This window comes from Schistocerca piceifrons, chromosome 3 (genome assembly GCF_021461385.2).
Source record: "Schistocerca piceifrons isolate TAMUIC-IGC-003096 chromosome 3, iqSchPice1.1, whole genome shotgun sequence".
Classification (NCBI taxonomy): domain Eukaryota; kingdom Metazoa; phylum Arthropoda; class Insecta; order Orthoptera; family Acrididae; genus Schistocerca; species Schistocerca piceifrons.
The window spans coordinates 932,711,706-932,783,794 of NC_060140.1; positions in this window are offsets into that span (position 1 = coordinate 932,711,706).

Below are 72,089 nucleotides of genomic sequence, written 5' to 3' on the forward strand. Positions count from 1 at the left end.
TACACTTCAATTCTGTTATAGTATTTCTTGAAATTTGACATAAATATTAATATTCACATCGTAAGTTGCTTACATTTTCTTTAACATAATGACACGAAAAGAAAAAGAAATGAAATCAAAACATTGCTTACACTAATTTATCGAAAATCCGAAGAAAAAATTATTATATGTACAGTTGTTGTTGTTACAGTACCACTTAATCTGACAAAGACGAAAAAATTAAGACCACTTGTGGGCTAAATTATAGCAGCTGATATATGATTTGAATGGTTCAAATGGCTCTGAGCACTATGGGACTCAACTGCTGAGGTCATTAGTCCCCTAGAACTTAGAACTAGTTAAACCTAACTAACCTAAGGACATCACAAACATCCATGCCCGAGGCAGGATTCGAACCTGCGACGTAGCGGTCTTGCGGTTCCAGACTGCAGCGCCTTTAACCGCACGGCCACTTCGGCCGGCATATATGATTTGAGAACTGTTCGATTTTTTTTTTTTTGGATTTCTTGGAGTCGTGGACGGTACTAACATCTGAAATGTACAGTCATATTCACCGAATATGAAACGTACCATTCTGAACAGACAACGTGGGAAATGAAGGACTGGAATTGCCTTGATACCCGCTTTGCACGTCCACCCTCTGCTGATGACACAATCCCAATGTTTCGATACATCAGAAGCGACGGTTTGAATAAAAAACTAAAACTAAATTAAACTTTGTCCGAACAGGTCTCCGAGAACCCCAACGGTAGTGACCGACCGCCGTGTATCCTCAGAGTTTAGGCGTCTCTGGATGCGGATATGGAGGGGCGCGTGGTCAACACACCGCTCTTCCGGACGTTGTAAGTTTTCGTGACCGGAGCAGCTACTTCTCACTCATGTAACTCCTTAATTTGCCTCATAAGCGCTGAGTGCACCCGCTTTCCAACAGTGCTCGGCATACCCGACGGTCACCCATCCAAGTGACTGCCAAGCCCGACAGCGGTTAACTTTGGTAAGCTTACGGGAACATGCATTAACCGTATGGCAAGGCTGTTGACCTGAATAGAAAAATAAATAAATAAAATGCGTCCTTATAGCAGTGATCTCACAGCTACTTGCAGTTGCTTATTTCTGTACCTCAATGGTTTCGTTTTATCGTTTTCACTTACTGTAAGCCCAAAGAAAATGAATGGTGACTATATGAAATAAAGATGAAAAAGTGTGTGTTTTCATTACATAATAAAATTTTTATCTGCGTCTTTTACACTTTTTCTACTCAGCAGTTTCGTACTTGTAAGACGCGTCGCGTGTTAGGGAGTCGCTTGGCTTCTTCTCTGCATCTAAGTAATCTGAGTAGTAAGTAACTCGCTTGTCGAAAAACAAATATTTGGTTTTTGCTCTTAGTCAGTCAGGTGAGATCTCCAATTATATGACTGTATACATGCATGACTTACACTAATTTAGTTAAACATATTGAAAGAAAAAAAATGTTCAAATGTGTGTGAAATCTTAAGGGACTTAACTGCTAAGGTCATCAGTCCCTAAGCTTAAACACTACTTAACCTAAATTATCCTAAGGACAAACACACACACACACCCATGCCCGAGGGAGGACTCGAACTTCCGCCGGGACCAGCTGCACAGTCCATGACTGCAGCGCCCTAGACCGCTCGGCTAATGCCGCGCGGCCCATATTGAAAGACGTTAAACGGAGATACAGAGAACTGTGAATATACTGTAAGATAGACTGAAAGCCATCTGATGACGTTTGTCACTACTGCAGAAAAGCAACATCAGTATCGGGAAAAATTTTATATTTTTTCGAGAATTATCACATTTCATCTGTAATTTTCGCTGAAGGTTTAACGTTTCAAAGTTTTTACGTCACAATCCGTATTTTATTGCTCATATTTCATTAATTCTCGCAGATTTACAGCGGGTCGAGAGAACAACAATCGCCAATGACAGTTATTCTACATAAATTTCGCGTGTTATTTTCTGTTAGCTGCGTTCTGAAATATGCACGTCAGTACTGTACTTATAATAAAGAAGACTCTTTCTTATGACAATTAATTTGGTACTGATGATAATATTTTCACTTGGTGAACGGTAAACAGAATGAAGAGAAAGGGAGAGATAGCATTAAACACAAAGAAACGAAAACATCTATCCTCGAATGTGTAGTTGAACGTTTACTGTCTTGGACGTAATTTCCGGAACTGTCAAGAGTTTCTCTCGGAGATAAACAAGACGGCTACAGCTTTCCAGTAAACACGTTTGTCTGCTGCCAGAACAATTTTAACACTACATCCAAACAAACGGTCTTGTTGTATAAACCACAAGTCCCTCTGATCTAATAGCAGCTTGCTATGTATTTTCTGTCGGTAACTATTTGTATTTCGACCAGTTCATTAACATCCTTTCTGTCTTCCTACACAGAGCATATGTTTACATCTCATGACATCTGCGATCTTTTTTTAAAATCCTTGTCATACTTTATAACAAGAAGAAGAGGCAGGATGACAGAATATGTGGTAAGACATCAAGCAAATAGCTGAGGAAGCAGGACGCAGATGTTACGCTGGGATGAAGATATTGGCTCTCGAGAAGAGTTCATGGCGGGTGGTCGGGAGACTGATGACAAAAAAATCATTCTCTACGTAGAGTGGCCTCTTCAAAGAAATTGTACGTTGCAGAGTCAGGAAATTTTCAGTACAATATTAAGAGTGCTGTTGGCAAAAAGGAGACAGCTCGGTTGACAATATTTGCGAGGGGATTACTAACTTGGTATTGCCTTCAGTCACTGAAACGTTGTGGACGAGCGCTATTTGAGAATTTTTCTTTCTGTCCGTTCTAGATCTGAAAATGATTGGCTGAGCAATCGAAACCTGTCATCATTTTGTAAATGAACTATGAAGACAAGTTTTGTATGCTAGACACACAGACACACACACACACACACACACACACACACACACATCTACACATGTACGCAAGGCCTCACCCATGCACTCATAGAGAGAGCAAGTGAAGTGGTGGCAAGAGGGAGCAGTAGAAAGGAAAGAGGGGGTGGGGGTCGGCGGCAGATGGGTGTCCGAAGAAAGGAGGAGGAGGAGGAAGAGGAAGAGGAGGAAAAGGGAGGCAGAAAGCTCCAAATGGGAATGTTTGGGTAGGGTAGGAATTTCCAGTTCCGGCATTGGCCTGATAACTAAGGAAACACTCACAGTAACCGTGGTAGTAATTTCTTTCTGTCCGTTTTCCTAGACTACATAGGGTCACTGAAGCGTAAAAGTTCTTACACATTGCTTAAATAAGTAATATCTGCAAGTCTTACACTATGCGATGAAAAGTATCCGGACACCTGGCTGAAAGTGACTTACAAGTTTGTGGCATGCTATATCGGTAATGCTGGAATTCAGTATGGGGTTGGCAGACCCTCATCCTTGATGACAGCTTCCACTCTCGCGGGCATAGGTTCAATCAGGTGCTGAGTTTTCTTGGGGAATGGCAGCCCATTCTTCACTGAGTGCTGCACTGAAGAGTCGGTGAGGCCTGACACGCAGTCGAAATTCCAAAAATCCCAAAACTGTTCTATGGGATTGAGGTCAGGACTCTGTACATGGCAGTCCTTTACAGGGATGTTACTATGGTGTAACCACTCCACCACAGGCCGTACGTTATGAACAAGTGCTCGATCTTGTGGAAAGATGCAGTCGCCATCACCGAATTGCTCTTCAACAGTGGGAAGCTAGAAGGTGCTTAAAACATCAATGTAGGCCTGTGCTGTGATACTGAAAAACAGCAAGGGGTGCAGGACCCCTCCATGAAAAACACGACCACACTATAACACCACCGCCTCCAAATTTTACTATTTGCACTACAAACGCTGGCAGATGACGTTCACCGGGCATTCGCCATACCCACACACTGCCTTCGGATCGCCACATTGTGTACCGTAATTCGCACTCAACACAGCGTTATTCCACTGGTCAATCGTCCAGTTTTGTGCGCTTTACACCAAGCGAGGCGTCGTTTAGCATTTACTGGCGTGACGTGTGGCTTATGAGCAGCCGCTCGACCACGAAATCCAAGTTTTATCACCTCCCGACTAACTGTCATAGTACTTGCAGTGGATCCTGATGCAGTTTGGAAGTTCTGTGTGATGGTCTAGATAGATATTTGCCTTTTACACGTTACGATCCTCTTCAACTGTCGGCGGTCTCTGTCAGTCAACAGATGAAGTCGGCCCTGTACACTTTTGTGCTGTACGTGTCCCTTCACGTTTCCACTTCACTATCACATCGTTAACAGTGAACCTAGGGATGTTTAGGAGTATGGAAATGTCGCGTACAGACGTATGACACAAGTGACACCCAATCAGCTGACCACTTTGGAAGTCCGTGAGTTCCGCGGAGCGCCCTATTCTGCTCTCTCACGATGTCTAATGACTACTGAGGTCGCTGATATGGAGTACCTGGCAATAGGTGACAGCGCAATGCACCTAATATGAAAAACGTATGTTTTTGGGGGTGTCCGGATACTTTTGATCACATAGTGTATTTTCTGCGCTAGATGATGAGATCCGTACTACCTTACCTTCAAAGCAGTAAATACTCCGACTGGCAACAAAGGAGAAGCACCCAGACGACATAAGCGGATGTCGATGTAACGTCGTGCACATACGAGCATTTGTCTGGAATGCAAATTGTTAGATTTGCAAGCAGAAACGCCACAAGAGAATGTTAGTGTTGTACGTGTTCAGTGTTGTTACCAGGCCTGGGAAGGTACATCGGCATCAGGTATTGAGCTTTACAGAAAGCTGGCTTAAGCCAGAGATAAATTCTGCCGAAATTTTTACAAAGGTACAGACGGTGTTCAGAAAGGATAGATTGCATGCAACCGGTGGTGGAGTGTTCGTCGCTGTTAGTAGTAGTTTATCCTGTAGTGAAGTAGAAGTGGATAGTTCCTGTGAATTATTATGGGTGGAGGTTACACTCAACAACCGAACTAGGTTAATAATTGGCTCCTTTTACCGACCTCCCGACTCTGCAGCATTAGTGGCAGAACAACTGAGAGAAAATTTGGAATACATTTCACATAAATTTTCTCAGCATGTTATAGTCTTAGGTGGAGATTTCAATTTACCAGATATAGACTGGGACACTCAGATGTTTAGGACGGGTGGTAGGGACAGAGCATCGAGTGACATTATAGTGAGTGCACTATCCGAAAATTACCTCGAGCAATTAAACAGAGAACCGACTCGTGGAGATAACATCTTGGACCTACTGATAACAAACAGACCCGAACTTTTCGACTCTGTATGTACAGAACAGGGAATCAGTGATCATAAGGCCGTTGCAGCATCCCTGAATATGGAAGTTAATAGGAATATAAAAAAAGGGAGGAAGGTTTATCTGTTTAGCAAGAGTAATAGAAAGCAGATTTCAGACTACCTAACAGATCAAAACGAAAATTTCTGTTCCGACACTGACAATGTTGAGTGTTTATGGAAAAAGTTCAAGGCAATCGTAAAATGCGTTTTAGACAGGTACGTGCCGAGTAAAACTGTGAGGGACGGGAAAAACCCACCGTGGTACAACAACAAAGTTAGGAAACTACTGCGAAAGCAAAGAGAGCTCCACTCCAAGTTTAAACGCAGCCAAAACCTCTCAGACAAACAGAAGCTAAACGATGTCAAAGTTAGCGTAAGGAGGGCTATGCGTGAAGCGTTCAGTGAATTCGAAAGTAAAATTCTATGTACCGACTTGACAGAAAATCCTAGGAAGTTCTGGTCTTACGTTAAATCAGTAAGTGGCTCGAAACAACATATCCAGACACTACGGGATGATGATGGCATTGAATCAGAGGATGACACGCGTAAAGCTGAAATACTAAACACCTTTTTCCAAAGCTGTTTCACAGAGGAAGACCGCACTGCAGTTCCTTCTCTAAATCCTCGCACAAACGAAAAAATGGCTGACATCGAAATAAGTGTCCAAGGAATAGAAAAGCAACTGGAATCACTCAATAGAGGAAAGTCCACTGTACCTGACGGGATACCAATTCGATTCTACACAGAGTACGCGAAAGAACTTTCCCCCCTTCTAGCAGCCGTGTACCGCAAGTCTCTAGAGGAACGGAGGGTTCCAAATGATTGGAAAAGATCACAGGTAGTCCCAGTCTTCAAGAAGGGTCGTCGAGCAGATGCGCAAAACTATAGACCTATATCTCTGGCGTCGATCTGTTGTAGAATTTTAGAACATGTTTTTTGCTCGAGTATCATGTCGTTTTTGGAAACCCAGAATCTACTATGTAGGAATCAACATGGATTCCGGAAACAGCGATCGTGTGAGACCCAACTCGCTTTATTTGTTCATGAGACCCAGAAAATATTAGATACAGGCTCCCAGGTAGATGCTATTTTTCTTGACTTCCGGAAGGCGTTCGATACAGTTCCGCACTGTCGCCTGATAAACAAAGTAAGAGCCTACGGAATATCAGACCAGCTGTGTGGCTGGATTGAAGAGTTTTTAGCAAACAGAACACAGCATGTTGTTATCAATGGAGAGACGTCTACAGACGTTAAAGTAACCTCTGGCGTGCCACAGGGGAGTGTTATGGGACCATTGCTTTTCACAATATATATAAATGACCTAGTAGATAGTGTCGGAAGTTCCATGCGGCTTTTCGCGGATGATGCTGTAGTATACAGAGAAGTTGCAGCATTAGAAAATTGTAGCGAAATGCAGGAAGATCTGCAGCGGATAGTCACTTGGTGCAGGGAGTGGCAACTGACCCTTAACATAGACAAATGTAATGTATTGCGAATACATAGAACGAAGGATCCTTTATTGTATGATTATATGACAGCGGAACAAACACTGGTAGCAGTTACTTCTGTAAAATATCTAGGAGTATGCGTGGGGAACGATTTGAAGTGGAATGATCATATAAAATTAATTGTTGGTAAGGCGGGTACCATGTTGAGATTCATTGGGAGAGTGCTTAGAAAATGTAGTCCATCAACAAAGGAGGTGGCTTACAAAACACTCGTTCGACCTATACTTGAGTATTGCTCATCAGTGTGGGATCCGTACCAGGTCGGGTTGACGGAGGAGATAGAAAAGATCCAAAGAAGAGCGGCGCGTTTCGTCACTGGGTTATTTGGTAACCGTGATAGCGTTACGGAGATGTTTAATAAACTCAAGTGGCAGACTCTGCAAGAGAGGCGCTCTGCATCGCGGTGTAGACTGCTCGCCAGGTTTCGAGAGGGTGCGTTTCTGGATGAGGTATCGAATATATTGCTTCCCCCTACTTATATCTCCCGAGGAGATCACGAATGTAAAATTAGAGAGATTAGAGCGCGCACGGAGGCTTTCAGACAGTCGTTCTTCCCGCGAACCATACGCGACTGGAACAGGAAAGGGAGGTAATGACAGTGGCACGTAAAGTGCCCTCCGCCACACACCGTTGGGTGGCTTGCGGAGTATAAATGTAGATGTAGATAACTGTGAAGGATGCAGCGTACTTGTGTGAGAAACCTTTATCCAGCACCTAATTGAATATGAAAGGGAACTCTTTGGGGATCTCCATTCACCAGCTGGTTTAAACGTTCAATATCCGGTTGTGGTACTGACTAGATGATGGACTGCATGGGAATGTGGGGACAGGCATTCTCGGCTTCAAGGTTCTTATCAACCACGTCTTGTCACCACAGAAGAGAATCGTCGTACTGTGAATCAGGCACATCGTAGCCCCTTCGTATCTGCGACTGCCATCCGAGAACAGGCTATAGACTCCCTGCAAAATTCTGTGTTGTTGCGCACCACTTGTCAGAGACTGGTAGGTAGTAGCCGGAGTAGGGAATTTCTGTCTGACGTGTAAGCCGCGGTTAACGCCACAGCACAACCTGCTGCGTTTGGAGTTTTGCCGTGCTCAAAAAGAGTACACTGCCGATGAGTGGTGTCTTTGCCTTAAGCGATGAAACGCGTTTGTGCCTTATTACCAGGGCGTATTGTGGCGACCTGAAGAGAGGACCGAACCTTCTAATGTTTTGGAGAGGCTAAGCGGTGTTACACTTGGCTTTATCAAGTGGGAATCGAGACCAACGAGGTATACTGGTCCTGCGACGAACCTGGGACGTCACACTAGTAGGCTTGTCCACCACACTTCGTGAACGCTAGGCTCCGTGCAGAGCTCATGGGAAATCATTATTTAATTGAAATGTTACCCACTAAAGGTCTTAATTCTGTCGTGTGCTATTGAGAACTTTCTTGCATTTAAACACCCAGTCACGTGCTGTGACGTACCCGCCACGGCCTGTCTTTCCCGTGGGGATCGCTGGGTATATCAGGTGAAAGCTGGTGATTATTGGGGAGGTCTGTGGGTAAACAATGGTACCAGTATGTCAGGGACATCCTGCGTCCTCAAGTGTAATTACCTCTCATTCGACAAGATCGTGACGCCGTTTTCCAACCTGACAACGCTCGTCCGCTTATGACGCGTTTCCTTGAACTCTCTGTGTGATGTTGGCGTACTCCCGTGGTTTGCAAAAGACCCCCTTATCAGTCCCCGATATAAAATGTGGTGGACCAGCTCAGACAACCTCATTTCAAAATGTTCAAATGTGTGTGGAATCTTATGGGACTTAACTGGTTCAAATGGCTCTGAGCACTATGGGACTTAACATCTCAGGTCATCACTCCCCTAGAACTTAGAACTACCTAAACCTAACTAACCTAAGGACATCACACACATCCATGCCCGAGGCAGGATTCGAACCTGCGAACGTAGCGGTCTCGCGGTTCCAGACTAAAGCCCCTAGAACCTCTCGGCCACTCCTGCCGGCGGGACTATACTGCTAAGGTCATCAGTCCCTAAGGTTACTCACTACTTAAGCTAAATTGTCCTAAGGACAAACACACACATCCATGCCCGAGGGAGGACTCGAACTTCCGCCGGGACTAGCCGCACAGGTCATGACTGCAGCGTCTCAGACCGCTCGGCTAATCCCGCGCGGACGACTTCGTTTCAGTGCCGGTATCCAAGATGTCAAGGACCATTTACAACAGATGTGGATGAGCTTGCCTCTGAAGACGACTAGACGTCTTTACAACACCCTTCACCGTTGAATCAGTGTATGCATCCAGACCACAAGAGGTGCATCGTCGTACTCATAACTGGGCTCATACTGCCGAATTCCTTACAAATTTGACTAGATTCTGTAATCAACGATATAACGTCACACGCTCTCTCGACCGCTGAAGTTTCATTACGTTTCGTCGTCTCCTTCTGGGTGGTTCACTTGTTTTATCAGATGTTGTAGATATATAAATTTTTAAATAATGTAACTATAGTATACACAATTTTAAAATTCTTAAGTCTGGAATACGATGTATAGTGTGGAAAGTATTCCTAGGAAAAACGTTTTAGCAGTTTCATGGTGGTTATATAAACCAATCTCGTAAGACATGTAAACTGGTAGCAGTTACATTAACATTTTAGAAAAATCTATAAACGGTCGTACCTTACGAACAATGTTATCTAATGTCCGTTTCTCTCTTGTCGCGGTACACAGAAAATCTATATTCAAATTACATTACAGATTGGTGGATAACATAATTCTAAACGAAATAACACTTTTTAAATTAATTAGTGGCCATGTCCGTTGGCCTTGAGGGTGAGGTCTTCGTCTTCTGGCTGTCACGGTGTATGAGGAGTGCAGGACACCATGTGACTCGTAACACAGGCAGGACTGTTGACTGCGCCCAAAACGTACGTGACCGTCCAAGCAGAGACACTACAGAGAACGTTACATTATCAGTCTAATTTTGCAACAAAGTGGGTAACAGATCTGCAATATAGAAAGTGAAGGTATATGCTTGAGTTTTCCAAGGTACTGTATAGCATGGCTTGGCGCGCACGGAATTTCCAGTATTGCAACTTTCAAGCCTCTCAGTCAATCACCCTTTCCAACAAGTGCTAGAAAACACCTACTGTCATGGGTAAGACACTAGTCCTACTACGCACCGACCAGAAACCTCTTAGAAGGATTACAGAAAATCCGATTCATCATGAAGGTTGAAAAAAAAAAAAAAAAAATGGCTCTGAGCACTATGGGACTCAACTGCTGTGGTTATCAGTCCCCTAGAACTTAGAACTACTTAAACCTAACTAACCTAAGGACATCACACACATCCATGCCCGAGGCAGGATTCGAACCTGCGACCTTAGCAGTCGCACGGTTCCGGACTGCGCGCCTAGCACCGCGAGACCACCGCGGCCGGCCAAGGTTGAAAAAAAAAAAAAAGTCCTTCGCAGGTACGCAGAAAACTGGCTCTGTCGTCCACAGTTCCTCGGACGACCATCTCCTAGGCGCTGATATAATCAGTTTCAAGAAAGTTCTCTTTCTAGCTAGCTTATTTTGGTGAGGACTGCTCTCTTTGCGTTTGATAGTCTTCTGCGTCCGTCGTGCGCTCTCATGTGGCACAGTTGCTTCATTTAGTCTACAGTGTGCGTCCCATTTCTGATGTTAATGTTTGTCACCAATCTCACTTCTGCCACTCATCTGCAATGTTGTTAATATCAACTACCCGGAATTAAAAAAATAAGAATTTCAATATCAGCTCATTTAGTGCGTGAAGCGCGAGTTACGCCAATAACGAGATAAACTAAACAATTCTCCGTAAATCAAAAGAAAGAGAAAAACAAAATTGAATCAATACAGCCCACTGACAAATATCCAAAAAACCTTATAATACTACTCAAAAGAATACACTGAAGTGGGGAGCAGTCATTCACCCGACATAACATTTCAAAATGAGTTCAATAAGCCGGCCGGAGTGGCCGAGCGGTTAAAGGCGCTACAGTCTGGAACCGCACGACCGCTACGCTCGCAGGTTCGAATCCTGCCTCGGGCATGGATGTGTGTGATGTCCTTAGGTTAGTTAGGTTTAAGTAGTTCTAAGTTCTAGGGGACTTATGACCACAGCAGTTGAGTCCCATAGTGCTCAGAGCCATTTGAACCATTTTTGAGTTCAATAACACAGCTACGTGCCCCAGAAAACTGTAAGAAATTAAATACACTTCATTTGACAAATAAAAAATACTCATTGATATTATGCCACTCCTGTTTGAACTGTAGTGTCCCAAAGAAACAGGCGCTTATTCTGAAAAAACAATTTTCTTGTATGTTTAAATTACAGCATTAAGGAATTCCAAATCTTTCCACTTTCTAGGCGCAGGCTGAGGCAGAAACACAGAATGCCACAAAAACAGTTTTGCTATGAAATCTTACAGGACACCCGGAAGCAGTAACAGACAAGGGGTCGGCACCCACAAGTAACACAAGCTAAGAGTCAGGCTGGGAGCACATCCTACGAGAACTTGTTCACACTATGCTCACCACAAGCTGCAGACATTCCGGCCGAACATCCGCTTGCGGTGGCTGCCAGAAGAGCGAAGCAACCGACAGTCCCACGCCGTGCTTCTGACACAGGCACCTCAATTTGTACAAACATCCGTGCCAACACCAACTCCGGACTCCCTTCTAACTGCGAGGCTTGGCACAGTTTATACAAAATGCCTTCCAGGCAACCAGTAACCGCCGCAGGAGTTTCACGATTAGCAAACACCCCCAGCGTAACAGACATCACACGTGTGTTTACGTCCGAGCCACAACTCCGCCAGTCTCACCGGCCACCCCAAAACCGTGCCTCACGCCGTCCCGCGCGCCCCAGCCGAAAACGCAAAGATGCTCATGCCCGGGGACGCGCCAAAGATATCAAGCCGATCGCTGATGATCGACCAGCGATCTGGCTCACTTCTGTTGGTTTTCTTTCATTTCCCTGTTCTGCTCACTAAACTAGTCGTTGCATACCATAAGTCCCGTAATTTTCTTCCCATTTTCGCACAGGGGTAGTAATTTCATCAGTGATCTCCTTTCAGTGTAATATTCAATCCCACCTCTTGTTCTACAACACATCTACACTGCGCAAGTCACCTTAAGGTGTATGGTAGAGAATACATCCGCTACAGACGAGGTGGCGCAGTGGTTAACTCACTGGACTCACATTGTGGAGTAAAAACGGTTCAAACCCGCGTCCGGCGGGTTTTCCGTGATTTCCCTAAATTCCTTCAGGCTAACGGCGGGATGATTCTCTTTGACAGGGCACGGCCGACTTCCTCCCCCCTATCCTTTCCTAATCATATGGGACCAATGAAATCGCTGTTCGGTCCCCTCCCCACAAATCAAACAAACAACGCTGCAGTTTTTACCATCTTGATTGTTCCATTCACAGTCAGTGCATGGGAAGTATGATTATTCGTAAACCTCTCTATCAGTTCTCATATGATTTCCTCCTCATCGCCATTTTGGGGGACGTAATTAGGAGGAACGCATATGATGCGCGATGCTTCTTGGACTGTGCACTCTTTGAATTTTAGCAGTAACCGTACCGTGGTGGTCAGCTCGACTCTGAATATTATCGAGAAGCCTCTCCATGATGCAAAACGCCTCTCTTTGAGCGTCTGCCATTGGAACATGAGCGTCACACTCACGCCTCATAAACGGTCACGTGACGAAACGCGCTGCTCTTCGTTGAATCTTCTCGATCTCTTTTTACTAATCCTGCTTAGTTTGGGTGCCAGACTGATCAGCAACCCTGAAGATTCAGTAGAACAATTGTTTTCTAAGCCACTTCCTTCGTGGATGAATTACATTTCTTTGAGATTCCCCAGCTGAATGTCAGCCAGTAATCTACCATATCGTTTTCGAAACGCCTGTGTGCTTGTCAGGTGGCTATTGGGCCTGCCACAGCCAGTATCGGAGGAAAGGGGGTGTCCTCCAGCATGGAAGTGGCTGGTCGGTCTTTCCCTAATTCTCCTTAACGGGTTGCTGTTGGAGCCTACATGGCCGAGTTGAATGTTTGCGATTTCTCTCGATGACCGGTGCCTCCCAACATTCATTGCACAGAAACAAAAAGGCATGGAAGCAGGAAATGTTTTTGCAAGATAATGATTATGATGAGTGCAGAATGACCAATGAAATTACCAGCGTGCGGCTACAGTGTCTGATTGTCCGAAAGGGCTGAATTTTCAGTAATTTCGTGGAACGGTTTTGGATCTCACGAAATCGGCGGAGTCAGCTGGTAGCCATTGTGGGGTATAGAAATCGTGTCCTCTGGAGCACAGGAGGTTTTCGTAGTGTATTCGAAAGTCGGAAGAAGGTGATCCTTTTCTGAACAGCCGCGGTATTTTTTGCAGTACGGAAATTTTTGAGGACCCGAACGTGAGTTCCAGTAAGCGGGTGTGGATTTCGGGTTGAGTCATTACACTGTTGTAGGCGAGTGTTGGTGGTTAGCGAGTGTGCAGGCACTGAATAGGCAGAGACCGGAAAACAGGGTGCGGAACCAAGTGGGTAAGTGGACAGTGGTTTTTGGTGAACGAGGCAGTCTTAGGGAGGTACTCGGTGAAGCCGACAAATTATGTTCTTTTTCGCGAAAATCTGAATGTGATGTTTTTGGGTCACTCTTTTGCTGTTGACTTCGAACTGCATTGCTGGAGATTGTCGGTGGAGGATTCCGAATAAACCCTAAACCCGTAGAGCACGATTTGCATTGATTGTCTCCTGGGCTGCACATCACAAAGAATGCATGCATTCTGGCTGCGACGAGGAGTGTTACCTAGCATGACGATACTGAAGCTCCGACGCACAGAGAAGAGGTTTTTGCCACTGCTTTTCTTAAAGCTCGTTTTGTGTGGGTATTCCACTCGGGTCGTTCCGGATGGTTACCTCTTTAGTTGGTTACAGTGACCCTTTTCTCAAGTGTCAGTTAAAGTCAACTAGCTGCGATTCATTTACGCAGCGTACGGAGATCATCCACTTACAAATGCGTGTGTAATTAAAACACACTGGCATCGGTAATGATTACGACACAGTATACAAATTGTAGGTACAGGGGGGGGGGGGGGGGGCAGGAAGGAAAGGAAAAGGATCACTGATGTCCGCTCTATCAGGACATTACACGACGAGTGAAAATGTGTACCTACATTCCCACCTATCCGTAGCCCCTGTCAATTTCCTCCACACTCGTTACTCAGAGATTCCCGCACAATATCGGGCTACTTCTGTATCCACACTGAAGAAGGCTGACCTATTGTCCATCTAGACGAATCAATAATATGAATGCATGTCCTAAAGAACAGACACCACGCAGTCACATAATTATGACATAAGCCAGTATTGGCAGCGAGTGCGCTTGCAGTTCCCTTCTCTGTGTTACTACAGACGGTATGCGACTGCATCCAATGGTACGTGATTAGCAGGGCGGGCAAAGAGACTAATTCTGTCCTGCCGCATCAAAGCAAAACACTGAAATACTCAACATCTGCACCAGCCTGCCGTCTTCACGCCGCGTTCTCGTTCCAGCACAGAGGTGGCTCGTAGAGCGTGAGTCCGTTGCTGTGAGGTTGGTATGGAACTAGTGAAATAAAAATGAAGAAATTTGATAGGATTCTGTAGACTTTTTACTATTCACATTTCGTCAGACAAAACCAAAAGCTGATCACCGAAACTGTGTGATACACTCATGCTCAGAAATTAAGGATAATGCTGATACGTGGTGAAACAACGCTCTGATGGGTGGTTTGCGGGTTTAAATGTTACGCCCAAATATTTAACCGACGCGACTGTGTCAAGCGCTACACTACTAATGGAGTATTCAAACATTACAGGATTCTTCTTACTATTCAATCTGCATTAATTTACATTTATGTATATTTAGAGTTTGCTGTCATTCTGTACACCAACCACAAATCCTGTCCAAGTCATCTTGTATCCTCCTACAGCCACTCAACGACGAGACCTTCACGTACACCACGGCATCATCAGCAAACACCCGCACATTGCTATCCACCCTATCCAAAAGATCATTTATGTAGATAGAAAACAACAGCAGACCTACCACACTTCCCTGGGGCACTCCAGATGATACCCTCACCTCCGATGAACACTCACCATCGAGGACAACGTACTGGGTTATATTACTGAAGAAGTCTTCGAGCCACTCACATACTTGGGAACCAATCCCATACGCTCGTACCTTAGTTAGGAGTCTGCAGTGGGGCACCGAGTCAAACGCTTTTCGGAAGTCAAGGAATATGGCACCTGTCTGATACCCTTCATCCATGGTTCGCAAGATATCATGTGAAAAAAGGGCGAGACGCGTTTCGCAGGAGCGATGCTTTCTAAAGCCGTGCTGATGCATGGACAGGAACTTCTCTCTCTCAAGGAAATTCATTATATTCGAACTGAGAATAAGTTAGAGAATCCTGCAACAAACCAATGTTATGGATATTGGTGTGTAATTTTGAGGATCCGTCCTTCTACCCTTCTTATATACAGGCGTCGCCTGCGCTTTTTTCCAGTCGCTCGGGACTTTACAAAAAATGGTTCAAATGGCTCTGAGCACTATGGGACTCAACTGCTGAGGTCATTAGTCCCCTAGAACTTAGAACTAGTTAAACCTAACTAACCTAAGGACATCACAAACGTCCATGCCCGAGGCAGGATTCGAACCTGCGACCGTAGCGGTCTTGCGGTTCCAGACTGCAGCGCCTTTAAACGCACCGCCACTTCGGCCGGCGGACTTTACATTGGGCAAGAGATTCGCGATAAATGCAAGCTAAGCAAGGAGCCAATGCAGTAGAGTACTCTCTGTAAAACCGAATTGGAATCTCATCTGGACCTGGCGATTTATTTATTTTCAACCCATTCAGTTGCTTCACAACCTCAGGGATGTCTATCACTATGTCCTCCATACGGGAATCTGTGCGAGACTCAAACGGTGGTATGTTTGTACGATCCTCCTGCGTGAAAGTTTTCTCAAATGCTAAATTTAAAATTTCAGCTTTCGTTTTGCTGTCTTCCGTCGGCAGGCCAGACTGATCAGTGAGTGACTGGATGGAAGCCTTCGACCCGCTTACCGATTTTACGTAAGACCAGCATTTCCTTGGGTTTTCAGCAAGATCTTTTGCTAAGGTGAATGCTTCACGCATCGCTCTTTTTACAGCAGCAAGAATCCCTACTATCTCTTCTATCTTCAGCCAATGAGATGGTAAGACTATTCATTTGGTGCAATTTCTGACAACAGGTATGCTCGCAGTACCACATGTTGTTCATACTTCACTGCACTTCATGACGTCACGCGACGGCTACCGGTTCTTCGCCCAAATGAGATGTGAAGCGTGGGGAATGAATCTCGAGGCTCCCGGAGCCAGCAGTGCTACGAGTGACCTCGGTCTCTTGACGACAACGGCAATGGAGATAGGCACAGTGGGCGGTGGGCGGTGGGAGCGGGCGGCGGTCAGCGGTCGGCAGCCGGCAGCGGTCAGCGGAAGCGGGCTCCTCGGAGCGCACTTCCTGGCGCTCTGTGCCGTGCCGTACCGTCTGCTGCGTTCTCAGGCCTCGCCTTGCCACGCACTGCTGTCCTCGCACGACACACCATTGTTTGCGCCGCCCACCGTCCATTCACGTGGCGCTGCCGCTGCCTCTGCCGCTCCCGAGGTCGCGACGCGGCCCGGCCGGCAAGGCGGCCCGGCCACCTGCTGGGGGCCGCAGCGTCGCGATCAAACATTCCTCTCCTCCTCGTCCTCGTGGCACTGCGGGAAGTCCCACTAGCGCTCGCGACCTGAATTCACTTTCAATCGATGCGCGGCGAGCGCAGGAGAGAGGTGTAGTTGTTGTGACGCCATTTATTTACATACGCACACTAAAGTCGCAAAACCAAAAAGTGAGATATACAGGACATAAAATCCCGTCTGAGGCCTGCGATCATTTTGATGTTAATAATTGGCAACCAATGCTGTACAATCGCAATAAAGTCATGAGATGTTCAATTGACTCTATTGTTAGAACTTGTTACGCGTTTCGGGATTACACCCATCTTCAGACATCACAAAGTTCAACTCCTTCCTAACCAACCAGGTGCACAGTCTTCAAAACTCAAAGAAAGATTGCTTGTGCCGCAGTCATAAGTTATTCGACACTTTCTTGGAGTTGTCAAGGCTGTACGCCTGATTGGTTAGGAGGGAGTTGAAGGTTGTGATGCCTGAAGACGGGTGTAATCCCGAAACGCGTAACATGTTCTAACAAAATAGTCAATTGAATATCTCATGACTTCACTGCGATTGTACAGCATTGGTTGCCAATTATTAACACCAAAAAGTAATTAATGTAGAGTAATGAAGTTTCGCAAATACATTTGTCTAGGTAACATATTTAAGTGGTTAAAACTGAAAGATCACAGGTTAACGTAAACGCGAAAGAAGCCGTTGCAAATGCGAAATGTTGGTGCGTTAATAAGCGGTGTAAGCCGCCAGGATGTTGAATGCATAAACGCACAAGTGCATACATTCTGTTGTATGGCTTTCCGTGCCTGTGGCTAAAATTGGCTCTGAGCACTATGGGACTCAACATCTGAGGTCATTAGTCCCCTAGAACTTAGAACTACTTAAACCTAACTAACCTAAGGACATCACACACATCCATGCCCGAGGCAGGATTCGAACCTGCGACCGTATCGGTCTCGCGGCTCCAGACTGCAGCGGCTAGAACCACTCGGCCACTTCAGCCGGCTGCCTGTGGTACTTGGTCCGTCAGTACACGGAGCGTCATAGCAGAGAGCTTCAGTTGTTGTGACGCCATTTATTTACACACGCACACGAAAGTCGCAAACACCAAAAAGTAATTAACGTACAGTAATGGCGTTTCGCGAATACAGTTGTCTAGGTAACATACGAGCGTCCCTCCAAAAGAAATTCACTCAATTTTTGTAAAAATACAGTTTTCATTCCGCATGTGTGTAGATACATTCATCCCGCTTGTTTTCAAACTTAGTTCAACCTGTTCCCGTGAGTGGCGGCGTCACAGCATGTCTTCAAGATGGCTGCTAGACTTGACGTTCGACAGAAGCAACGTGCTGTCATAGAATTCCTGTGCTGTGAAAACGAGACAGTGGGAAACATCCACAAGAGGTTGAAAAAGGTGTATGGAGATGCTGCTGTCGATCGCAGTACAGTTAGTCGCTGGGCAAGCAGGTTAGGTGATGAAAGCGGGCACGGCAATATTGAGGATAGTCCTCGCAGAGGCAGGCCTCGTACTGCACACACTCCAGACAATGTGCAGAGAGTTAAGGAATTGGTGACTGCTAACAGACGCATCACAGTGAACGAATTCTCACGCTACGTTGGGATAGGGTAAGGAAGTGTTTGCAGAATACTGAAAGTGTTGGCGTTAAAAAAGGTTTGTTGCAGGTGGGTTCCCAAGCTGTTGACAGTGGCTCACAAAGGAACAAGAAAAACGGTATGCAGCGAACTTTTGGAACAGTGCGAGAATGGTGGAGATGAATTTCTTGGAAGAATTGTGACAGGTGACGAAACATGGCTCCAGCATTTTTCACCAGAGACGAAGAGACAATCAATGGAGCAGCATCATGCAAATTCACCCAAGAAAAATAAATTGAAAACCACACCTTCTGCTGGAAAAGTTATGGATAGGTGTTTTCCGATTCCGGAGGACTCTTGCTTGTGAACATCATGCCAAGTGGAACCACCATAAATTCTGATGCATATGTGACGACACTGAAGAAACTTGAAGCTCGACTGAGTCGCGTTCGACCACATCTGCAAAAGCAGGATGTTTTTCTGTTGGACGACAATTCAGGGCCAAATGTCAGTCAAAAAACCATGGAAGCGATCACAAAACTCGGATGTACAACACTGAAACGCCCGCCTTACAGTCCTGACCTGGCTCCATGTGACTGTCATCTCTTTGGGAAACTGAAAGACTCTCTTCGTGGAACAAGGTTTGAAGATGATGACTCCCTTGTGCACGCTGCCAAACAGTGGCTTCAACAGGTTGGTCCAGAATTTTACCGTGCGGGCATACAGGCGCTGGTTCCAAGATGATATAAGGCAGTTCAGAGGGATGGAAATTATGTGGAGAAATGAAAATATTGTCCGTAAAGAATGTATCTACACACTGTAAAACTTTCAAACATGTAGAATAAAAGATGGATTTTTTAAAAAAAATAGTGTGCATTTCTTTTGGAGTGACCCTCGTATTGAAGTGATTAAAACTGAAAGATCACAGGTTAACGTAAACGCGAAAGGAGCTATTGCAAATGCGAAATGTTGGTGCGTTAATAAGCGGTGTGAGCCCCCAGGATGTTGGATGCAAAAACGCAGAGGTACATGCTTTCTGTTGTACAGATGATGCCGGCTGGATTTCCATGCCTGTGCAACTTGGTCGGTCAGTAGAGGGACGGTAAATGCCGTTTGTGGATCACGCTGGAGTGGTCTTTCGATGATGGTCCATACGGGCCCCACTGGAGACATATCTGGTGATCGAGCAGGCCAAGACAACTTGCCGGCACTCTCTAGAGCAGATTGGGTAACAACAGCGGTACGTGGACTAGCAGTATTCTGTCGGAAGACACCACCTGGAATGCTGTTCAAGAATGGCAGCGCAACAAGTCGAATCACCACACTGACGCACAATTTTGCTGTTAAAGTGTTTGCAAATCCACTGGAGTGTTGCAGAAATCACACCCCAGACCATAACCACAGCGTTTCCAGCACGCAGACAACTTGGTTTCAGGCCTCCTCCTAACAACTTACGACCGTCACAGGCACCGAACCGCAACCAACTTTCATCAGAAAACCGACCTCCACCCTTCCCTCCAATGAGCTCTCTCTTCCAAGATGCTACTCGAGGTGGGTGTAAAATGAATGTCTGCAACGGAAAAAATAAACGCTAAAACGAAGATTTGGCCCTGTCTGACTACCCCTTGAAGCAGATCATAGGGTCTCTTGATTCTATAAATTACAACCTAAACATAAATGAACGATGAAGGCAAGTAATCTTACTAAAAGATAAATGTTGTTCCTGCTTGTATATGTATTTATTGTAGATTCAATTGGCCAGCTCTGACCCTTATTATGAGTGCTCAATCTAATATCAATAACGCGAAATGACTGACAATATCCACATATCAAACACTTGAAGACACTATTTTCGCCGGCCGCTGGTGGCCGAGCGGTTCCTGGCGCTTCAGTCTGGAACCAAGCGACTGCTACGGTCGCAGGTGCGAGTCCTGCCTCGGGCATGGATGTGCGTGATGTCCTTGGGTTAGTTAGGTTTAAGTAGTTCTAAGTTCTAGAGGACTGATGACCTGAGATGTTAAGTCCCATAGTGCTCAGAGCCATTTTGAACACTATTTTCACAGGTGATCCACAGTGGTGTGGAACCTCATTGGAAATAAACTAATTTTTATAACCCTAATAAGCCGAAGCAATTTGCGATATCACCGTATGAACTGCGTCCGGTAGGTCGAAGTGATGGTTCTCATACTCATCTGCGACGATGGAAGAATTCCAACAACAAATAAACTCTAAGAAGGCAGAAGGCGGTCCTCTGACTAATATACTCTAATACGGTCTTCTCCTCTCTGTGTTCTACAGACGAGAAACGCGAACTCCCAGCCACAAGGACGGAGTTCAGATAACGTCTCAAAGTAGGTATAGGCAGAGGAAGTGCTCTCAATTACTGAACGCTGCGTACTCAACGACTACTTCTAACCCAGAGGTAAGTCGAGAATCGTATAGGTTCGCAACAGTACAGTGCCCAACTATACTAACTATAAACTCTCCTGAGAGCAAAGACAGCAAGTGTCTCTATACCAACAAAGCTGGTATCGAGCGACCGTCTCATACACGGGCGCTCACAATGGAAGACCTTGTCTCTCCACCGCTGGCTTCCCTGCAAGGCTCGGCTCCACACCCTCGTAATTCCGAAAACGAATCATATTCCCGAAACCACGGTATATTCTCCCTCTCTACAGATTCTTCCGAACGCCGACCAACCGGCCAACAGACCAACCAAATTTTAGTCTTTTGTCGTCCAGCGCGGAAAGTTAGCGAGGAAAAACCTATACTCGTACAATGGTACGCTTCTGAGTACTAATCCTTGGAAATAACCCAGCCTGCGTGGTTTCCGAGGTTCCGCTTCTTCGTTCCTCTCACCTGCGTCCAAGAGTCCGGAAGTATTATCCGGTTATCCTTCTGGCCCTACTACAATAGCGGCCGGCTGTCACCCTATTGTGCTCCAGAGCTCAGGTGCCACGACGTCCGTCTAGCTACTTCCTGTGTTTAAGCAGGACCAACACCTGTGCGGGCCTTCCACCAAGAGGTTGAGTTCTGCCTGTCGTTTATTTCCACTGTCGCTCCTACTTCTACTAGTATTATAATAAAGACACTCCGTCACTTTTCATGAGATAAGCGTTAAGAATTACACTCCTGGAAATGGAAAAAAGAACACATTGACACCGGTGTGTCAGACCCACCATACTTGCTCCGGACACTGCGAGAGGGCTGTACAAGCAATGACCACACGCACGGCACAGCGGACACACCAGGAACTGAGGTGTTGGCCGTTGAATGGCGCTAGCTGCGCAGCATTTGTGCACCGCCGCCGTCAGTGTCAGCCAGTTTGCCGTGGCATACGGAGCTCCATCGCAGTCTTTAACACTGGTAGCATGCCGCGACAGCGTGGACGTGAACCGTATGTGCAGTTGACGGACTTTGAGCGAGGGCGTATAGTGGGCATGCGGGAGGCCGGGTGGACGTACTGCCGAATTGCTCAACACGTGGGGCGTGAGGTCTCCACAGTACATCGATGTTGTCGCCAGTGGTCGGCGGAAGGTGCACGTGCCCGTCGACCTGGGACCGGACCGCAGCGACGCACGGATGCACGCCAAGACCGTAGGATCCTACGCAGTGCCGTAGGGGACCGCACCGCCACTTCCCAGCAAATTAGGGACCCTGTTGCTCCTGGGGTATCGGCGAGGACCATTCGCAACCGTCTCCATGAAGCTGGGCTACGGTCCCGCACACCGTTAGGCCGTCTTCCGCTCACGCCCCAACATCGTGCAGCCCGCCTCCAGTGGTGTCGCGACAGGCGTGAATGGAGGGACGAATGGAGACGTGTCGTCTTCAGCGATGAGAGTCGCTTCTGCCTTGGTGCCAATGATGGTCGTATGCGTGTTTGGCGCCGTGCAGGTGAGCGCCACAATCAGGACTGCATACGACCGAGGCACACAGGGCCAACACCCGGCATCATGGTGTGGGGAGCGATCTCCTACACTGGCCCAACGTGCTCTAGAAGGTGTAAGTCAACTACCCTGGCCAGCAAGATCTCCGGATCTGTCCCCGATTGAGCATGTTTGGGACTGGATGAAGCGTCGTCTCACGTGGTCTGCACGTCCAGCACGAACGCTGGTCCAACTGAGGCGCCAGGTGGAAATGGCACGGCAAGCCGTTCCACAGGACTACATCCAGCATATCTACGATCGTCTCCATGGGAGAATAGCAGCCTGCATTGCTGCGAAAGGTGGATATACACTGTACTAGTGCCGACATTGTGCATGCTCTGTTGCCTGTGTCTATGTGCCTGTGGTTCTGTCAGTGTGATCATGTGATGTATCTGACCCCAGGAATGTGTCAATAAAGTTTCCCCTTCCTGGGACAATGAATTCACGGTGTTCTTATTTCAATTTCCAGGAGTGTATTTAGAAGGTGTACATGGCAATGTCAGCCTCGTTCATATATTCATATATACGATGTAGAACCTGCCACATGAAACCTAATTATGTTTGTAGATCACGGCAGAGTATGTGCATGGGTGCTTGTAAGGTGCGTAATTATTGTCACCTTACACCACTGAATTCGCAGATGGCAATGGTTTGGGGTTCAGTGGAATGCACGCTACAGGAAGTCTGGCTCGGAGCTGAGTTTGAAGTGACCGATTTGTAACAGTTTGTTGTCTCACAGTGGTGCCAACGGGTGCTCAAATTGCTTCTGCAGATGCAGTAAGAGACGTGCGGAGTGGCCGCGCTGTTTGAGGCTTCCTGTCACAGGCTGCGCGGCCCCTCCCGCCGGAGGTTCGAGTCCTTCCTCGGGCATCGGTGTCTGTGTTGATCTTAGCATAAGCTAGTTTAACTTAGTTTATATAGTGCGTACGTCTAGGGACCGCTGACCTTTGCAGTTTGGTCCCTTAGGAATTCACATACATTTGAATATTTGATGCAGTAAGATACGCCTGAACTAAACGCCAAACACGATGGTCTTCCTTCTGGCTAGTGCCTCGTGGATGCCCAAAGCCAGATCTTCTTCCGGCTAGTGCCTCGTGGATGCCCAAAGCCAGATCTTCTTCCGGCCGTACGTTCTCGTGACCACCGCTGAGAGCAAAGACAGCAAGTCCGTCTGTACCAACAAAAGCTGATACTAAGCGACAGTCAAATAAGGACGCCAAAAATGGAAGACTTCTTTTCTCACCGCTGGACTCCCAGCAAAGCTCAGCTTCCCTCCCTCGTGACTAAGAAGACGAATCATATTCTCGAAACCACGAAATATTCACCCTCTATACAGATTCATCCGAACGCCAACCAACCATATTTTAGTGTTTTGTCGTCCAAGCGCGGAAAGTTTGCGAGGGAATCCCAGTACTCACACAATGGTAGGCTTCTCAGAGTAAAAATCCTCGGAAACAACCCAGTCTGCGATTTCCGAGGTAACGCTTCCTCGTTCCTCTCTACTGCGTCCGAGATTTTCAGAGTTTCCGAAATATTATGTGCTTATCCTTCCGGCCCCACTACACACCGTCCGGCCGCCGCTGTATTGTGCTTCCGCGCTCAGGTGCCCAGACTGTCCGTCTTGGCACTTCCTGTGTGAAGCAGGACCAACACACCTGTGCGGGCTTTTCCACCCAGGGCTTGAGTTTCGCCTGCCGTTTAATTTCCACTGGCGTCCCAACCTCTACTAGTATAGGCAATCATTCATTACGCCATTTTGATAATAAAGACACTCCGTCAGCTTTCATGCAAATAGCGTTAACAGTTATTTACATGGTGTACATGACAATGTCAGTCTTCTTTAAATATGCATATATACGATCTACAACCTACCAAATCATACCTAATTCCGATTGTAAATCACAGCAAAGTATGTAGATGAATGCTTGTAAGGTGCGAAATTTTAGACACCTTACAATTTATATAAAGCAAACCCGATTGCATCCCCATAGTAGCGCTAACAGCTCCACTCTTATGCCACTGGCGTGAAATCTGAATAGGCATCATCTTTCAAATGTAGAAACACTCCTGCCAACCTTCTTTTATCTTTTACGACTCATTCTTGGTGTTGCAATTTTTTTTTTTTTTTCATCAGTGTATATTAAACAAGTCTCTATCAGGTACCTCAAGGTAACGTCCTCGCCCCATTGCTGTATAATATTTATACCAATGACCAACCGATCAGCATGGACGCTCGCTCCTTCAACTATGCAGACGTTACAGTCGTTGCCACCCAGGGAAAAACCTTTGACGAGGTAGAAAGTAAATAACCTTTAGCGATTGAAAAGCTGGGTGACTATTATGATAATAACCACCTCAAGCCAAACCCAGCAAAAACCCAGGTCTGTGCTTTTCACCTACGTAATAAGGAAGCAAGGAGGAAACTCAACATAAGCTGGAAGGGACAACATCTATCTCACTGCGACACACCAAAATATCTTGGGATTAAACTCGAGCGTGCTCTCACCTACAGGGAAGACTGTTCGGCCACAAAGATGAAAGTGAGTGCCAGGAACAACATCATCCGCAAGCTAACAAATAGCAGATGGGGAGCGCAACCGACAGTTCTCCGCACGTCAGCTTTAGCTTTATGTTTCTCCACTGCGGAGTACTCGGCACCCGTTTGGCAAAATTCCACCCACGCTGAACAAGTAAATATAGCATTGAATGAGACTGGACGCATCGTGACAGGATGCCTCCGTCCAACTCCCACAAAGCAGCTGTACCACCTCATGGGCATAGCCCCGCCAGACATCAGAAGAAGGACTGCCGCAGAAATCGGGAAACATAAACAGGAGACAGATCCCAGGCATCCAATGTTCGGATACAATCTTCAACCTCGCCGACTTAAATCAAGGAAGAGTTTCCTACGAACAACTGAAGCAACTCTTTTATCGCCTAGAGCACGACGAGAAGAGCTGTGGTACAATGAGGACCCAGGAAGACCAGGGAATAGCCCCAGGGAAGAACCCACAGCTGGCTCTGAACGCCCATATACGACCTGGAAAGCCCTGAATAGACTACGAACAGGCGTATCAAGATGCAGAGCAAACTTGGAAAAATGCGACTACATCAGTGCGGACGAGCCCTGCGAGTGTGGAGAACAGCAAGACCCACAACACCTACTGGTCTGCAGGAAACTAAACAACCCGTGTTCGACTCGAGACCTATTTGAAGCAAATGACAAGGCTATTCAAGCTGCAGTGTACTGGACTTCACGTGGGATATGAAAATCGCTCTGTTTCGCATCCTTAGCGCTTATCATTATACGTTACACACTTTTCTATATTATTGTAGTTAATTTACCTTATAACCATGTATTATTGTATTATAACTGCTTCTCTTGCATTGTAGTATACAGAGAAGTGGCAGCATTAGAAAATTGTAGCGAAATGCAGGAAGATCTGCAGCGGATAGGCACTTGGTGCAGGGAGTGGCAACTGACCCTTAACATAGACAAATGTAATGTATTGCGAATACATAGAAAGAAGGATCCTTTATTGTATGATTATATGACAGCGGAACAAACACTGGTAGCAGTCACGTCTGTAAAATATCTGGGAGTATGCATGCGGAACGATTTGAAGTGGAATGATCATATAAAATTAATTGTTGGTAAGGCGGGTACCAGGTTGAGATTCATTGGGAGAGTGCTTAGAAAATGTAGTCCATCAACAAAGGAGGTGGCTTACAAAACACTCGTTCGACCTATACTTGAGTATTGCTCATCAGTGTGGGATCCGTACCAGGTCGGGTTGACGGAAGAGATAGAGATGATCCAAAGAAGAGCGGCGCGTTTCGTTACCGGGTTATTTGGTAACCGTGATAGCGTTACGGAGATGTTTAATAAACTCAAGTGGCAGACTCTGCAAGAGAGGCGCTCTGCATCGCGGTGTAACTTGCTCACCAGGTTTCGAGAGGGTGCGTTTCTGGATGAGGTATCGAATATATTGCTTCCCCCTACTTATACCTCCCGAGGAGATCACGAATGTAAAATTAGAGAGATTAGAGCGCGCACGGAGGCTTTCAGACAGTCGTTCTTCCCGCGAACCATACGCGACTGGAACAGGAAAGGGAGGTAATGACAGTGGCACGTAAAGTGCCCTCCGCCACACACCGTTGGGTGGCTTGCGGAGTATCAATGTAGATGTAGATGTAGATGTTGATGTAATATAATTTTTTTTTGTAAAATGGTGATGTCTTGGATACGATAAATAAATAAATATCAGAGATAACCAAGTACATACAAGCGACGGATGTGTAGTTTCCATCTTCACCTGTATCTGCATACATACGTCCGCAAACCACCGAACGGCGTATAGCGCGGGATACTTCGTACCATTTGAAAATGGAGACTTGTCTTGCACCTCCGTGTAAGCCCTGATCTCTCTTGTCTTCCCAGTCACTATGCGTGATGTACATTGGTAGCAGTAAAATCACTCTGCAGTGAGGGTAGAAACCAGTTCCCAATGGTGTTTGGAAAAAAAGATAAGTGTATTCCCTCCTGGGGTACCAGTTAGAGTTCACAGACGATTTCCGCAATACTCGCGTCTTGATCGAATCTGTCGGCAACAAATCTAGCAGCCCGCCTCCGAACTGCTTCGATGTCTTCCTATAATCTGACATGTTTGTGGTCGCAAACACTCGATCATTACGCAACAATGGGTTTCACACGATTTCCTTTGAGCTATACTTTTACAGAATTCTCCTAATAAACAGAAACTGACCATTCGCCTTCGCTACTATCGAACGTGCTCGTTCCTTTCACATCGCTTTACAACTTTACGGCCAGACATCTAATCGATATCAATGTGTCACGCGGCACGCAACTAATACAGTATTCGAACATTACTGGATTTTGTTCCTACTCTTCTAATGATGTATATAATTTACATTTTTCGACATTGATGGGAAGCTACCATTCATTACACCAAACAGAACTTTTGTTTCAGTCTATTATCATTGCAAATGAATCGACCTCTTACTTTTCAAAGTTTAAACGGCTTTCACTATGGTAGCCATTAAAGCCGTCATGTAGAGAATTAGCGGATGGAGATGAGGGAGGAAAGAGACATTGAGCGAAAGTTGTGCGCAGATGAAAGGGCAAAGCAGCCTCTAAGCTGTTAAAAATCCTTCCTGTTTTGCAAATTATACGCAAATCAAATAACTCTAAATTTAAATACAAAGACTTGTTTATAAAAATTTTAAAAATGATGAAGCGGAATTAATGAATTAATGAATTGAATGCTATGAACTTTGCACTTCACATTCCTCACTCATCTTTTGGTTTCACTGCTCTTGCATTGTCAGTGTGTGCGCATAAAATTACTGGATATAAGGTCCGCCTGTTATGCAAAACACTGTTTCTGCATGTGGATCCAAACATGTTTTAACACCTTCATGCCACCGCCAGTGGGTTTCCTCTGTTCATGTCTGTAAAATGTGAATCTGTTGTAAGAGATGAATAACCTACGAAAATTAGGAGCAAAAACAATTTTTATTTCTTGTTGTCATTAACTTAATTTTAAGTTAAAGGGCCCTACGTTACTTACAACGCACATGTAAGGTAACTGTCCACAACCCATAATTTCACATATGCTGCTTTGTGGCTACATGCATTGTCGTGGATTAGCACACTGGACTCGCATTCGAGAGGACGAATGTTCAAATCCGCTTCTAGCCATCCTGATTTAGGTTTTCCGTGATTTCCCTAAATCGCTCCAGTAAAATGCCAGGATGGCTCCTTTGAAAGGGCGCGGCCGATTTCCTTCCCCATCCTTCCCTAATACGGTGGAACCGATGACCTCGCTGTTTGGTCCCCTCCTCCAAATCAACCAACCACTGTCGTGACGATACGAACACTCACAGCCTCTGAGCTGTCCCTCTACTAAACGCAATACACACTGATGTAAGTGCGTTCCTATACTTCCGCGGTTTAGCCGTTCCTTAAGCGCCATAGGGGTACCACACGCTAACCACAGCAAACTCCTCCTAACCGTTACACCGTTACTTCACTATTGACACTACACATGATGACAGGTAACATTCTCCACGCATGCGCCAAACCCCGCCCCTCCGTCGGATTGCACAGGCTGCAGCATGATTCATCACTCCAAATCACTCCTTTCCAGTCATCCACTGTCTAGTGGCATCGATATTTAAACATCAAGCGTCGCTCAACATTTAGAGAATAAGTACCACCTGAGGAGCTGCTTGGCTATTCTACCCCATTTTTCATATCCCTGCCCGCAGTCGTTGTACTAGCTGGACTTCTGGCAGTACTTTGGGAATCACGATTCTTTGCGTTGATGTCTGGCGATTTTCTTACAGCGACCCTCCGCAACGGTCGGTGGTCCCATGAGGTCTGGCTGGTCATGCTTTATCTGTGGTTGTTCATTCACGTTTTCACTTCACAATCACACCACCAGCACTCAACTTGGGCAGTTTTATACTGCTTGAAATGCTCTTTATGGACGTGTTACTCAGGTGACATTCAGTACTAGTCTACGTTTGATGTCAGTGGACTCTCCTAACTGACTTATTCTGCTGTTGCTGATTTTCTGCTGACAATAGAATGGCCCCCATCTTCTCCTACACAGGTGGGTCCGCCTCTCGCGACTAGTGCTTAATTCCACATTAGACAGAGGTATCCAGATACCTTCGATCCGACAGTGTATATCAGAGAAGTAAATGAAAACTTTTAAACGTAGTTGAAAAAAGTACTTCAAGGTCGGACGTGGATGTATATAAAATATATACCTTTGTATAGAGGGATATTATTCAATCTGTATATTGAGCAAGCAGTAAAGGAAACAAAAGAAAAATTCGGAGTAGGTATTAAAATCCACAGAGAAGAAACAAAAACTTTGAGGTTCGCTGTTGACATTGCAATTCTGTCTGAGACAGCAAAGGACTTGGAAGAGCAGTTGAACGGAATGGACAGTGTCTTGAAAGGAGGATATAAGATATTAAGATATACATTAAAAAAAAGCAAAACGAGGATAATGGAAAGTGGTGGAATTAAGACGGGTGATGCTGAGGGAATTAGATTAGGAAATGAGACACTTAAAGTAGTAAAGGAGTTCTGCTATTTGGGGAGCAAAATAACTGATGATGGTCAAAGTAGAGAGGATATAAAATATAGACTGGCAATGGCAGGGAAAGCGTTTCTGAAGAAGAGAGATTTGTTAACATCGACTATAGATTTATGTGTCAGGAAGTCGTTTCTCAAAGTATTTGTATGGAGTGTAGCCATGTATGGAAGTGAAACATGGACGATAAATAGTTTGGACAAGAAGAGAATAGAAGATTTCTAAATGTGGTGCTACAGAAGAATGCTGAAGATTAGATGGGTAGATCACATAGCTAATGTGGTGGTACTGAATAGAATTGGGGAGAAGAGGAGTTTGTGGCACAACTTGACTAGAAGAAGGAGTCGGTTGGTAGGACATGTTCTGAGGCATCAAGGGATCACCAATTTAATTCAAATGGCTCTGAGCACTATGGGACTTATCTTCTGTGGTCATCAGTCCCCAATAACTTAAAACTACTTAAACCTAACTAACCTAAGGACATCACACACATCCATGCCCGAGGCAGGATTCGAACCTGCAACCGTAGCGGTCGCGCGGGTCCAGACTGTAGCGCCTAGAACCGCTCGGCCATCCGGGCCGGTCCACCAATTTATCCTGGAGGGCAGCGTGGAGGGCAAAAATCGTAGAGGGAGACCCAGAGATGAATACACTCAGCAGATTCAGAAGGATGTAGGATGCAGTACGTACTGGGAGATGAAGAAGCTTGCACAGCATAGAGTAGCATGGAGAGCTGCATCAAATCAGTCTCAGGACTAAAGGCCACAACAACAACAACAGAGGGATGGTTCTTGCAAAAATAGCAAGTTTGTACTCCTGTTGAAGAAAATGCTACTGAACACACACCTCTTTTAAATGAAAGACGGACTGCAAATATGCGTTATGTACCTAATCTCTTACTTCGGTGATGTAATAGAACACATACATCTGGCTACTATATAAAATATCATGGAATTATCCATCTTTATCCATGATGAACATTTTAATTCTATTTACTTTAGCAGCTCTCGTCCTACATCTCAGGTATTCGTATTTAGTTTCTCGTTTGAAAAATATCCCCAGCGTTCCAGCGTAATGACATTTATTGTTAGTCAGGCCCACATCTTATTCACAGCGATATAGAAGGTTTGGGGGTATGGGGGGGGGGGGGGGGGGAAGGTGAAGGGATGGGAGTACTGTTCAATTTATTTTTCGATACTTTAATTGTCATGCAAAGCCACTCTGAAGCAACTGAAATATCGCAGCTGATTTAAGGGAACGAAAAATCTCGATACAGATACGTTGTTTAACCAAGTAGTGCCCAAGATTGTGTTCATGGTACACGTGACAGGACTGGACTTTTGCTGACTTTTTGGACAACAATGAAACGCTGTGATTTATGATTTTTTAAGCATTGTTGAACTTCTGTTCTTTAATTTCTTTGTTAACAGTTATGAGAAGTGGTCCACTACTGCCAACGATTAACAGTTAAGTTTAAATATTTGTTCTACAGTCTGAATCTTATCGCTCCATAGATTTAGGATAAGTCTAAAAATAAAAATACACAAATCAAAATATGTTTTGCATCACCTCTGTTCCGAGAGTTCCGGAACCTGTACAGGAAATTGGAATAGAGATCAACACAAACATCATTTCCGCCCTTTTTATTGCTCATGAAAACCACACATTGCATGCTGTACCGCCATACAGCGAGACCTTCAGTGGTGGTGGTCCAAACTGCTGTACACAGCGATACCTATAATACACAGTAGCACGCCCTCTTGCGTTGATGCATGCCTGTATTCGTCGTGGCATACTATCCACAAGTTCATCAAGGCACTGTTGGTCCAGACTGTCCCACTCGTCAACGACGATTCGGCGTCAGTCTCTTAGAGTGGTTTGTGGGTCACGTCGTCCATGAACATCCCTTTTCAATCCATCCCAGGCATGTTCGATAGGATTCATGTCTGGAGAAGATATTGACCACTCTAGTCGAGTGATGTTACCCTGAAGTAAGTCATTCACAAAATGTGCATGATGCGGGTGCGAACTGTCGTCCATGAAAACGAATGCCTCACCAATATGCTGCCGGTATGGTTGCACTATCGGTCGGAGGATGGCATTCACGTATCGTACAGCCGTTACGGCGCCTTCCATGACCACCAGCGGCGTACGACAGCCCCACATAATGCCACCCCAAAACAGCGGGAACCTCCACCTTTCTGCACTCGCTGTACAGTGTGTCTTAGGCGTCCAGCCTGACCGGGTTGCCTCCAAACACGTCTCTGACGATTGTCTGGTTGAAGGCATATGCGACACTCATCGGTGAAGAGAATGTGATGCCAATCCTGAACGGTCCATTCGGCATGTTGTTGGGCCCATCTGTATCGTGCTGCAGGGTGTCATGGTTGGAAAGGTGGACCTCGCCATGGACGCTGGGAGTGAAGTTGCGCATCATGCAGCCTATTGCGCACAGTTTGAGTCGTAACACGACGTCCTGTGGCTGCACAAAAAGCGTTATTCAACATGGTGGCGTTGCTGTCACTGTTCCTCGGAGCCATAATCCTTAGCTAGCGGTCATCCACTGCAGTAGTAGCCCTTGGGCGGCCCAAGAGAGGCATGTAGTCGACAATTCTTGTCTCTCGTTATCTGTTCCATGTCCGAACAACATCGCTTTGGTTTACTCCGGGATACCTGGACACTTCCCTTGTTGAGAGCCCTTCTTGTCACAAAGTAACAATGCGGACGCGGTCGAACCGCGGTATTGACCGTCTAGGTATGGTTGAACTACAGACAACACGAGCCATGTACCTCCTTCCTCCTGGAGTGACTGGAACTGATCGGGTGTCTGACCCCCTCCGTCTAATAGGCGCTGCTCATGCATGGTTGTTTACACCTTTGGGGGGGGGGGGGGGGGTTAGTGACATCTCTCAACAGTCAAAGGGACTGTGTCTGTCATACAATATCCACAATCAATGTCTGTCTTCAGGATTTCTGGGAACTGGGGTGACGCAAAACTTTTTTTGATGTGTGTATTTTATCGCTCAAGTTCTAAAATTGTAAATGTTTCCTTAATATACCAACAGTTTATTGCTGCAGTTATAGCGCTATGTAAAAGTAACGTCTAACAGTAACGGGAACATTTAATAATTTTTACACATTAATCTATTATGTCTACAGTTGTTCTAATTTTGTATTATTTAGGGGACACTGGAACTGTGAGAGAAAATTTTATCCTCCAAAATAGCCCCCATCGAAAGAAAAATGAATTAGATAAAGATGAAAAAGATACTATTCAATCTGCCATACAAAAGGAAAATGGTCTGTTTCTATGTAAATAACATGACAACTCCGTTGTTTCTGAAACATCAAGTACAACATGTGTGATCCGAGTAACTGATGTCAAAACATACCGTCAGCGTTTGTTTATAAATAATGCATCTGCTACCAGTCACGATTTTCTTTATTTTATTTTTCCCACGACTCATTTCGGGAAATGATTCCCATTTTCAAGTGCGTATTTTGTGTTTGTTATGCCATTTCTATATCATGTTGTCGACGTGTGAGAGTCTGCTTCGTTTCGTTGACTTTACTGCAATATATAAGAAAACATGCAACTTTTAGTTTGTTGCCGACTGTCGTGACTGGCAGCAGATGAGTTTATTTAGAACCATTTCTAATGGATCGAATCAGATATCGTCAGTGGTCAAGAAAACACACAGTTGCCTCTCGACCCTCCATCCTGACAGAACGCAACATGCACATAGGTGGATCTGATCGAATGGATCAAAATGTGACTCAGTACAGAAAAAATTTCGTTAACGGGAAATGCTACTGGACTCTTTTTAGTTGGTTATCGGCTGTCCATGAACACAATGGCTGGCTATTCCATCGCACAAATGGAAATAAAACCTCACATGTAAATTTTCGATGAGAAATCAGACAGATATACTCGAGGAGGTATGAGTCCGGACGGAATCCTCCACTCCAGCACTGTAGCAGATGAGCTGCGGTTTGATGGAATGTTCAAATCAAATGTGTGTGAAATCTTGTGGAACTTAACTGCTAAGGTCATCAGTCCCTAAGCTTACACACTACTTAACCTAAATTATCCTAAGGACAAACACACTCACACCCCTGCCCGAGGGAGGACTCGAACCTCCGCCGGTATCAGCCGTTGATGGAATGAAGCACTAAAAACAATTGATTTAACGTGTTTCTTTTAGTACAAACATGTGGAACCTTTTCATACAAATGTCTGTTTTGCTCTCAATAGCTTTTAGCATTACATATGTGGTATGTTATATAACATTAAAACTAGTAGGATAAAAACTGTTTCTTCGCTTTAAATGCTTATGTTTCAATATAAAAAAATAAGGTAAGTAGTAAATGTAAACAAAAATACAGAAAAGTAATTTGGGCGCTAATTGGTTAATACGAAAGACCATTTTCTGATTAATATTAATTAATTAGAACATCGATAGAAATGTTTCAGTACTCCCCGAGATACTTTGTCGCGGAAAAATCCAACTCCAGATCTTTCTTATCGTTGGTCAGGCCTGGTGTTCTAGTGTTAAAGCGCGTGCCTAGAAACTGAAAGGTTGTGAGACTGAATCCCTGTCTGAGAACATTGAATTTCAATCTGTTTTTAACCTAGTGTTCAGCTTTCAGTGATATGAAGATTCGCCAGAAAAGACATGTGGTTTATATTCCATGCTGAACGGTACAGCCCCTTTCCTCGGTATGCCTACTGAGGTAAGATAAGAACACAAAAATAGTGGGACGAAAAGGGGTTCTGGCGCGCTTTTGATGTCAAATTGATATGCTGATTAATCAAATTGCTCAATTAAACCACCCCTCCTTCTACCCTTAACCTACAGTTCTGCTGAGTAGTTTATGAGCCCTGGGGGTTGACACACGACCCTCGGAGACAATCAATCCTTCTGAGAAACCCCAAAAACTTCCCCCTTCCCCACCTCTCTCAGAAAAAGAACCCTTTCCTTGTCGCTTCTCCCCAGTTCAGTTCTGAGCCATTCCCCTCCCCCGGAAAAAATCACTCAGCCCTCCCCTGCCCTCCCCCACTCCCCTCCTTTCCTCCCCTTTTAGGAAATTGGTGGTAAGAAGACTTGGTCTGTGCTGAGCTGCTGTAGAGGAAAGATGTCACATCATGAAATTGAAATCAATCACAATTGACAGAGTAATATGTTGTTCAGTTCAGTTTGCATATTCTTTATTTAATCAGTCCCTCGCCCCCTCTCCCCCACTTTCCCTCTCCCTTCCCCCGTCTGAAAATTGGTGGGAGAAAGACTCAGTCTACGCTGAGCTGCCAGACTGGGAGCATCTTATGACACAAAAAGCGCGGTAAATCGAACAATACACTGTTTATTTAATTAAACATTAATCTAACTAGTTAATTAGATTGGTGTGATATTCTGGGCTATAGATCTCCTCATTTTGGTGGTAAAAAATAGCCCACTCTTACGACTTCACAACAGTGATATCAAAAGTGGTGGGAAATAGTCCATTTGCACTACTCTATCAAATTAATTGTTTAACAGTTTACAGGAGACGAGACAGGGAAAGAAGCTCTGGAAGGTCTAAGTGAAATAGATCACTTAAAACACACACCAAAACCTTACGATGAGTCTTCTTTGTAATAAAACATATTTTCAAAGCTTGAGAACCACATGCATACATTTTGCAAATCAAGTAATTAAATTTCTGCTACAAACAGATCGAATCACTAAATATATCCGAGGTCTTATGCACACCGACGTTTGAGAACACAAGCACCCTCCTGCAATCTAAACAAGTACATCAAGGGTGTTATTTCTTACTTTTTCTTCTATTTGTGCCACCTTTGCTAGTCACACACAAATACATCCTATGATTCGCACACAGTACTTGCATTGGTTGTAAACATACTTGCTTACATTACTTATCTCACGATGTGCCCCCATCGTTGCCATGAGATGCCACTCCAAACGCCACTTCAGTATGCCTTCAGACAACTTTCGTGCCGTGAGCTGCTCCCATCGCGTAAGTTATGTGGAAGTGATGATATACACTCACTCAACGTTGTTCTCTGAAATTTATTCATGACTCCACGCAGTGGTCCGCAAACAAAATGCGCTGCACCACACAAGTCGTCCGGCCGTAATTATTGCTAACCCGGCAAAGCCGGGCCGGTCCGCTGATCTAGTAAAAAATTAGTGTCGGGAAGTAATACAATGACGCTTTCACGGGGAGTATTTGGTTCTGTTTAAAATTTCCTGGCTTAAAGGCTGCGGAAAATTATTCACTAACGTTTCGTTTCCGACTTTTGAAGACGCCTATGCGTCACTTTATCATGAAGATATTTCCCGAATACAGCGACGAAACGTTAGTGTATAATGTTATTTACATACCAAGGACTTTCAGCCTGGTCATTTTAACAGAAGTAATTGTTTGTAATTTTTTCTGAACGTAGTTGTCTGGAGTGTAGGAAGTAAATAAAAGAAACGTAAACTATAAACAGTACAGAAGAGACGACAGTAGAAGCTTTTGAAGTGTGTTATTACAGAAGAAAGCTGAAAATTAGATGAATAGCCTGGGGAAGAGTCTTGTAAAATCAGATAATATTTTTGAAACACCCTGTGTAGGGAGAGTTCCGTTAATGACGTCAGTTAACGAAACGTTTGACAGTAATAAACCCTTGATGTAGCGAAGAAAATAAGACTATCCAGATAAGGACGGGAATAGTCGGGGACTGAAATTAAGCACAAAACAAAAGAGAAAAAACCGTTCCGAGTCACTGCACCAGGCACACGAACCTCTAAATGAAGCCGCCAGATTAACGTCATTCCGCTCACACGATTAAACAACTAGTTCCGATGCAGGTTCTCGTTCTGAAACAAAAAAAAATCTGAGGCGCGGTAAAACGTCACAAAAACGTTCGAAGGGAAATTGCAGCACTGCGAAGCAAACGACTCGTCATCTTCTTAATCGTCGTCTTGAAACTCATTTTTCTTCCGTCTCTCCGTTCGCAGATTAGGTTATTTAGCTCAGTGCGAGGCCGAGAACTGGTTTAAAGATTTCCTGTGCTGTCCAACATGCACTTCGTTTAGGTTATAATTCATGACACTGCAACACGTCTTCCATTTTACATGATGGAGCCCAATTTTCCCCTGCTCTAAATTTCCTCCTCGACGTCTTTAAAAATTGCAAGACTGACGTTGACATCGGAGGCCACACTCATCCTGAATTATAACAACGCAAAAAATCGTGTACACAAATATATTTTACTTTAAAAAAGTATTTTTACGATACGGAAAGAAGAAAACTGAAAATTTAAGTAACTTTCATGTTTATTATCTTATATCTTTGCCTCATCCACAGAAGAATACCTGTCTTTAATTTATTCGTTACGAATATATTATCGATTAAGTTAAGCTTTGTGTTTCCTTCACCTGAATCTATGTTTCACAGTGGTCTACAAATTTTTCATTAGGTCTCGAATCACTGACCAATGTAGCGTCTGCATTTCATCAAATTAACAAAAAGTTATCGTTGTTCTCAGACGTGAGCTGTGATATCATTGATGCTGTCGCGTACCTCTTAACCTATTCAGAGTTCTCGCTCCTATTTGGTCACTTTTGAAATGGTATTTTCAAAAAATAAAGCCTCAATTACGATGCAGTTCCGTTAATATACTATTATATTGCGTGCATTCAGCTAGCCTTCAGCTGCTGAATTTCAAATCAATGTACCTCTGGTGGGACGTATGAAGATGATTTCAGAGATTTCGGATAGAGACCATAGCAAACGCATGTAAGTACAGGGCTATTACAAATGATTGAAGCGATTTCATAAATTCACTGTAGCTCCATTCATTGACATATTGTCACGACACACTACAGATACGTAGAAAAACTCATAAAGTTTTGTTCGGCTGAAGCCGCACTTCAGGTTTCTGCCGTCAGAGCGCTCGAGAGCGCAGTGAGACAAAATGGCGACAGGAGCCGAGAAAGCGTATGTCGTGCTTGAAATGCTCTCACATCAGTCACTCATAACAGTGCAACCACGCTTCAGGACCAAGTTCAACAAAGATCCACCAACTGCTAACTCCATTCGGCGATGGTATGCGCAGTTTAAAGCTTCTGGATGCCTCTGTAAGGGGAAATCAACCGGTCGGCCTGCAGTGAGCGAAGAAACGGTTGAACGCGTGCGGGCAAGTTTCACGCGTAGCCCGCGGAAGTCGACGAATAAAGCAAGCAGGGAGCTAAACGTACCACAGCCGACGGTTTGGAAAATCTTACGGAAAAGGCTAAAGCAGAAGCCTTAGCGTTTACAATTGCTACAAGCCCTGACACCCGATGACAAAGTCAAACGCTTTGAATTTTCGGCGCGGTTGCAACAGCTCATGGAAGAGGATGCGTTCAGTGCGAAACTTGTTTTCAGTGATTAAGCAACATTTTTTCTTACTGGTGAAGTGAACAGACACAATGTGCGAATCTGGGCGGTAGAGAATCCTCACGCATTCGTGCAGCAAATTCGCAATTCACCAAAAGTTAACGTGTTTTGTGCAATCTCACGGTTTAAAGTTTACGGCCCCTTTTTCTTCTGCGAAAAAAACGTTACAGGACACGTGTATCTGGACATGCTGGAAAATTGGCTCATGCCACAACTGGAGACCGACAGCGCCGACTTCATCTTTCAACAGGATGGTGCTCCACCGCACTTTCCATCATGATGTTCGGCATTTCTTAAACAGGAGATTGGAAAACCGATGGATCGGTCGTGGTGGAGATCATGATCAGCAATTCATGTCATGGCTTCCACGCTCTCCCGACTTAACCCCATGCGATTTCTTTCTGTGGGGTTATGTGAAAGTTTCAGTGTTTAAACCTCCTCTACCAAGAAACGTGCCAGAACTGCGAGCTCGCATCGACGATGCTTTCGAACTCATTGATGGGGACATGCTGCGCCGAGTGTGGGAGGAACTTGATTATCGGCTTGATGTCTGCCGAATCACTAAAGGGGCACATATCGAACATTTGTGAATGCCTAAAAAAACTTTTCGAGTTTTTGTATGTGTGTGCAAAGCATTGTGAAAATATCTCAAATAATAAAGTTATTGTAGAGCTGTGAAATCGCTTCAGTCATTTGTAATAACCCTGTATGTCTTGTTTAGCGCGGTGACAAAGTGTTCCCGCCCGCGATCCAACTAGGGACGTTCTACGTGTTAGAAAGACGCGATAACCGCTAAACCTCGAAAATTACTACTGTCCAATGCTCTTTCTTCTTAGGGACCTTCTACCGAAGTAGCCATTTTAGCTTAAAAATAAATGCGGCACCTGCACAACGATTGTATATGCAGCGGATCGAGACATGAGGTGGCTCACTGGAGTAGAATCCGACATAGCGAGAAAAAGTGTTCCCACCGGGATCTTGTGCGTGTGAGACAGACGTGATAATCGCTACACTACGGAAACGACGGACGCTACAGCGTTATTCTCGTGCACTCGTAAGATCCTCGGCTTCTCTCCCGTTCGCATATGCACACTTGATCGACACCACTTTTAACTGCTCGAGACCTATTGCATGCAAGGACTCAAAAAGTCTTCGAGTCGCTCGAACCCGTGTCTTCCGCAGCACGCCGAACGAGGTAGCTCCGTTCCGTGAAGTTGTTATTGCAGATCTAACAAAGTCCGAACAGGTCTTCAAGGCCCAATGGTACCGACCACCGTTATTGCAGGTGACATCAACAAAAACAATTAATTTGTGAGCAACAGGCAAAATGGGCCCAGCGACAATAACCACTTGACGTATTTAGAAGAGTTACACAATAACAATTTCAGAATGCACATCCATGCCTAATTCAAGACTCTAAGACGGGAATCCAACTTCACGAGGAAGTTCATCAGCAATATAATGACTGTTACTCACTACTTTTCAGTCATAGTTTCTTTATCAAAGTGTTGCTGCTACATTCTCCTGCGTTTTGGATTATAATAAAAAAATTAACGGTTTTCCTCAAAATGCGACTTATCAGAATGCTAACAGTGTGTCACAACAGCCTCTTCAAAGATTGAGGATTCAGGGTACTTTTCCGGCTCAATATTACGTAAAAATCAACACCTATTTCTTTCAGGCACTGTTTATAATGCATATGTTTTACAAAAAAAATTGCTCTGAGCACTATGCGACTTGACTTCTCAGGTCATCAGTCGCCTAGAACTTAGAACTAATTAAACCTAAATAACCTAAGGACATCACACACGTCTATGACCGAGGCAGGATTCGAACCTGCGACCGTAGCGGTCGCTCGGTTCCAGACTGTAGCGCCTAGAACCGCACGGCCACTCCGGCCGGCTTATGTTTTACAGATTATTTGTTGATATCAGGTGATGTAGCAAACTTTCTAAACAAATTAGAAGTATTTTGATTATTTTTGAACCTGCTTAGGGTTATTAAAAATCTGCAAAGAAATTGATACAATTTTTTTTCCAAAATGCTTCCTCAAATTGAGGTACCATTTGATCCAATGTCATACATTTGAAGGAGACCAAATTTTTACCAGGTATGCTTGACATGATGGCTGAGATACTAGACCTATTTAATTCTACCTATTACGTATATTACAAAGATAAAAAATATCACATCTTACACTTTAATTTTGATACTTTTTTCCTAATAGGAATGTTATTTTTTTCTATAATTTAGTTGATTCTGCTACATAGGCATGGACTATTGCAAGTTACAGAAAAAATGAGAGCAATGCTTTATGTTGTTGTTGTTGTGGTCTTCAGTCCTGAGACTGGTTTGATGCAGCTCTCCATGCTACCCTATCCTGTGCAAGCTTCTTCATCTCCCAGTACTTACTGTAACCTACATCCTTCTGAATCTACTTAGTGTATTCATCTCTTGGTCTCCCTCTACGATTTTTACTCTCCACGCTTCCCTCCAATGCTAAATTTGTGATTCCTTGATGCCTCAGAACATGTCCTACTAACCGGTCCATTCTTTTTGTCAAGTTGTGCCACAGACTCCTCTTCTCCCCAATTCTATTCAATACTTCATCATTAGTTAAGTGATCTACCCAACTAATCTTCAGCATTCTTCTGTAGCACCACATTTCGAAAGCTTCTATTCTCTTCTTGTCCAAACTATTTATCGTCCATGTTTCACTTCCATATATGGCTACACTCCATACAAATACTTTCAGAAACGACTTCCTGACATTTAAATCTATACTCGATGTTAACAAATTTCTCTTCTTCAGAACCGCTTTCCTTGCCATTGCCGGTCTACATTTTATATCTTCTCTGCTTCGACCATCATCAGTTATTTTGCTCCCAAAATAGCAAAACTCCTTTACTACTTTAAGTGTCTCATTTCCTAATCTAATATCCTCAGCATCACTCGACTTAATTCGACTACATTCAATGATCCTCGTTTTGCTTTTGTTGGTGTTCATCTTATATACTGCTTTCAAGACACTGTCCATTCCGTTCAGCTGCTCCTCCAAGTCCTTTGCTGTCTCTGACAGAGTCACAATGTCATCGGCGAGCCTCAAAATTTTTATTTCTTCTCCATGGATTTTAATACCTTCTCCGAATTTTTCTTTTGTTTCCTTTACTTTATCAATTTTTTATAAATTTTAGGAAATATTTGTACCTGAATTCTGAAAAATATAACTTGCGGGAAATTGCGGATGAAGATACTAGTCCAATTAAACTGTGCCTCAGAACATTCCTGAAGCATAGTCTTCATCTTTCAGCATTTCTTCACCTTCAAGCTTGGCATTCCTTTTAGCACTTCTTGCACCTTTGGTAACTTGAAGAGCGAATCTTTCAACTTCATGCATCCATTGTCTGTCACATGCATACAATTGATCTTCGATATTAGAGCCATATTTTATGCCTAAATTTCTCAGGACTTCCAACTTGCCTGTCACTGCATCTAGTATACCAACTTTTAATGTATGTAGTCCTACAAAAACATTCTTGGGTAATCTTTCCCATATGGAATGGTCGAACCTCTCATTTGTAATCTGAGTGCCCCCATGAAGACATTTACTAAGCAAAAGTTTCATTCATAACAGAAAGTTCACTGTTCTTTTCGAAATAATACTGGTCCCTGTAACAGAAATAAAGGGGGCGTTACGGCATACATTGCCGTAACTTTAAAATTTGGTGTATATAGGTCATTTTTCATTTGAAACCCTATAACGTATATATCAATCCAATCAGGAAAGGGAATAGAATTTAATAAAGTCATTAAAAATTTCGATTTTTCCACCATTTATAAGTAACCTCTATCATTAAAGCGCCTCAAGTGACAGTAGTAGCATTCCATATGTGCTAAGTGGAATCGTGTAGTGTAACGAATTATTTCCCGACCACGCCTGCGTGCTCATCCTATTTGTTACTCTGAACGCCAGGAAGAGTTTCCGGTGCCCAGGGGGAGAGTCTGGGGATTATGGGCTGGTCTCACCCTAACCATGCTAAATTGGTTGTGGACGGGGTGTAATAGACATTTCAAGGGAGAGTAAATTTCTCACGATGGTCATTGTTTTGCGGCACCTGGTGGCAATAAACTAAAGGTCGTGGCAGGAAACTACACCTTGTGGAGAATTCTACTAGCCACAGCAGGTATTGTTCAAGGAAAGTGACTACGCTATCCTTTGTACCGTGGTTTTAGGTACATTTGTCTTTCCTGCCGCTGGCGGGGCATGTTCGATTTGATTAATTGGTGGAACACGCGTGATATCGTCTGCAGCGCGTGTCAATTGCCACAGGCTCTAGCAATGATCGGCGGAAGGCAACTACAGCGGCGCAGATAGGTTGGAATCGACCAGTGAAAGTGGAAACAGCGAGGAAGCTTGAGTCCGAGAGTGGCCGCCTGGAGGCGGAGCTGGAGCAGTGGCAGAGCAGGAAGGTGGTTAAGGGAATCCGGAACGCCCTATACTTGCAATGTTAAAATAACGCTTATAAATTACATCTTTCCTCACAAAGTATTTGAGGTAGGAAGTTGAACTTTTTACAGATTATTTATTGGAATATGGGCTACAACTTAACACAGGGATTTTACAAAATTTTAGTTCAGTTATTAAAGATGTTTTTTTTCAATTGTAATGAAAATTCACATTTTTTTTGCAACTTTTTATTTATATATTCAAAAATATACAGTTTTTTGGAAAAAGGCTGTGTTAAATTATGCAGAAGGTACTGTGTAACATTTACTGAAAGTCTGAAACAAATATGTTTGGAAGATCCTTAGAAAACACGTAATTAGTATGAGAAAATAAAAGTTTTGGGAATCGAGCGACAAAGATTGGATTAACTTTTTAGTGCATTCCAGGTCCATAGGATGGATTATCTTCATCCTCTGCAAACTCCTCCTCCAGCTTCCTCTTGTTCCTCCTCCTGTTTACTCTTGCTTGTATTTCTAGACTCTTTACAGCCCTGTCTGCAGCCCGAAGGCGTTGGTTGTCTAAAGCAAGCATTGCTCGTTGTTGTGTTCGTAGATTTTGCTACCATTTTCTTCAGTTGCAGTTACTGCAACACTGTTCCAAAAGCTGATCATGTATGAACACTTATCACATTTCAGTTGTATTTCACTAGCAAGTCCTACGTGCTTTATTATGGAGAGTTCCAGACCAACTTCACTACAATGAATACATCTTACACAGTTTGAAAAAATTCCTTTGAGAATCGACATATCAAATATTTCATTCACATCCGATTCGCCCATAAAACATTCATAGTTTTCACTCATTGAACCGAGCTTCTTTTGTGAAGTATTTTCTTTCCCACTTTGACTGCTATGGGCAGGTGTACTTGAGAGGTTAGGTTCACTCACTTGGTTATCGTCTTTATTGTTTACAGTAATAACACATACCTTTGGCTTTCCAACATTTCTCCTTTTCTTAAAAGCCTTCAGAGGATTTCTAATAACTTTACTTTTACTCATTATTATACTTCAACAAAACAGAGACTCAAGAAACAGAATTAATTACGAATATTTTCGACATAACGACAGAGTAAATAAACATGAAACAATCGACAATCACACCAGCGATATATGTTGAACCATCACAGGTTAGCCACAACACATACTTTATCTCACATCACTAAAATGTACCTGATGAACACGGACGTTAATAATAACACCATTTGACAGCAGTTTAACAGCGCCACAGTGGGTCACGCCTATGTAGAACACATTTCAAAAAAAAATTTAAAATAGTTGTAGTCTTCGGAATTGAATAAATTATATATCTATTAAAAGGTAATAGTCTGCAGATTCAGAAAACGCAAAAAAAGTAAAAATTGAACTTTTCATGATTTTTAGCCTTTCCGGAGCCCCTTAAGCTGATGGATGGCTACCGCGCTAAGTGGTCGCGTGGTTCGAGGTGCCATGTAACGGGTTGCGCGGCCCCTACCGCCGGAGGTTTGAGTCCTCCGTCAGGCATGGGTGCGTGTGTTGTTCTTAGCATAAGTTAGTTTGAGCAGTGTGTAAGTCTAGAGTCCGATGACCTCAACAGTTTGGTCCCTTAGGAATTCACACACATTTCAACATTTGATGAATGACCAAGACTGAGTGTAGCTTGCTGCCAACACGGGACATTGTACGGATTGCGGTGCGGGACGGCGTTTGCTTTCATACGTCGAGGAGACTCGGTACACTTTGGAGCGAGGAGTTTCTATGAATTGCGGTTTCCGCCACAAGAAGTGGAAGGCTATGTATAGTTGTAACTTGTACTACTTGGTTGTGCAAACCGTTGAACCTGTGATGGCAGACTTACATAACCAAACGTTTATATTGATAAAATGTGCCGTGACTGTTGTTAGCCTTGCAATTTGTAGAACAGTGGTTTATCTGATTTAACTGTATTTTACGGAGAACTTTGCCAGCTTTTCTTGATTTAGAGTGTACCTCTGCTATATAATGTTCGGTAGTTAGTGTCAAATTGCAGATAGCGTCTGCCTGTTTGTGTCGTCTATATGGCATCTACTAAAGGAATCATCCTTACTGGGCTGCATTTTCTGATTGAGTTCTGGGACAAAATCCGTGATTGGGTGTCGTTGTATTCCCCTATTGACACGTTTATCGGTATTTTGTGGTAATTAGCTGTGTTACCCATTGACTGCACTTGCATTTCAGTAGCTTTTTAGTGATGAATGAAGGTGAGTGAGCGAGCTATTTTACATGTAATGACGTCAGCCTCCCTCACATGTCTGCCTGTTCAGGTAACAATAGCTCATGATATGTTCCCTCCCCCGCCCCTCCCCCCCTCCCCCCCACCCCCAAAATTCCACAATACACACGCCACGTGCAGAGTAGCTGTCATGCAGTGAATGCAGATGACATGGACACGAGCGCACGTCTATGTATCATGCTATTGAAGTAGGTGTATATTATACAACGTTTACACTATACAACAAATTTAATAAAGCTTAGTTGTGTGCTACTTCATACACATTGGTAAGGAAAGGTGGGCAGTAGAACTATGCAGAAGCTATCATCTTAGGCAAGCTATACAGCAGCATAAATGATTATAGAACAAGTAAATACAGTAAACAGATGTTTTAGTTGAGCTTCAGCTTTCTCCAAGCATTGCGAATAAACTTTACAAAAGAGCAATAAAGTTCAGTTATTACAAGAGCGTCGTGCAGTGTGAGGCTCCCACTACTAATGCACGACCGAACTATCGAAGGCTGCCTAAGGCTGAAGACTGTCTATGACTGAGACAGACTGTGCCGTGTAGCTGCTGCTGGCCGTCCTACAACGCGGCGGCACAGGCCGGGTGGTGCCGGCCGCTGTGGCCGAGCGGTTCTAGGCGCTTCGCTCCGGAACCGCGCTTCTGCTACGGTCGTAGGTTCGGATCCTGCCTCGGGCATTGATATGTGTGCTGTCCTTAGGTTAGTTAGGTTTAAGTAGTTCTAAGTTCTAGGCGACTGATAACCTCAGATGTTAAGTTCAAAAATGGTTCAAATGGCTCTGAGCACTATGGGACTCAACTGCTGAGGTCACTAGTCCCCTAGAACTTAGAACTAGTTAAACCTAACTAACCTAAGGACATCACACACATCCATGCCCAAGGCAGGATTCGAACCTGCGTGACCGCTACGGGTGCAGGTTCGAATCCTGCCTCGGGCATGGATGTGTGTGATGTCCTTAGGTTAGTTAGGTTTAAGTAGTTCTAAGTTCTAGGCGACTGATGACCTCAGATGTTAAGTCCCATAGTGCTTAGAGCCATCTGAACTATTTTTGAAAGAAATCTGATAAATTGAGCCCTAGTTCCTGGTTTGTGCTTTCTCATGCATATTCTATGATTTATTACATTTGTCTTTTTCTCTACTAAAATTGATTTGAGTCTACGCCTACGTAACCCCCATCTATTTTCCAGTCCCACAGTCATCCTGTCGCCACAGCTGCAATATGAAAACAATTTTGTGGAGCGGTTTGGATCTCATAAAATTACGAAGCAACCGGCAACAACTGACGATTGTACACGTAGTGTACCCTGCGGGCTTGAAATAGTATTTTAAAAACGTATTTTTGGAGTCGAGAGTAACTTACATTTTGTGACCAACATTGTTCTTACGAAATGCAGAGAGACTGCAAGGGCTGGAGGCGCATTCTCCTGTGTGAATGTGAAATGCTGCTTGGGTACTTCAGTGTGTTCCGCGGCGAGTGTTGTTGTTTAGTAGGCATGGTTTTGTTCGAGAGGGAGAGACCTCATAGTAGGAAGTGGATCCATTAACTATCTGGAGGTGCTAAAAGATAAACGATGACGTATTTGGCTCGGATTTGGCTAGGTTTAACTAGAACCAATAGATTATCCTGCCTACTACCGTGAAAATTTGAGATTCTTTTGTTTGATTTTTTCCTGAGAGTATTTGGATTAGTTTGGATCTTTAAATTTTGACTTTGAAGTAGTGAGAACCTTAATCCAGTCACGCGGGTCAACGCGAGGCTGGCGACCCGTATCTTGAATGATCTGACACTGTACCAGCGCGGAGGGTAAGGCTCGGTTCGCGAAAACTGTTTCAGATTATATCTGTAAAGTAGTAAGTTGCACAATTCGTCTCTAACGTCACAGATCGTCAAGAGAGTCTTATTGTTTCCATTTTTGGCCGTTAGTGGGATTTCGAATGACATCTCATTAGCTTCTACAACAGACCAGAGGAATGGTTTCACCTTTGGAACAGCAAATTTGTGCCTCTTTGAGATTGCATTTTTAGTAGTCTGTGCTGTATTGTCTGTCGATGTACAGATAGGTATCACAGCTGTAACTAGCTCAAGGACACGGTGCTGCATACGTTCAGTATTTACGAGGTGCATTCAAGTTCTAAGGCCTCCGATTCTTTTTCTCCGGACTGGAAAGAGAGAGAAACATGCACATTGTTTTAAAATGAGGCCGCGTTCATTGTCAATACGTCCCAGAGATGGCAGCACCGTACGGCAGATGGAATTTTACCGCCAGAGGCGAGAATGAGAACTGTTTTAAATACTTAAAATGGCGACGTTTTCCTTATTTGAACAGCGTGCAATCATTTGTTTTCTGAATTTGCGTGGTGTGAAACCAATTGAAATTCATCGACAGTTGAAGGAGACATGTGGTGATGGAGTTATGGATGTGTCGAAAGTGCGTTCATGGGTGCGACAGTTTAATGAAGGCAGAACATCGTGTGACAACAAACTGAAACAACCTCGGGCTCGCACAAGCCGGTCTGACAACATGATCAAGAAAGTGGAGAGAATGGTTTTGGGGGATCACCGAATGACTGTTGAACAGATCGCCTCCAGAGTTGGCATTTCTGTGGTTTCTGTGCACACAATCCTGCATGACGACCTGAAAATGCGAAAAGTGTCATCCAGGTGGGTGCCACGAATGCTGACGGACGACCACACGGCTGCCAGTGTGGCATGTTGCCAAGCAATGTTGACGCGCAACGACAGCATGAATGGGACTTTCTTTTCGTCGGTTGTGACAATGGATGAGACATGGATGCCATTTTTCAATCCAGAAACAAAGCGCCAGTCAGCTCAAGGGAAGCACACAGATTCACGGCCACCAAAAAAATTTCTGGTAACCGCCAGTGCTGAAAAAATGATGGTATTCATGTTCTGGGAGCCTGCATCTCGTGGTCGTGCGGTAGCGTTCTCGCTTCCCACGCCCGGGTTCCCGGGTTCGATTCCCGGCGGGGTCAGGGATTTTCTCTGCCTCATGATGGCTGGGTGTTGTGTGCTGTCCTTAGGTTAGTTAGGTTTAAGTAGTTCTAAGTTCTAGGGGACTGATGACCATAGATGTTAAGTCCCATAGTGCTCAGAGCCATGTTCTGGGGCAGCGAGGGCGTAATTCTTACCCATTGCGTTCCAAAGGGCCCTACTGTAACAGGTGCATCCTACGAAAATGTTTTGAAGAACAAATTCCTTCCTGCACTGCAACAAAAACGTCCGGGAAGGGCTGCGCGTGTGCTGTTTCACCGAGACAACACACCCGCACATCGAGCTAACGTTACGCAACAGTTTCTTCGTGATAACAACTTTGAAGTGATTCCTCATGCTCCCTACTCACCTGACCTGGCTCCTAGTGACTTTTGGCTTTTTCCAACAATGAAAGACACTCTCCGTGGCCGAACATTCACCAGCCGTGCTGCTGTTGCCTCAGCGATTTTCCAGTGGTCTAAACAGACTCCTAAAGAAGCCTTCGCCGCTGCCATGGAATCATGGCGTCAGCGTTGTGAAAAATGTGTACGTCTGCAGGGCGATTACGTCGAGAAGTAACGCCAGTTTTATCGATTTCGGGTGAGTAGTTAATTAGAAAAAATATCGGAGGCCTTAGAACTTGAATGCACCTCGCACTGACAAGTCTAGTTAGTCAAACTCTTAGTATACTGAAGCGACTCTCACACCATCAGTATTTTTGTCAGTGTTGTCAGACGTCAGCTGGTAAAACGATTTAAGAAGGGTAAGAATGAGTCGAACACCCAAGAGAAAGTGTGTGCTCCAATTTTATTGAGTATAGCTGACAGGAAACAATGGAAAACAATACAGAAAATGAGGAAATAGATCCGGGAATGCCTGCAAAGGACCGTAATGTCGCTCGTTAATGTAATGACTGAAATCAAAACCGCAGATCGCAAAAATTTCATAATTTCTGGTTGATTCCTGCTTTTTACGAAAAGTTATTAATGTTGATACGATGGAGTAGAAAAGGAAAATACGTTAATGAGAGTGCCAATCGCAGTCGACGAGAAATTAGGAGTAACTTTGTGATTTATGACGATCAGCAGTTCCTTACAGTTCTTGCATTTTAGTGATGAAGTATCAGGAAACACAATCAGAAAAACTGTTATGGTAGCTGTGGAGCAATTTTTTTTTTTTCGTGACAACTTTCTGGTTGCCAAAATTGTAGTTAGAGAGCCAGTGTTGAGAACGGCAAAACAACAGCATAAATAATAGGAATATTTAAATAATAACATTTAACTCCACCCGCCGCCCCACATATGGTGCATCGGCAGGGAAGGAAACTGAGTAAAGTATTTTGGCAACCAGAAAGTGATTAACAAAACGTGAAGCCTGTAATTAGAATTCCTAGTGCCCACTTCATCTGAGAAATACACTTACAGCTACAGCTTATAGCTCTGAGGAATTAGGAGATTGTCTGGGATTCATAATCAAAAACGATCGTGGAAAAAACGTTCACTGTATTCTGAAAGTCACAAATGAAAAAAAAGAATCCACACAATCTGACTAACAGAGCAGTTCAGAGTCTAGTGCGCTGATGCAACTATAACTGTTCAAATTAAATGTTTAAGTGAATGCTCGCCATAATTTGATGATTAGGTTCGTCAAACGCCACGCTAAATAATGGTAGAATGTCTGTCCTGCGGCGGCACGTCAAAATACGACATACGCAAACTGAAAATAGATAATTAAAGTCATCCCAGAATTAACACTTCACTCGAAAATGATTTCATGGTTACGCGTATCCCGAGTAACTTAATACGGCATCCGAGGCTGTTTATAGTAATGATACCGACGCGACGCGACTCGACTCCCAACGCAGATGGTGCGCTATTCAGCGTCTGGAGAGAACTGGGTCCTTACTTCCTCGTGCAGCGTTCTTATATATAAGGCCGCGGTGCGGACGGCTAAGGGAACGCCCGATCAAGTCGGCACTCCCGACTAGCCGCTGGGCTAGTAATGCACCACTTTAAGTTATCGAATAAATCATCGCTTCCTTTGCTGATGGCCGATGAAGCTCTCAATTTAAATGTGCATTCAGCACACAGGTAAGTAATCATAATAAAAGTCTGACGTGGCTATGTCAAATATTTTGGACGAGAGAATTAATTTAATTACACTACACGCAGTAGACGAGCTCTGAACTTGCCCTTTGGAGATACGCTATCGCTATAGTTTTATAGTTATTCTGTTGAAACTTCACACATCTTTATGATTATAGCGGATCTCCCTTCTACTTAAATTTAAACATCCTAGCTTTATTTATTCGCCTACTTAATCTATCTTGCTTCCTTAATTTCTAAGACAAAAATCATGAATTTCAACTAAAATTTTAATTTGTGAGATTCAGAATACTGTTTCTACTAAATTATTATGCAAAAGGAATCTAAATATAAATTTTTAAGTTTCTAGCTCTTTTCTGTTGCGCCAATGATTTTTACAGAAAAACGTCCAAATTTCGAAAAAGGTTAAAGTTATTGAACTGATATTCAACACATATTGATTTAGTATTACTCCTGACATGCTAGAACCGTTTCAGGTTATTTACTTGATTTTTAAAGTATTGCGCAACATTTATGACATCAGAGCTAGTTACAGTGGACTAGGCTGGCACACAATGGAAAGACTGATGAGAATTTTATACGGCGTGAGTAGGCTGCTTCCCTACAGAAGGACAAAAGAACAGACCCGCAAAATTACAGACCAATACCCCTGGCATCTGTGTGCTGCAGAATTCTTGAACATAGTCTCAATCTGAATATAATAGACTTTCTTGAGACTGAAAAGCTTACGTCCACGAATCAGCATGGTTTTAGAAAGCATCGCTCGTGCGAAACTCAGCTTCCCCTTTTCTCTCATAATATACTGCAAAATATGGGAAAAATCCATATTTCTAGATTTTCGGAAAGCGTTTGACGGGTGCACCATTGCCTGTTGTTAAAGAAGGTACGAGCATATGGAGTAGGTTCACAAATGTGTTAGTAGCTCGAAGACTTCTTAAGTTACAGAACCCAGTATGTTGTTCAAAAATGCTTCAAATGGCTCTGAGCACTATGCGACTTAACTTCTGCGGTCATCAGTCGCCTAGAACTTAGAACTAATTAAACCTAACTAACCTAAGGACATCACACACATTCATGCCCGAGGCAGGATTCGAACCGGCGACCGTAGCGGTCGCTCGGTTCCAGACTGTAGCGCCTAGAACCGCAAGGCCACCATCAGCCGGCTAGTATGTTGTCCCCGACGGCGAGTGTTCATCAGAGACAATGGTATCGTCGGGAGTGACCCAGTTTTATAGGACCACTTTTATTCTCTATATACGTTAATGATTTGGTGGACAGGGTGGGCAGCAATCTGCTGTTGTCTGCTGATGATGCTGTGGCGTACTGTAGCGTGTCGAAGTTGAATTACTGTAGGAGGCAAGAAGATGACTTAGACAAAGTTCTAGTTGGTGTGATGAATGGCAGCTAGCCCTAAAAAAAAAAAAAAAAAAAAGTTAATACTGATGAGTAGGAAAAACAAATCCGTAACGTTCCGTTACAGCATTAGTGTCCTGCTTGACACAGTCACGGCGTTTAAACATCTGAGCGTAAAGCCGTCGTCACACGGACCGTGCTGTCGAACGTTAACGCTGAGCGTGCCAAGTTCAACGTGCTGCTGAACGCTCAGTAACGATGCGACTTGTGCACACGGTACGTGGGCTCCAACGTGGTATACGCGATCGCAACGCACTCCAGCGGCAGTTGAGCGATGTTTCTAGTTAGTAAATCACACTGTTTACTCAACGGGCGCGTGTAAAATTCCCACGTTAGCTCTATTAAAACGCTCATTTCCTCCATCGTTCACGAAAAGGAAGTACCATGTCCAGTCAATAAGGACACGGGCTTATCAAAGTTCCATTACAAACAGTGCGATACTAATTTGGAATACTTCTCCGCAAGAGATAAACATTATTTAATCATTCCCACATTTTAGTAAAACCCCAAGGTCAGTCTTATTTGATGAATGTTCCTACCACGTAGCAGAATCTTTGCAACATGTGAATTGCAAAGCGTAAAAGAAAAAGGAGCAGAATATCTTTATACAAGTAGCGCAAGCTGTCCTGTAGATTAAGCCAATCGAATAAAGTCACCCCTCAAAAAAAGGTGAACTTATATTTACATAACATCAAATATTATAGCATACACTTATACTAACCTAATAACAAAGTATCAGAACCTAATAAAAACGCGAATGTAAGGAAAAAAATTGATGGTGCTCAGACGCGAACCACTGCCCCATCAAAGAACTTCTCAGTAGACAGTGATGCGACTCATTATGCTTTTTTTTTTTTCGTTCTTGATCGTTGTGTTTGCTAGTTGCGGACGTCACAGGACATCCGTTCAAGTTCGTTTGTTGATCCCTCTACTCAGTTTTTTTATTACAGAGGCCAACCAGGTATCTGACCGAACACGCTGATCTACCGTGCCGGCTTCCGCTAAAGCAACAACACGATTTGTACCTAATCACATTATCTGAGCCGTTGCTGGAAACGTTGATCGTAGATAATTATGTTAGTAACTGAAATTTAATTATAACAAATTGTACGAAGAGCAATGCGTTTTGGGTGGATCTTCAGTGTGTCGCTGCCTTCAAATAGCCTACTCTCATAATGCGCAAGTTACAATAATTCCTTTGCTACGAATATGATGTGTCTCATTATTTTATTGGAACGAATCACACAGTTAACAACGCGTTTTCCAGTGATTCTCAATTTTATGGTGCTCAGAAACGGCATATATACATATTAGGCTTGAAATGAATGCCAATATGGCGCCCCACAACTCTGTATTGAAGGGAGACGGCGTGCGTGTGACGTAGGTGGCGTTGTGCCATCTCATTGGTGAACGCTCAGACGCACGCTCAGAATATCTGACATCCCAGATATTGATCTGCACGTTCGGAAAGACTCCCGAACGTGCTGTTCCACGCTATGACGTCAGAAACTTGGTGTGCTCAACGCTCGGGTGCACGGTCTGTGTGCCGACGGCTTAACGTTGCAAAGCGATATGAAGTGGAATGAGCATGAGAGAATTGTGGCAGGAAAGGCGAATGGACGACTTTCGTTTTGATGGTAGAAATGTAGGAAAGCGAGGTTCATTTGTAAAGGAAAACGCGTATGGGATCCTAGTGTAACCTATTCTTCAGCACTGCTCGAGTGCTTGTGATCCTTACCAGGAAAGATTAAAGAAAGACATAGAAGCAATTCAAAGGTGGGCTGCTAGATTTTGATAGATTCTAACAAGGCGCAATTGGTGTGGAAGTGCTTCAGGAACTCAAACGGGCACCAATGCAGGAAGGCGAGTTATTGTCAGGGAGTACTAATGAGAAAATTTAGAGAACCGGAATTTGAAGGTGACTGCAGAACAATTTTGTTGCCTCCAACACACATTGTGCGCGAGGACAACGAAGATAAGATACGATAAATTAGGGCTCATACGGAGGCATATAGGCAGTCGTTCTGCTTGCTGGTGGATCAGGAAAGTAAATGACTGGTACGGGTATGGGGTGCCCTCCACCACGCGCCTAAGAAGTATTGCAGCGTATCGATGTAGATGTAATCATGTAATCATACATGTAGAGAGTACTCTACTGCATTGGCTCCTTACTTAGCTTGCATTTATCGCGATTCTCTTGCCCAACGTAAAGTCCCGAGCGAATGGAAAAAAGCGCAGGTGACGCTTGTATATAAAAAGGATAGAAGCACGGATCCTCAAAATTACAGACCAATATCCTGAACATCGGTTTGTTGCAGGATTATCGAACATATTCTCAGTTCGAATGTAATGAATTTCCTTGAGACAGAGAAGTTGCTGTCCATGCATCAGCACGGCTTTAGAAAGCGTCGCTCCTGCGAAACGCACCTCGCCCTTTTTTCACATGATCTTGAGAACCATGGATGAGGGGTATCAGACGGATGCCATATTCCTTGGATTCAGGAAAGCGTTTGACTCGGTGCCCAACTGCAGACTCCTAACTAAGGTACGAGCATATGGGATTGGTTCCCAAGTATGTGAGTGCCTCGAAGACTTCTTAAGTAATAGAACCCAGTACGTTGTCCTCAATGGTGAGTGTTCATCGGAGGTGAGGGTATCATCTGGAGTGCCCCAGGAAAGTGTGGTAGGTCCGCTGTTGTTTTCTATCTACATAAATGATCTTTTGGATAGGGTGGATAGCAATGTTCGGCTGTTTGCTGATGATGCTGTGGTGTACGGGAAGGTCTCGTCGTTGAGTGACTGTAGGAGGATACAAGATGACTTGGACAGGATTTGTGATTGGTGTAAAGAATGGCAGCAAACTCTAAATATAGATAAATGTAAATTAATGCAGATTTATCGGAAAAAGAATCCTGTACTCTTTGAATACTCCATTAGTAGTGTAGCGCTTGACACAGTCTACATCTACATCTACATTGATACTCCGCAAGCCACCCAACGGTGTGTGGCGGAGGGCACTTTACGTGCCACTGTCATTACCTCCCTTTCCTGTTCCAGTCGCGTATGGTTCGCGGGAAGAACGACTGTCTGAAAGCCTCCGTGCGCGCTCTAATCTCTCTAATTTTACATTCGTGATCTCCTCGGGAGGTATAAGTAGGGGGAAGCAATATATTCGATACCTCATCCAGAAACGCACCCTCTCGAAACCTGGCGAGCAAGCTACACCGCGATGCAGAGCGCCTCTCTTGCAGAGTCTGCCACTTGAGTTTATTAAACATCTCCGTAACGCTATCACGGTTACCAAATAACCCTGTGACGAAACGCGCCGCTCTTCTTTGGATCTTCTCTATCTCCTCCGTCAGACCGATCTGGTACGGATCCCACACTGATGAGCAATACTCAAGTATAGGTCGAACGAGTGTTTTGTAAGCCACCTCCTTTGTTGATGGACTACATTTTCTAAGCACTCTCCCAATGAATCTCAACCTGGTACCCGCCTTACCAACAATTAATTTTATATGATCATTCCACTTCAAATCGTTCCGCACGCATACTCCCAGATATTTTACAGAAGTAACTGCTACCAGTGTTTGTTCCGCTATCATATAATCATACAATAAAGGATCCTTCTTTCTATGTATTCGCAATACATTACATTTGTCTATGTTAAGGGTCAGTTGCCACTCCCTGCACCAAGTGCCTATCCGCTGCAGATCTTCCTGCATTTCGCTACAATTTTCTAATGCTGCCACTTCTCTGTATACTACAGCATCATCCGCGAAAAGCCGCATGGAACTTCCGACACTATCTACTAGGTCATTTATATATATTGTGAAAAGCAATGATCCCATAACACTCCCCTGTGGCACGCCAGAGGTTACTTTAACGTCTGTAGACGTCTCTCCATTGATAACAACATGCTGTGTTCTGTTTGCTAAAAACTCTTCAATCCAGCCACACAGCTGGTCTGATATTCCGTAGGCTCTTACTTTGTTTATCAGGCGACAGTGCGGAACTGTATCGAACGCCTTCCGGAAGTCAAGAAAAATAGCATCTACCTGGGAGCCTGTATCTAATATTTTCTGGGTCTCATGAACAAATAAAGCGAGTTGGGTCTCACACGATCGCTGTTTCCGGAATCCGTGTTGATTCCTACATAGTAGATTCTGGGTTTCCAGAAATGACATGATACGCGAGCAAAAAACATGTTCTAAAATTCTACAAGAGATCGACGTCAGAGATATAGGTCTATAGTTTTGCGCATCTGCTCGACGACCCTTCTTGAAGACTGGGACTACCTGTGCTCTTTTCCAATCATTTGGAACCCTCCGTTCCTCTAGAGACTTGCGGTACACGGCTGTTAGAAGGGGGGCATGTTCTTTCGCGTACTCTGTGTAGAATCGAATTGGTATCCCATCAGGTCCAGTGGACTTTCCTCTATTGAGTGATTCCAGTTGCTTTTCTATTCCTTGGACACTTATTTCGATGTCAGCCATTTTTTCGTTTGTGCGAGGATTTATAGAAGGAACTGCAGTGCGGTCTTCCTCTGTGAAACAGCTTTGGAAAAAGGTGTTTAGTATTTCAGCTTTACGCGTGTCATCCTCTGTTTCAATGCCATCATCATCCCGTAGTGTCTGGATATGCTGTTTCGAGCCACTTACTGATTTAACGTAATACCAGAACTTCCTAGGATTTTCTGTCAAGTCGGTACATAGAATTTTACTTTCGAATTCAATGAACGCTTCACGCATAGCCCTCCTTACGCTAACTTTGACATCGTTTAGCTTCTGTTTGTCTGAGAGGTTTTGGCTGCGTTTAAACTTGGAGTGGAGCTCTCTTTGCTTTCGCAGTAGTTTCCTAACTTTGTTGTTGTACCACGGTGGGATTTTCCCGTCCCTCACAGTTTTACTCGGCACGTACCTGTCTAAAACGCATTTTACGATTGCCTTGAACTTTTTCCATAAACACCCAACATTGTCAGTGTCGGAACAGAAATTTTCGTTTTGATCTGTTAGGTAGTCTGAAATCTGCCTTCTATTACTCTTGCTAAACAGATAAACCTTCCTCCCTTTTTTTATATTCCTATTAACTTCCATATTCAGGGATGCTGCAACGGCCTTATGATCACTGATTCCCTGTTCTGTACATACAGAGTCGAAAAGTTCGGGTCTGTTTGTTATCAGTAGGTCCAAGATGTTATCTCCACGAGTCGGTTCTCTGTTTAATTGCTCGAGGTAATTTTCGGATAGTGCACTCAGTATAATTTCACTCGATGCTCTGTCCCTACCACCCGTCCTAAACATCTGAGTGTCCCAGTCTATATCTGGTAAATTGAAATCTCCACCTAAGACTATAACATGCTGAGAAAATTTATGTGAAATGTAGTCCAAATTTTCTCTCAGTTGTTCTGCCACTAATGCTGCTGAGTCGGGAGGTCGGTAAAAGGAGCCAATTATTAACCTAGTTCGGTTGTTTAGTGTAACCTCCACCCATAATAATTCACAGGAACTATCCACTTCTACTTCACTACAGGATAAACTACTACTAACAGCGACGAACACTCCACCACCGGTTGCATGCAATCTATCCTTTCTAAACACCGTCTGTACCTTTGTAAAAATTTCGGCAGAATTTATCTCTGGCTTAAGCCAGCTTTCTGTACCTATAACGATTTCAGCTTCGCTGCTTTCTATCAGCGCTTGAAGTTCCGGTACTTTACCAACGCAGCTTCGACAGTTGACAATTACAATACCGATTGCTGCTTGGTCCCCGCATGTCCTGACTTTGCCCCGCACCCGTTGAGGCTGTTGCCCTTTCTGTACTTGCCCAAGGCCATCTAACCTAAAAAACCGCCCAGCCCACGCCACACAACCCCTGCTACCCGTGTAGCCGCTTGTTGCGTGTAGTGGACTCCTGACCTATCCAGCGGAACCCGAAACCCCACCACCCTATGGCGCAAGTCGAGGAATCTGCAGCCCACACGGTCGCAGAACCGTCTCAGCCTCTGATTCAGACCCTCCACTCGGCTCTGTACCAAAGGTCCGCAGTCAGTCCTGTCGACGATGCTGCAGATGGTGAGCTCTGCTTTCATCCCGCTAGCGAGACTGGCAGTCTTCACCAAATCAGATAGCCGCCGGAAGCCAGAGAGGATTTCCTCCGATCCATAGCGACACACATCATTGGTGCCGACATGAGCGACCACCTGCAGATGGGTGCACCCTGTACCCTTCATGGCATCCGGAAGGATCCTTTCTACATCTGGAATGCACACGGAGTGCACATTGGTTTTCTTCCCCTCTCTTGCTGCCATTTCCCTAAGGGGCCCCATTACGCGCCTGACGTTGGAGCTCCCAATTACCAGTAAGCCCACCCTCTGCAACTGCCCGGATCTTGCAGACTGAGGGGCAACCTCTGGAACAGGACAAGCAGCCATGTCAGGCTGAAGATCAGTATCAGCCTGAGACAGAGCCTGAAACCGGTTCGTCAGACAAACTGGAGAGGCTTTCCGTTCAGCCCTCCGGAATGTCTTTCGCCCCCTGCCACACCTTGAAACGACCTCCCACTCTACCACAGGTGAGGGATCAGCCTCAATGCGGGCAGTATCCCGGGCAACCACAGTCGTAGTCCGATCAGGGGATGCGTGGGACGAGCTGGCCGTCCCCGACAAACCCCCATCCGGACCCCCACAGTGATGCCCATTGGCAACAGCCTCCAGCTGTGTGACCGAAGCCAACACTGCCTGAAGCTGGGAGCGAAGGGATGCCAACTCAGCCTGCATCCGAACACAGCAGTTGCAGTCTCAATTAAATATCTAGGTGTAACATTGCAGAGCGATATGAAGTGGGACAAGCATGTAAAGGCAGTTGATGGGAAGGCGGATAGTCGTCTTTGGTTCATTGGTAGAATTTTGGGAAGATGTGGTTCTTCTGTAAAGGAGACCGCTTATAAAACACTAATAAGACCTATTCTTGAGTACTGCTCGAGAGTTTGGGATCCCTATCAGGACGGATTGAGGGAGGACATGCAAGCAATTCAGAGGCGGGCTGCTAGATTTGTAGGTTTGATCATCACGCGAGTGTTACGGAAATGCTTCAGGAACTCGGGTGGGAGTCTCTAGAGGAAAGGAGGCGTTCTTTTCGTGAATCACTACTGAGGAAATTTAGAGAACCAGCATTTGAGGCTGACTGCAGTACAATTTTACTGCCGCCAACTTATATTTCGCGGAAAGACCACAAAGATAAGAGAGGTTAGGGCTCGTACAGAGGCATATAGGCAGTCACTTTTCCCTCGTTCTGTTTGGGAGTGGAACAGGGAGAGAAGATGCTAGTTGTGGTACGAGATACCCTCCGCCACGCACCGTATGGTGGATTGCGGTGTATGTATGTAGATGTAGATGTACTTGTTTGGAAACGGTGTCATTTCAGCGTGGTTTGAGAAACAAAATAATTCTGCTGAGGCTAGGTCCAGTGAGTACGGTTGAGGGAGCTCTACGGAAATCTAATGTTTTGCCAAACTTCTGCGGAAAAGGAACGACGCATGAGAATAATGCAGTAATATCCACAATGCCGGTCTCTTCGTGCGCGAATTCCCTGGAAGACTTGCTTCTTTACCATCTGACCAGGTGGCACAAATTCCCCTTGGACGTCGCCTTTGCAGTAAAAAAAACCCGCCTTGGTCATGCATACATTTTTAGGATGAGTAGACTGTTTCCACATCCACTACGACTGCACCTTTGTGTGTGTGTGTGTGTGTGTGTGTGTGTGTGTGTGTGTGTGTGTGTGTGTGTGAATTCCTAAGGGACCAAACTGCTGAGGTCATGAGTCCGTAGACTTACACACTACTTAAACTAACTTATGGTAAGGACAACACACACACACACACACACACACACACACACACACACACACACCCATGCCTGAGGGAGGACTCGAACCTCCGACGGGAGGGGCCGCGTAATCCGTGGCATGGCGTTTGAGACCGCGCGGCCACTCCGCGCAGCTCACTGCACCTTTGCTTCAACATCATAACCATTGAGGTTTTCAAGTGTCACACATACCCACAAAAACACAAGTAGTTCATCAAGTTCATTCATTGTCACTTTGTCACTAAACTGACGAAGAGCTTGGGCATGTGCTTGTTTCAGTAATTAACAGTTGCCAGTGCAATACGTGTGGTCAACTTTGTTAGGCCCTGCACTCTCACTGGTCGACCGACCGACCGACAAAACGGACGTGTGTAGGCGCTTTAAGGGGCTCCGGAAAGGCTCAAAATCATGAAAAGTTCAATCTTTACTTTTTTGCGTTTTCTGAATCTGCAGACTATTACCTTTTAATAGATATATAATTTATTCAATTCCGAAGACTACAACTATTTTTAAATTTTTTTTGAAATGTGTTCTACATGGGCGTGACCCACTATGGCGCTGATAAACTGCTGTCAAATGGTGTTATTATTAACGTCCGTGTTCATCAGGTGCATTTTAGTGATGTGAGATAAAGTATGTGTTGTGGCTAACCTGTGATGGTTCAATATATATCGCTGGTGTGATTGTCGATTGTTTCATGTTTATTTACTCTGTCGTTATCTCGAAAATATTCGTAATTAATTCTGTTTCTTGAGTCTCTGTTTTGTTGAAGTATAATAATGAGTAAAAGTAAAGTTATTAGAAATTCTCTGAAGGCTTTTAAGAAAAGGAGAAATGTTGGAAAGCCAAAGTTATGTGTTATTACTGTAAACAATATAGACGATAACCAAGTGAGTGAACCTAACCTCTCAAGTACACCTGCCCATAGCAGTCAAAGTGGGAAAGAAAATACTTCACAGAAGAAGCTTGGTTCAATGAGTGAAAACTATGAATGTTTTATGGGCGAATCGGATGTGAATGAAATATTTGATATGTCGGTTCTCAAAGGAATTTTTTCAAACTGTGTAAGATGTATTCATTGTAGTGAAGTTGGTCTGGAACTCTCCATAATAAAGCACGTAGGACTTGCTAGTGAAATACAACTGAAATGTGATAAGTGTTCATACATGACCACCTTTTGGAACAGTGTTGCAGTAACTGCAACTGAAGAAAATTGTAGCAAACTCTACGAACACAACAACGAGCGATGCTTGCTTTAGACAAGGAACGCCTTCGGGCTGCAGACAGGGCTGTAAAGAGTCTAGAAATACAAGCAAGAGTAAACAGGAGGAGGAACAAGAGGAAGCTGGAGGAGGAGTTTGCAGAGGATGAAGATAATCCATCCTATGGACCTGGAATGCACTAAAAAGTTAATCCAATCTTTGTCGCTCGATTCCCAAAACTTTTATTTTCTCATACTAATTACATGTTTTCTAAGGATCTTCCAAACATATTTGTTTCAAACTTTCAGTAAATGTTACACAGTACCTTCTGCATAATTTAACACAGCCTTTTTCCAAAAAACTGTATTTTTGAATATATAAATAAAAAATTACAAAAAATGTTGTGAATTTTCATTACAATTGAAAAAAATCATCTTTAATAAGTGAACTAAAATTTTGTAAAATCCCTGTGTTAAGTTGTAGCCCATATTCCAATAAATAATCTGTAAAAAGTTTAACTTCCTACCTCAAATACTTTGTGAGGAAAGATGTAATTTATAAGCGTTATTTTAACATTGCAAGTATAGGGGGTTCCGGAGCGCCTTAACCAACCGCCCGACCAACTTTTCGTGTGGTCGGTTGTGTACCACCACTCGATAGCCGACTCCCACCGTTTCACATCTCCCCCATCACCACTTCACACAAAAAATAGTGCCTTGCTTAGCGCTGGTCGCAATCGTGCCAATTGCCCGACAAAGATTAGTCTCATGTCACCTACTGCGTGATTAAATGCTGTTCTAATGCACTTAACAGAGTGCGAGGCGAACAGGACTTCAATGATAGAATTTCTGGAGAAATTTGAAGTCCTCAGATGCTTTCGAGCCACGCCGTGCGAGGAGTATAGCAATAGAGATGCAAGAAATGAAGCACTTGTCGCATTTTTTGACGCATCCATAATGGTTTCATGTGGCTCATAAAATGAGTAAAAGGAATATATTTTATGAACGAAAGGCCGCCGACCGTCTGTATTTCGGCTCCTAGGTTTTATTTCCAATAGTTACTGAAAACGAAATCTAAAAACTGAAATGCGTATGGATTACGCCTTAAATGTCAGTCCCCACGTGAATCGAAAATAAAACCTGAAAACCGAAATGTAGACAGTCGATGGACTTTTGTCCAGAAAATGTACTTGCTTCGTTATTAGAAGTGCAGAAAAATTCAGCCTGTAACCAAGTCTTCTACTATAAAGAGCGAAGTAAAGGATTTTTTTACAGTTCTGATAATCGCTAGTTGCTTCATTTCTTACGTATCTGTTGTATTTTTTACAGGATACCTTCCTTCTTCTAGTTTCAAATATATTTTACGCTACATACATAAATAAATTAATGTAATTTACACAGACATCTTTTGATTTATTTATTCCATGATGTAGCTCCTTAGGCAACTATAAATCACAATATGTCTTATAGGAATCATTTTAGACACTCACTTTGAGGTCGTCATAAGTTCCCAGTGTCTGGAAAGCATAATGTAGTTAGCGGCGTGTCCTCACAGCTCACAGCCTCTACCGACAGTATAAATTTTTGTCAAGACTGGTTTGACGATGCCGGCCGGAGTGGCCGTGCGGTTCTGGGCACTACAGTCTAGAACCGAGCGACCGCTACGGTCGCAGGTTCGAATCCTGCCTCGGGCATGGACGTGTGTGATGTCCTTAGGTTAGTTAGGTTTAATTAGTTGTAAGTTCTAGGCTACTGATGACCTCAGAAGTTAAGTCACAGAGTGTTCAGAGCCATTTTTGGTTTGACAATGTTCAGCAGCACCAAGAAGCCTGTTTCATCCATTATTTGATATTTACAAAAATCATGGGCTCCCAGCTCATTAAGAAAAAAGAATGTGGGTGAATTTCTTTCTTTGCATTAACCACTTCCTTGCCCAAAGCTTTCTCCCAGTTTTTGTGCCCTTATTACCTCTAAATTACATGGCGACTGAGACCAAATTTTTCTAAAACCGAGGTAAGCCTCTTCCACCAGTCTAATCGCGTTTCATCAGCAAAGATCAGTTCACAGTTCGGCCCTCTTGGCACAGTCAGATACAATGAAAGCCCAAAATACCTGGGAGTCACTCTGGACAGAACTTTAACATACAAAAAACACCTTTCCAACTTGGCCAAGAAGATACAAACACGAGTGAACCTTGTGAGAAAGCTGGCAGGCAGTACATGGGGAGCAACCACATCAGTCCTCCGAGGAGCATCCCTTGCACTGGTATACTCTGCAGCAGAATACTGTGCACCAGTTTGGCTCCGAAGGGCCCACGTAGTGAAAGTAAACGTCCAACTGAACTCACTTATGAGAGTAATTAGTGGTGCAGTCGGGTCTACACCTACTTGCTGGCTGCCAGTGCATTCAAACATCTGTCCAGCAGACCTCCGTTGAAAGGCTGCTCTTTACAACCTCTGTCAGCAAGTTTCTGAAAACATCTCAATCCCTCTTCATGACGATTTGCTATCACTGCCCAGGAAACGCCTCAAAACTAGAAGACCAGCATATGAAATGGGAGTCCAAATGCTATCCAAAGGATTCGACCAGGACGCAGAGTGGAAACGTGAGTGGCAAGCTACAAGAACCCGAAACCACGAACTTGTAGACAATCCAGCAGTCCCAGTTCCAGGCTTTCACCAACCAATGTAGATGTCCGTACAGTTAAACAGATATCGGAGTGAAGAGGGTAGGTGCAAATGCGACATGCACAAGACAGTTTTCAAGTGACAGTGTGTGTGACTGTGGTGACACCCAAAACAATGAGCGACATTGTGAATGTCCAATCAGACACTGGCACTGAGAAGCTCCATCAAGCATCCCATGAGGCACTTCGTTGGATTGAGTCCATCAACATCCAAGTGTAGTCTGAGCCATTTTAAAACTTATGTACTGCATATAATTTAACATGTTCATTTTTATATATATTTCTTGCTTTGTTAAATTTGTTTTACTGTTATTGATGCATACGATAATAATAATAATAATAATAATAATAACAACCTCAAAACACAAAAGACAGATCCCAACTTTGGCTTCTGTATAAAATTAGGCGGCTTATAGTCTGACATAACGTCAGTGAACTTCAGTATAAATAATTTGCAACCATCAGTAGGGACATGGCGGTGCTCTAATAGCTGTTTAAAATCAGACATGAGTAGCCTGCACACAAAATTTGTCTGGCTGTTGGTTGGTTGGTTGGTCGGTCTGGCCGTCGGTCGGTCGGTCGGTCTGGCCGTCGGTCGGTCGGTCGGTCTGGCCGTCGGTCGGTCGGTCTGGCCGTCGGTCGGTCGGTCTGGCCGTCGGTCGGTCGGTCTGGCCGTCGGTCGGTCGGTCTGGCCGTCGGTCGGTCGGTCTGGCCGTCGGTCGGTCGGTCTGGCCGTCGGTCGGTCGGTCTGGCCGTCGGTCGGTCGGTCTGGCCGTCGGTCGGTCTGGCCGTCGGTCGGTCGGTCTGGCCGTCGGTCGGTCGGTCTGGCCGTCGGTGGGTCGGTCTGGCCGTCGGTGGGTCGGTCTGGCCGTCGGTGGGTCGGTCTGGCCGTCGGTAGGTCGGTCTGGCCGTCGGTTGGTCGGTCCGGCCGTCGGTTGGTCGGTCCGGCCGTCGGTTGGTCGGTCCGGCCGTCGGTTGGTCGGTCTGGCCGTCGGTTGGTCGGTTGGTCGGTCTGGCCATCGATTGGCCTTTCAGTTGGCCTATCGGTTGGTCTCTCTAAAATCGGTCGGTCTATCGGTTGTTCTGTCAGTCGGTTCGTTGGTCACTCAGTACATGTGTTGGGTCCTAATACTGGCCACTACATGTGCTAACTAGCGGCAATGCGATCCTTCTAATGGTTGGTGCGCTACTTAAAAGATGAGTCCTTCCTTGAAGATACCTCATATTTCTGGTAGTGGCAGTACATCAGTACACACCGTCAGCATGACAATGTATTGGCAGTTTCACAATATTATTGAACGAGTGATGGCTTCACAAACTAAGCTGTCTCACCTGACGTTCGTGGTATTCCGTTCGTAACAGAATGAAACTAGGCTGTAGTGCAAGAGGATAGGTGCAGTATGCGACATCGAGTGAATGGGCAGGTGGGATGCATCGGTGCGAAACATGTACTCCAGAGCGCGGCAGGGGGCTCTGCGATAGCGCCGCGCCGGCGCCTGTGAGAGAGGCGTCCCGCACCCCGCAGCTGAAATGTGGAGGGCGGCCGGGCCATTAGCATAGCGGCGACACGGCGCGGCGGCGGGCGCTGGTCGTCCCATTGAGCGCGGCACAGCCAGCTGGGCACCTGCTGCTACCGGCGCGGCGCGGCACGGCCTGCCCAGCGGCTGCTCGTGATTTACCGGTGGCCACCGCTCGTGACTCACGGCGACTTCCGACGCCGCCGACGACGTTTATGGAGCCGCCGCGGCTACCGGCTTTCTGTGGACCTCCAGCCTGCGCAGCTGCCGCCGATCAGGCGCCTAGTACTCGCTCCTGCCGCACACCTTGATACGATCCTTTCGTCCGTTCTTCGGAGTTCGCGTGGCTCGCGAAGTGACACACAACGACCGCTGCATGAATCCATCTGCCCTTGCCGATGTGCGGCGCACGAGACAAATTACGCGATGTACTGCTCCAAGGATTATGACGCTCCCGGGTATATTGTCTCACTGCTACATTACCAGATCTGTACAAATAAAGGTCGGCAGCCTCCTTTTAACCCATGATAAATGGTTCAAATGGCTCTGAGCACTATGGCACTTAACTTCTGTGGTCATCAGTCCCCTAGAACTTAGAACTACTTAAACCTAACTAACCTAGGGACATCACACACATCCATGCCCGAGGCAGGATTCGAACCTGCGACCGTAGCAGTCGCGCGGTTCCGGACTGAGCGCCTTAACCGCTTGACCACCGCGGCCGGCTTTAACCCATGATACCAAAAAGTCAATAATGAAAACCACTACCAACTACCAGGTGGTTATAACTGAAATGCAGTTACTCACGTAAGTCTTGTGTGGGCTGTAACTATCGTTTGGCTGCAGAACCTGTAGATATGATAATACATTGACGCCGAACCGATTTACTCTGAAAAAAAGAATTTTCCAAATTTTCGTCACCTGGTGCAAACTGGGCGCTCTACGTCATCTCGTCGCTGTCTCCTGTGCCCATACTGAACGGATTGTACAAGCGATGGTTAATAATAAAGTCATCACTATGGCTTTAACACTTTTTTGATCTTTTCTACCCACGCCCCATTCCTAATCCATTACATACGGAAACATTTCTGTGTGCCCTTCTTGCTTTCACAGCGCCAGATTTGCACCTGGTGGCCAAAATTTGAACTAATTTTTTTCCTGCATAAACTTGTTCCTCATTAACGCATTAAATTTTACTGCTTCTTCTTTGATGAAACAGTTTTGGAAAACCGGGTCTAGTAAGTCCGCTTTAGTGGCTCTGCCATATGTAAGATAATCATTGCTACCTCGCAGTGAAGGTACCGATTCTGTACTGTAGGTACGACTAGAATCTCTTCGGATGTTCTGCTAGATTTCGAGACAGTTCTGTTGAGGAAACTATTAAAATCGTCTAGCATTTAAGTCTAAATTAATATAAAATAAGGTTCGAAGACTGGACGGATCACTTACAGCTGTCCCGTCCATCGTACGCAAACAAAACTGAATAGACGGCGCCTTCGTCAGTCCCCTTCTGTCTACTAAAGCAGCGTCCCCCTCACTTCTCAATCCGTGACTGAGCAGTAAGGACGACCGAAACAGTAGAGGATGCCCGACTACACGTTCGAAGAGTAGGCAGAAACCTTGACAAAAATTTACTGTGAAAATAGACTTCATGTTACAGTAGTACAACGCATCTATCGAGAACGTTTTGCTGATGGTCTCTGTTCATCACATACAATTTTCATCCAACTGCAGCAACAGCTGCGTCAAACTGGTACGTTTGTAACTAGGTGGGTTGACAGTGGTGCTCTAAGGACGCACCACACTCTCGACTTTGAAGACAACGTCCTTGATCAAGTAGCAGAAAATCCGGATGCGAGTACTCCAATCATTGTCTGTGCCTTAGACTTGTCGCTCGCTAGTGTCTGGCATGTTCTGCATGACCACCAGCTCAGTCATTACGACAGACAGAATGTGCATGCATTGACTCTGGCAAATTATGCGCTACGTGTCAATTTCTGTGCATGGTGTCTCCGTGTCGTGTCGATATGCCTGAATTTCGACTCTGCGTTCATACTACCGATGAAATACGTTTCACCAAGGAGGCTGTTTGCAACTGTCGAAACAGCTACATTTGGGATGACTAAAAACCTTCACTTTCGGGGAGGTACAGCTACAAGAGAGGCAGTTCTGACGTTTCTGTTAATAATGGAAGCTATCTAAAGAAAAATCAAGATACTTACATAGGATTTGTGGATCTGGGAAAAGGATTCGAACGTAAAATGGTGCAAGAATTTCGAAATTCTGACAAAAACTAGTGGTAATCTATAGGGAAAGTCGGGTAACATGAGAAATGTACAAGAACTATGAGGAAACAACACTGGTGGACGACCAAGAACGAAATGTTCCGATTAAAAAGTGTACAAGACAGGGCTGTAGTCTTTCACACCTACTGTTCAGTCTATACATAGAAGAAGTACTCGTGTAAAGAAAAGAAAAGTTGAAGAGTGGAATTAAAATTCGAGATGAATGGATATCAATGATGAAATTCACTGATGACATTGCTATCCTGAGTGAATGTGAAGGAGAATTACAGGGTGTGTTGAATGGCATGGACACTTTAATGGTTACTGAATATGGATTGAGAGTAAATCGAAGAAAGACGAAAGTAAAAAAAAGTGGCATAAATGAGAACAGCGAGGAACTTAACATCAGGATTGGTGATCACGAAGAAGAGGAAGCTAAGGAATTCTGTTACCTGGGCAGCATAATAACCTATGACAAACAGAGCAAGGAGGACATAAAAACAGTCTACCACTGAAAAAAACGACATTCATGGCTAAGAGAAATCTACTCTATGGGAGAAATTTCTGAAAAAATACTTTTGGAGTACAGCATTGTACGGTAGTGAAAAATAGATTGTGGGAAAACCGGAAAAGAAGAGAATCGAAGCACTTGCGACGTGGTGCTACAGAAGAATGTTTAAAATTAGGTGGACTGATAGGGTAAGGAATGAGGAGATTCTCCGCAAAATCGGCGAGGAAAGGAATGTATGGAAAACACTGACAAGAAGGACAGGATGGTACACCATCTTATAAAACATCAGGGAACAACTTCCATGGTACTAGAGGGAGTTGTAGAGGGTAAAAACCGTAGAGGATGACAGTGATTGCAATACATCATCATCATCATCATCATCACCATCATCATCATTTAAGACTGATTATGCCTTTCAGCGTTCAGTCTGGAGCATAGCCCCCCTTATACAGTTCCTCCATGATCCCCTATTCAGTGCTAACATTGGTGCCTCTTCTGATGTTAAACCTATTACTTCAAAATCATTCTTAACCGAATCCAAGTACCTTCTCCTTGGTCCACTCCGACTCCTTCTACCCTCTACTGCTGCACCCATGAGTCTCTTGGGTAACCTTGCTTCTCCCATGCGTGTAACATGACCCCACCATCTAAGCCTGTTCGCCCTGACTGCTACATCTATAGAGTTCATTCCCAGTTTTTCTTTGATTTCCTCATTGTGGACACCCTCCTCCCATTGTTCCCATCTACTAGTACCTGCAATCACCCTAGCTACTTTCATATCCGTAGCCTTAACCTTATTGATCAGGTAACCCGAATCCACCTAGCTTTCGCTCCCATACAACAAAGTTGGTCGAAAGATTGAACGGTGCACAGACAACTTAGTCTTGGCACTGACTTATTTCTTGCAGAAGAGAGCAGATAGTAGCTGAGCGCTCACTGCATTACCTTTGCTACACATTGCTTCCAGTGCTTTCACTATGTTGCCATCCTGTGAGAATATGCATCCTAAGTACTTGAAACCGTCCACCTGTTCTAACTTTGTTCCTCCTACTTGGCACTCAATCCGTTTATATTTCTTTCCCACTGACATTACTTTCGTTTTGGAGATGCTAATCTTCATACCATAGTCCTTACATTTCTGATCTAGCTCTGAAATATTACTTTGCAAACTTTCAATGGAATCTGCCATCACAACTAAGTCATCCGCATATGCAAGACTGCTTATTTTGTGTTCACGTATCTTAATCTCAGCCAGCCAGTCTATTGTTTTCAACATATGATCCATAAATAATATGAACAGCAGTGGAGACAGGTTGCAGCCTTGTCTTACCCCTGAAACTACTCTGAACCATGGACTCAATTTACCGTCAACTCTAACTGCTGCCTGACTATCCATGTAAAGACCTTTAATTGCTTGCAAAAGTTTGCCTCCTGTTCCATAATCTTGTAGAACAGACAATAACTTCCTCCTAGGAACCCGGTCATATGCCTTTTCTAGATCTATAAAGCATAGATACAATTCCCTGTTCCACTCATAACACTTCTCCATTATTGCAATACATCCAGCGACTAAATGTGAACGTAAGTTGCAAGTGCTGGTTTGAGATGAAAAGGTTGGCACGAAAGATTCTCACACCACATATTCACGTGGATATCAGCACTGGTTCAGTAGCAATCCGTGGGCTGGGGTCAGTCATGGTCGTCTTACTGGGCCGTAAATGCAGGGTGATTATAATCAAAGTCAAACTTTCAAACCGCTGTATAAATAACACCACTGGTCAGAATGACCTCAAATTGCAACGGAATATTGTCGGAGAACGCGGAAAACGTATAGCAGAAGAAATGAAATGATCGAATCGCATTGTTTGCCGAGAGGCCCCATGCGGGAGACTGCGGCCGCCGTATTGCAAGTCCTTCTTAGTTGACGCCACTTCGGCGATTTGCGAGTCAGTGACGATGAAATGATGATGAAGGACACACAACACCCAGTCATCTCGAGAAAGAGAAAATCCGTGACCCCGCCGGGAAACGAAACCGGGACCCCGTGCGCGGGAAGCGAGCACCCTACTGCAAGACCACGAGCTGCGGACGTAACAGAAGAAAAACAAGTAGTTCCAAAATGTAGCAATAGCATAGCTGGCGCTGTAAGCATCATAATTTAATAGTGGTTGACTACACATGACAAGTGGATCATTCAACAATGCCTAAGGCTTTACGTTTGACGTTAAACAAACTGTACTATTCAGAGTGCATGAGTGTACACGTGTCATACTGTTAGTTACGTAAGGTCATCCATCAAGGCAAGGTCATACCACATCGGATGGAAACAGTCGGTTTTTGATTGTCCTAAGGCCAAAACCGCATAAAAAGCACCAATCACATCGGTTTTTAATTGTCCTGAGGCCAAAAATCGCATAAAAATTATCAGTCAAAATAAAATCGGATAATTAATTTCCGTGTGACTGGCGCAAAACATGTTCAGTATGCTGTCCACCGTTTTCTGCAACAAGTTGAAATCGAGAAACAGCATGTTCCACAACTGATCGAACTGTTTCGGAGGCTACGTTCAGAATGTTTCCAGAATGAGATTTTCACTCGGCAGCGGAGTGTGCGCTGATATGAATCTTCCTGGCAGATTAAAACTGTGTGCCGGACCGAGACTCGAACTCGGGACCTTTGCCTTTCGCGGGCACACAGTTTTAATCTGCCAGGAAGTTTCATACGTTCAGAATGTATTGCGCAATGCGTGCCTTCAATGCAGCGAAGTTTGCAGTCGGAACGCTGAACACAACATCTTTCAGATAGCCCCACAGCCAGAAGCCACACTGATTAAGATGAGGTGATCGGGACAGTCATGTTGTAGGGAAATGGCAGCTGATCATTTCAGAAATGGCGCTTCATCAGCTGCCTGACGGAGCAATGTGCGGAAGTGAGCCACGCAGTTGGAGAGCTGGAATGACGTGGTTGCCCAAAATACACTCACAGCGGTTACTAGTGATGGTACAGGTAACAGGAGCGGTAGCACCTGTCTCTTCGAAAAAATATTGCCATATGATAAATGATGCCGTAAACCCGCATCACACAATGACCTTTTCAGGATGGTTGATTTGCGTGTGGATTTTCCGTTGCCCGTATTCGACAATTCTGTGTATTGACATATCCTGTCAGTTGGCAGTGGGCTTCGTCTGTTCACAAAACCTTCCACGGTCAATCATTGTCCACTTCCATGCGAGCAAGAAATTCCAAAGCAAAGGTCTGTCTTGCTGGCAGCTCAACAGGAGGCAACTAGTGCACAAGGGTATTTTGAATAGATAGCAAAGAAGGATGTTACGTAGGATTTTACGCACCGTTCTCAGGGGTATGTTCAATGGTCGGGCAATTCTAAGTGTACTACACGTTGGCACACTATCACTCGTCTCCTCTTGCATTTCTGTGGCCACTGCTTCCACTGATGTCGAATCAATTCGTTTCCTCCCCCTAACAGGTTGCACAACAAAGGAACCCGTCTTTTCGAATTTCCCAATCGTTTTCTCCAGACCTACGGCAGTCATCGGAACAACGCCTTTTTTCAAATCGTTCAGTGTCCGGAACTTCTGCAGAGCGACGTGTGCATAGTCATCATTCTTGTAATACAGCTTTACGAGCAGAGCGCGATCTTGCATTGAGACAGTCATGGCGAACGTCACAGACGCGAAAGGAGGAAAAGCCGTGGACCCAGCGTGTTTATACCAACTTCAATGGATCGTGCGCATGGCAGGTGTTTTTATTTAATTGTTCTGACACATGCAGCGCCATCTATTGATCAATTTCTTCACTGTTTTTTTTTTCCTCTGCAATACGTTTTCGCCCTTCTCCGATAACATTCCGTTGCAATTTGTCGTCATTCTGACCAGTGGTGTAATTTCCACAGTGTTTTGAAATTTTAACTTTAACTATAATCACCCTGTACGTCCATACTGTCTAACGGGACTCAGATATTTGACATGCCTGCAAGAGATACTGGTGGAGTTAATGGAAGATCTGCTACCAGCAAATATTGCAACATGATGGTGCACCCGCTCATTTTGCGTCTGCGAACATCTCAATAAAATATACGGTAAGGGGTGGATTGGTCGAGGTAAACCAACTATTTGGCAAGCACTGTCACCAAACTTAACTCCACTCGACCCGTTCTAGTGGGGACTGAATGAATGGTCTTGTGTATGAGACTCTTGTACAGTCGGAATAAGATGTTCTACGATTTCGAGAGGCAGCAGAAATTATTCAGTACACACTTCTCTCGACCTTTTCTAGTGAGACCGTATGAATGGTCTTGTGTATGAGACTCTTGTACAGTCGTAATAAGATGTCCTACGATTTCTGGAGGCATTGTCCATCATGAAGTGATGGTTGAAGTAATCGCTGTATCAGACAGAAAGCTACAGGTACCAGTCTTTGAATCCTCGCTCCTATTTTGACAGAACCGAGGTTGGAATCTTCCCACACGTCAGTCAGGGAGCCTAAAGATGGCGCAGTAAATCACCGGAATGGTAGCCAAATAAAATAACGGTTTGGAAATTAGACGGTTGAAAGTTGTGTGATTTGATATTCTGTGCTGAACAGTCGAACCTCACAACCATCTCTGAAAAGAGATTTTTCCCACGGTTCCATGGTATCACAAAAACCTGCAAACGGGGCCTGTCGCGGTGGCGGAGGCGGAGACGGAGGTGGAGGTGGAGGCGGAGGATGCACTACTTGAAATCACGTCGTCTCCTGTTCGACCAGGGAGCGGATGATCTCTGCATTTGCTCTCCTTGCTGTTGAAACTGCTGCTGTTGCAACTGCTGGTGCAAACGTTTCTGTTGTTGGTCGTGTTTCGCCTGCTCCGCCGCAGCTGCATTTGTTACCTGCAACTCTCCGAGAACGAAGGGTCTATGACGACTACAACACACTCTAACACGAAGGTGAATATACACGCTAGAGCAGGTTCTCGCCGCCAACTGTTAACATCTGGCTATGCGAGATAATTGCGCCCAGTAACTTGCTGGGAATGAGGGAGGAGTGCCGCTTTGCCAGGGGCCGCGG